Genomic DNA, 72,089 nt, shown 5'->3' with positions numbered 1-72,089 from the left:
TTCATGAACACGGTGGTGGTGTTTATGGGTGAAGGAGCCGTGGTTTCTGTGTTTCTAAATGACGGGCTGTAAACAGCAGCTGGGACCAGACCAGAGCCCCAGTCTCACCCCTGTGGAAATCTCGTAAACAGAAAATAGCGCGAGACCGAACAGAGAAAAACAACAACAACCCATGTAGCCCCGCATGAGCCCTCCGGACCCAGACCCTCCGGACGGTTTGGTTTCCGTGTTTCCACAGAAGGTTCAACATCACGCAGAGATTCCTCTGCCTCCCCCCCGCTGTGCAGCTCCAGCCCGGGCCTCGCTGTGACCTCCAGGCCGGAAAAGAAGCCTGGGAGCCGGCCTCAGAGCGCAGTCTACCGGGCTCTGTCTGGGGTGGGGGTGTTCTCCTCTTGGTGTTGTTTTGGGGGAGTTTATGCCCTTTTACAGCCCCGGCTGTGAGGACGCAACTAAGTGACAAAGAGGTCAGAGAGGAGACAACACACACTCACACCAACACACACCCACAGGCTGCAAAAATACCCCCAAAGAGCCAAACGGCCACAAAACCATAAAAACCCCAGCATGCAGCCTGGAGGAGGAGGAGGAGGAGGAGGAAGGAGGCTCGTCCTTCCTTCCACGGTCCTGAAAAACAAAGTAGCAGAAAACTAAATAAGATCGACCCTAATTTGCTCATCTTTGCCCCATCAGAGGATTTGTGCGCTCGCGCGGCCTCTCCATCACTCAGAGGCAGTAATCTCAGATTCTCTCTGAATAAGAGCCCAGGCAGCAGATTTGAAACATTTCCTCTAATATTTCTTCTGTCTGTGCGTCTGTCCTCACCCCTCCTCCCTCCTCCCTCTTCTCTTTCCTCGTGTTTGCTTTACAGCCGTTTAGTTCTTAACCTTCACAAATTTATACGCTATAAACTTTTATTGCCCTCATATTCTTTTATTGCGCTGCCGCGCAGCGTCGGATCCTCTTTCTCTCCTCTCCTCTTCCTCTCTGCTCTTTTTACGACAGTCGGCAGCGGATTCTTCTTCTTCCGCATCCCTCATCACCCACACATCCCCACCTTCTTTTTTCTAAACCCGTGAGCTCGAGACCCCCGGTGCGCGAGGGACATCCTGCTCCTCTCGTGCCGTTTGTTTCCGTGTTTGAAAATAGGAAGTGTGCAAAACAACTGACGTGAGAAAGACGAAGAAGAAGAGGAGGATGAGGAGAGAGAGGGAGAGAGCTGCTGGAGCTTTATTGGTCTGAAGGGAGATCATTTTGTTTTTTAGAATAAATGAAAAGAAGAAATATGAAACTAAGCCTGACGGCCTGCTCTGATTGGAGGACTGCAGCTTTGGATTGAAACGTGGAGACTTGATTTCTCATCCCCGGAGCTCCACGGAGAGATGGAGCCGCTCGGAGATCTGTGTGAATCAGAAGGAATGAACCATTTTCTCTAAATCCACTTTAAAGGATCCACAGTTTGGACAAAACTGCCGGAAACAAGAAGAGGAAGAGGAAGAGGATGGTGTGTGATCAGAACCATTTTTAATGTACTCTAATTATCAGCATGTTTCACTAACCGTGATGTTTGATAGATTTTAGAGCTGCTGAGATTTATTTATGCGTTTTAGTCTCAGCAGAGAACTTTGGAAAACTTCACAGAATTTTTAAAATGGACTCTGACTCTTTAATGGAGGATTTGATTTAACAGCACAAAAGCCAAAAAGTTAGCCTCTTGCTTTATTTTCCTTATTTTGATTTTCATTATTCTTATTCTAACTTACTATTATCATTATAATCATTATCATCATTATTATTATTATTTTATTTATATATGTATTTATTTTTATTGTTCTTATTCTAAATTACTACTACTATTATTATTTAGTAGCTAATGTCTTTGTTGATAAAAAAAAAAGTTGATCAATAATATTGTGGATGGAAAATAACAGGGAAAATATGGAACAATGACAATCGTTGTGTTTTTGTAGGTCATAATTTGATATATACAGTGTTTAACAAATGTGTTAGACCACTCTAACCCTAACCAAAGTCAGGTTTATGCCACAGCTGCCCTAAAGTAACAGCATTGGTAATTACCAACATCATTATTCATGTTTCTGCAAGAAGCTCTTCAACCCAAATAATATTTTTAATGCTAAAATATAATTATTATTGTTATCCATCAATTTTCAAATTTACTGATTTCCAAAAAAAATGAAAAAAATAGTAAAGCACATTAATATTTCTTGATTAATATGTCAAATTATAGTTATTTACTGGCATTCCTGAACAGAAAAATGAGTTTTAGTGGTTGAATGTTATGCTTGATTTATTTCTGACTTCTCAGAGAAGCCCAGTGAGCCGGCTCAAATTTGGGTGAATTCAGTTTGAAATTCCTCATTCCTGTTCAAAATGTTAAAATGTGGAGAGATGACTGAAAATGAAAGAGTCCGCATTAAAGCACTTCATGATGCTGGATGGTCTCTGAGACAGATATGACAGGTGGTCTAATACATTTGTTAAGCACTGTATATATGTGTGTGTGTGTATATATATATATATTATATATATGTGTGTGTGTGTATATATATATATATATATATTTAAAATAAACTTTTTTCATGTTTTTTCCAGTAATGTTGGAACTATCGATTTGATTTGGTTGTAGAACTTTTTTTGTCTCACACATTAGGGCTTTTTCTGCATTCCTTTCAAAGCACTTTTTCTTTTAAAAAGTGCAACAGAAATACATTTCTCCTATCATCATTATTAATATTTCTATCATTAGTTTTATGCTGTTCATTTTTCAGTCACATTATTGGTCTTTGTTTCTTTGTTAGGGTGCTAAAACATAAAAATCCAGTTGCTTTTTTAATTAGTCAGTAATTTTAATAATTTAATAATAATCAAATAATTTGAAAATATTAATATGAAAATGATCTTACATATTTTTGATTGTAATGTAATTTTCTTCTTATTGTTATTCTTGTGATTTTATATGCATTTACACAGTTAAGTGTCTCTTTAAGGCAAGAAAAAATAAAAGAAACAAAATCACTGAAGTGCAAGATTATCATATGTTGCTCATATAAAAAAAATGAACAGTCGATAAATATTTACATTATGTTATTAATATATTATATTACATTATCATATTATATTATATTTATAAATCCAAGACACTTTACAGATAGAGAAAGGACTTTAATCTTTTATTTATTTATTACATTTTTTTGTTGTTTTCAAGCAGCTGGGGAGCTGCTTGAAAGAAAACTCATATTATATATATATATATATATATATATATATAAACCTCTTAAACCCTGAAAACACAAATTATAGCTAGAAAAGCTTCAAATTTCTTTAAAATGAAATGTTTATTTCACTTTCCACTGAAATCCAGAAAAATCTGAATTTTCATAAAATTTAACATTTATATTTATTTGTGCATCATTTGATACTTTAGGTGTTTTTTGGTAACTGATGATCCACTTGAGGGCATTTTTATCATTTTTCAGATCATATTCAGAGTGTTTTTTTTTTTGTAATTTATGATCATATTGATTAGATAAAGGTATCATAAAGTTATGTATCAAATATGCAACAACAGGCTTTAAGGGGTTAATATTACTCCATGGGGTCAGCAGTAGGGACTCAGGCTGGGAACCAGTGGGTCACTGGTTCAAACTGCTGTCAGAGTAGGTCATGAGACTGGTGTGGTAACTGGAGAGGTTCCAGTTCATCCCAGTGTCCTGCTGAAGTGGCCGTGAACCCTAAACTGCTCAGGTGTGCCGTTTGCGTGCAGCAGCCACACTGAGACTTCTCTGCATCAGTAAATGTCTGTAGGATTTCTGTGAACGTGTGCAAGAGCAGAGAGTAAGAATTCAGTTTCTCCTGAAGGGTTAGTGATGTTTTTTAAAGACTGGATGTCTGCTGTTATTCTTGGTGTACAGATGTTGTTGATAAAAGCTGCTTCTCTCTGCATGGAGATCAAATTCAACACATTTCTATTCAATTATACATTTATTATTTACACAATTAAAATATGTGAAGATTTTGTACTAATTCTATGTTTTATAAAGAATTAATAGATATTCAGGAATAGAAAATAAAACCTTATTTGGAAAAAAATACTTTCCTTTGAGTTTTGAAGTGCCTGTATTTTGAACATGACTGTTTTTGAAGCTTTAACATGTGCGTAAATTAATATCAGCATAACTGAATGTGACGCTTTAAAGCTGTAAAATGTGTTCATATTGTCTTTATTAAAATTTAATATTAAAGCTGCAGCTTTTGCAAAATTCCTTATTTTTTTGTATAACTGATTTATTGTTTAAGTTCTGTATTCAATAAAGATATTATTATGATGACAATGTTTTTCCATTATTTGTGACTCTGTAACACATGCACATATTTTTATCATTTCAATGTTATTCTATTTGTAGCCCTAACATGTGCTCTTATGTCTCTACTAATATAAGTGATGAGAATATTATTTTAGCAGCGGTTAGCCAAGGCTGAGCTGTTAACATTCAAACATTGGGTGGTATTTTTCTGTTGTTACTTTTTTTTTTTAAACTTTAATATACATTTTCTTCTCAGACTGTTTGTGATGATGTAATTCTTATTTTGTGTTATAATTTTGCTGTCTGAACATGTGCAGAGCAGCCAGCAGCTTTTTGGCCCTTTGTTCATCCCTTAATGAGTCCAGAATGGCCGATGTGATCTGATCCATGCAGCCGTTTGTATCAGCGGGCCCATAACTCTCTTAGAGAAAATTTATGAATAAGAAAGATATTCTCAGCTGCTTGATGAATTATAGAAGCCGAGCTGCATAAAACAGCTCGTTCAGTGTGAGGGAGGGGGGGGGATGGAGGGAGGGGGGCTGCTCTGGGCCTCCAGCATCACTCCCAGAGAGGGTGCCAGTGAAGCCGGTTATTATCTGTGGACTCTGTTTTAATATGAGAGGATAAAGTGAAGACATATTGGATTGGACGCCTTCGCCTGCCTGAAATATGAATTTGCCAGCAGCAGCAGCAGTGGATGTCTTGTGCAGCTCATTTAGCTTCAGTAAAATATAAAATGATGAAGCCTGCATGTGCTTTAACTAAATCACTGCACAATGAGCTCATCTGCATTCGTACCATGCTCCCTGTTTGAAACTGTACCAGAGGAGCAGAGACTGGAGGCGTGTGTAGGATGAAATGGCTTATGAGCTGCAAGACTAGGAAAAGATGATGCACAGGAGGAGGAGATGCTGTGCTGCTCTCAAAAACATTTTAGCAGGATTTAACCGATATTTTACATGCAACCATAAATTTGAAAATGGGAAGTAGACTTCAGCATCGTCCTTTTCCTTCAATACTGCAGTATTTCTTCAGTATCTAATCAGAAAGGAAAACACACCATAGTCACAAAGCACTTATTATTCTCAGGCTTCATGTTGGGACGCTCACATTTATCAGAATGTCAAAGTGTTGTGTACAGAAAGTGTCCTAAATCTAATAAATGTCAAGTAACTGACAAACTATCATCATCTGGCTGCTTCTAGATTGAAAAAAATAACTCAGAAGGACATGAAGAGCGAGAATCTGGAGGGAAAACAGGAGGTTTTGCAAGGAAAACATCACATTTGATTAGTCATAAAAGTACTTTCATTCATATCCCCAGCTTTTTCACAAAATGAAGGAAATGTGCAGGAAGAAAAAGCTGCTGTAGAAAATTACCTTGGATGCTAACCTCTGGGAAACGTCTCATAATGACAGTGTTGCAAAAAACCAAACTCTTATCAAACACTGTTCTTATTTTAACTAGTGCTGTCAACTGATTAAAAAAGAATCAAGTTAATCACATCACTATGCTGGGATTAATCTCGATTAATCTCAGCATTTCGTGAGTTGGAGTAATTTTTAGATTTTTAAATGATCTTATTATTAAGTGTTGATTTTCATTATTTTAACTTTATGTACAGCACTTTAAAAGTGCTTTTTACCAAAAAAAAAGTATTTTTATTTTTATTATTAACATCTATAAATGAACATTTAAAATATTACATTTACTTGTATTTTTGTTTGAGATAAATTAGTACAAGTATGGTGTTTAAATGAAGAAATATTAAACAAACTAGAGATTTTAAACTTATCTGTGGTTTGTAAATCAGAGTGTCTGAATTCACTGAGCAATAATATTTATAAACTGCAGTAGAGCTCAGCAGACAAACACATCAGGTAGAAAAGAACCAATCAGGTGTGCTGTTACCCCGAGGTAGCCGAAGGTAGCTGCTCCACTTTGGTTGTCTTTTTAGCTGTCATAGAGGACTGGACTGCACCGGTGTAGCTTGGCGTTATGGCTTCACCCCATGTTGTTGTAAGCATCTTTGTTAATGTTAGCAACATTAGCTATTATGGCCTGATCCTGTGTTGTTGTTAGTGTCTTTGTTAATGTTAGCAACATTAGCTATTATGGCCTGATCCTGTGTTGTTGTTAGTGTCTTTGTTAATGTTAGCAACATTAGCTATCATGGCCTGATCCTGTGTTGTTGTTAGTGTCTTTGTTAATGTTAGCAACATTAGCTATCATGGCCTGATCCTGTGTTGTTGTAAGTGTTTTTGCTAATATTAGCAACATTAGCTATTATAGCTTGATACCATGTTGTTGTTAGCATCTTTGCTAACATTAGCAACATTAGCTATTATAGCTTGATCCTGTGTTGTTGTTAGTGTCTTTGCTAATATTAGCAACATTAGCTATTATAGCTTGATACCGTGTTGTTGTTAGCATACTTGCTAACATTAGCACCATTAGCTATTATAGCTTGATCCTGTGTTGTTGTTAGTGTCTTTGCTAACATTAGCAACATTAGCTATCATGGCCTGATCCTGTGTTGTTGTTAGTGTCTTTGCTAATATTAGCAACATTAGCTATTATAGCTTGATACCGTGTTGTTGTTAGCATCTTTGCTAACATTAGCAACATTAGCTATTATAGCTTGATCCTGTGTTGTTGTTAGTGTCTTTGCTAACATTAGCAACATTAGCTATCATGGCCTGATCCTGTGTTGTTGTTAGTGTCTTTGCTAATATTAGCAACATTAGCTATTATAGCTTGATACCGTGTTGTTGTTAGCATCTTTGCTAACATTAGCAACATTAGCTATCATGGCTTGATCCTGTGTTGTTGTTAGTGTCTTTGCTAACATTAGTAACATTAGCTATCATAGCTTGATCCTGTGTTGTTGTTGTTAGCATCTTTGCTAACATTAGCAACATTAGCTATCATGGCTTGATCCTGTGTTGTTGTTAGTGTCTTTGCTAATATTAGCAACATTAGCTATCATAGCTTGATCCCCATTGTTAGCGTCCTTGCTAACATTAGCAACATTAGCTATCATAGCTTGATCCCCATTGTTAGCATACTTGCTAACATTAGCACCATTAGCTACCATGGCCTGATCTGGTATTGTTGCTAGCGTCCTTGCTTACATTAGCACCATTAGCTACCATGGCATGATCCGGTGCTGTTGCTAGCGTCTTTGCTAACATTAGCAACATTAGCTATCATAGCTTGATCCTGTTTTGTCATTAGGGTCTTTGCTAACATTAGCAACATTCGCTATCATGGCCTGGTCCGGTATTGTTGCTAGCGTCTTTGCTAACATTAGCTATCATAGCTTGATCCTGTTTTGTCATTAGGGTCTTTGCTAACATTAGCAACATTCGCTATCATGGCCTGGTCCTGTGTTGTTGTTAGCGTCCTTGCTTACATTAGCAACATTAGCTATCATAGCTTGATCCCCATTGTTAGCATATTTGCTAACATTAGCACCATTAGCTACCATGGCCTGATCTAGTTGTTGCTAGCGTCCTTGCTTACATTAGCAACATTAGCTACCATGGCATGATCCGGTGCTGTTGTTAGTGTCCTTGCTAACATTAGCAACATTCGCTATCATGGCCTGGTCCTGTGTTGTTGTTAGCGTCCTTGCTAACATTAGCACCATTAGCTACCATGGCATAATCCGGTATTGTTGCTAGCGTCTTTGCTAACATTAGCAACATTAGCTATCATAGCTTGATCCTGTTTTGTCATTAGGGTCTTTGCTAACATTAGCAACAATTGCTATCATGGCCTGGTCCTGTGTTGTTGTTAGCGTCCTTGCTTACATTAGCAACATTAGCTATCATAGCTTGATCCCCATTGTTAGCATATTTGCTAACATTAGCACCATTAGCTACCATGGCCTGATCTAGTTGTTGCTAGCGTCCTTGCTTACATTAGCAACATTAGCTACCATGGCATGATCCGGTGCTGTTGTTAGTGTCCTTGCTAACATTAGCAACATTCGCTATCATGGCCTGGTCCTGTGTTGTTGTTAGCGTCCTTGCTAACATTAGCACCATTAGCTACCATGGCATAATCCGGTATTGTTGCTAGCGTCTTTGCTAACATTAGCAACATTAGCTATCATAGCTTGATCCTGTTTTGTCATTAGGGTCTTTGCTAACATTAGCAACATTTGCTATCATGGCCTGGTCCTGTGTTGTTGTTAGCGTCCTTGCTTACATTAGCAACATTAGCTACCATGGCTTGATCCCCATTGTTAGCATATTTGCTAACATTAGCACCAATAGCTACCATGGCCTGATCTAGTTGTTGCTAGCGTCCTTGCTTACATTAGCAACATTAGCTACCATGGCATGATCCGGTGCTGTTGTTAGTGTCCTTGCTAACATTAGCAACATTCGCTATCATGGCCTGGTCCTGTGTTGTTGTTAGCGTCCTTGCTAACATTAGCACCATTAGCTACCATGGCATAATCCGGTATTGTTGCTAGCGTCTTTGCTAACATTAGCAACATTAGCTATCATAGCTTGATCCTGTTTTGTCATTAGGGTCTTTGCTAACATTAGCAACATTTGCTATCATGGCCTGGTCCTGTGTTGTTGTTAGCGTCCTTGCTTACATTAGCAACATTAGCTATCATAGCTTGATCCCCATTGTTAGCATATTTGCTAACATTAGCACCATTAGCTACCATGGCCTGATCTAGTTGTTGCTAGCGTCCTTGCTTACATTAGCACCATTAGCTACCATGGCATAATCCAGTGCTGTTGTTAGTGTCCTTGCTAACATTAGCAACATTCGCTATCATGGCCTGATCCTGTGTTGCTGTAACGTCTTTGCTTACATTAGCAACATTAGCTACCATGGCATAATCTGGTATTGTTGCTAGCGTCTTTGCTAACATTAGCAACATTAGCTATCATAGCTTGATCCTGTTTTGTTGTTAGCGTCTTTGCTAACATTAGCAACATTAGCTATCATAGCTTGATCCTGTTTTGTTGTTAGCATCTTTGCTAACATTAGCAAAGATGCGTTTTACCCAGAGGTGCTGCTTCAGACTCTTTGTGCTTTGGTGTAAAGACAGTTCATCACTGCAGTACGCACAACTAGTGTTTCATCCAGACTTCCATTAGGCAGCTTTTAAAATAGAAATTGTCCGTGAGGCAGACCTGGGTCTGTCTCCTCACTCATCACTGCTGGCTGTGTTTGACCCGCCTTTAACCTTTTCACCCAAGGGACGTAAAAATCCGCACAGGAGGACTACGGGAGGAAGTTGTGGTCAAACTTAGTCATATGATTAAATTGCATTATTATTATTTTTAATGCATTAAGCTTTCCGGATCAATCACGAACGTTAACAGGTTTATATTAACAGGCCTAATTTTAAACCAGTGTCAGTTAGCATGTTAGCTAGCAGGTTAACTGTTGTTCTCATGTTAGCAGTTCGTTGTTAAGGTTTCCTGGCTAGTGTTACCTTTGCTGTGAAGTTCATTCCTTCGTGTTATTATTGCAGCAGTGCAACTCAAACCAAGGTCATGTTAGCTTGGCAGTAACAGTTAGCTTTCAGTTAACGGCTATCAGGATGGCATACATTTCATAGCTAGCATCAAGTAAGCTTGAAAACTTGATTGCTATTATTACTCCTGTCATTAGTGTCGATAGAAAGCACATATGTTAGCAGCATGGAGTCAGTAATTCTACCACCATGGATGGTTTTTAAGATGCCAGTCTTGGATGAAATGATGGAACGGGCTCTGGCTGCACAGATAGCATTCATCCATATGATGAGTCATGACAGACAATTATGACGAGATTCTGATGATTTCCTTTGTGCATTTAGAAAATAATGACCAAACTGTGGAGCTGGGGAAAAAACTTTTATCTTTACGATGACGTTATTCAGCTGGTGCAACTCTCTTTCCTGTACTTGAGCACAGTTACATTCACTTCATGCCTAACCTGACACGCCAGATAGATTTGTTTCTCACATCCATCGGGAAAACCTCCCATAGACGGTGTTTGGGAAGGGCAGAGCCTTTGAAAAAAACTTGGAGGGTGATTGGATGAACATCTGTCTGTCACATCTTTATGGGCCAATCAGAGTAACAAAACAAGTGACATCGTACGTGTGCGCCACTACAGAGGAGCAAACTCCATAGAGAACTGCATAACACGAACCATGGTGACTGTAGACATGTCAGTACACGACTTTTGTCATTTTTGAAAAGAAAAGAACTCCCTACTGTTCTTTGTTCTTCTTTTAATGAAGAAATGTCATCAAGTTCTGTTAAAACTAGCGCATTAGCAGCATCCACACTAAGCTCTTCTGCCATAATTGCACCGGCCTCTTCTCGCTGCTTGCTTATGTCACGACTCCACCGCACCAGAAAGTGCTTCCTCTTACTTCTGATTGGTCCTGTCACTTTCTTACAGGACCCAAACTGTTCAGATGGGAGCTTTGCAAGATGGATTCACCGGTGAGAAACACAGAACGGGCGAATCCATCTGCTCTGCAAGGTTACACCAGGCCAAACACTTGAATTGTACCCAAAGCCACAACTTCAAGAGCAAGATGTGGTCTCGTAATGAGGCTGCTCACACTGACTGATTCTGCTGATTTACTTCTCCATCACTGGTTTAACCGTGCCAGGCTACGCCAAGCCACGCAGAGCCACACCCAGAATGGTACTGCTCTAGAGTAGGGCTCAAGTGCCCCCACCCCACCTCCAGAGCCATTCATCACTCAGGTACGCCTCACAGACATATTTAAGCAGCAACCGCTGCATCAAACTTCAAAATATTTCAAGACAGCAGCAAGGTGAAACATGATGAGAGTGGACGGCTGAACCCAAACAGTGCTTCTTCTTCTTCTGGAACAAAATAATATCTTACTAAAGCGCAGCTATTTAACGTCATCGGCTGTAGACGCCCTTAAACGGGTAGCTCTGTTGTGGTGGAAAAGAACGTGTAAGTGGTGGCATGCATGTAGAGCGTTTGCAAATCTACCAAAAGAAAGAAGAGACAACCATGGCAACCTCTAGAGCTGACATTTATTTATGCTCTGTGCAGACATTGGAGGCTATCCTGCTACTTTAGATGTTTTTATTCATTTTGAGACGCCAACAACAACCCTCTTCCTACTTCCACATCTACTGTGCAGCTCAGAGGATGAAATAGGTCTGTGCTTCATGGATACATTGGGGTTTAAAGGGACAGGAGATGTTTTAGATTTGTCTTTAAAATTCTACCTGCTGTCCAGTACCGTGCTCAGGCATGGTTGCATTCATATCTCCCCTATACCATGCACACAAAGGGACATGGGACATGACATGAATATGGCATGCTTGCATTCACACTGACCAGATTAAACTGGACTTTGGGGTCAGATCTACTTGGATCAAAGCCCGGGTCCCTGAACTGATGCAAAGAAAATGGCTGCTCCAGAATAAAATCTTTTCCTTTGTACTTTAACCAGAGCAGGTTTATGCTCTCGCTGCTTGCAGAATGATTACTCCTGTGCTCGTTTTTCTGCCCCTGACTGTGTCCTCTCCTCCTGATGAGACTCCGTCTCCCTGCTCCCTTTCTGCTCCGTGCCTCCATAGCTAAAACTCATCCTCTTTGTATTAACCTGATGTGAGTGTGCTCTGTGCTGTGAGGCTCCTGCTCGCTGTGTACGCTGAGATTTACTGTGCCATGTGTCAAAGAAAACCCTCCACCCCGCTCTCTCTCCCTCACATACACACACATGGGTCCATGGAAACAGCCTGCAGTTGGTGTCCCTCTCTGGGACAGCGGGTTGGGGCCTGCAGCACCGTTCAGGGCTTCTGGATTTAATGAAGCTCCGACCCTGCAGGACCTCAGAGAAGAATCACAATCATCCGCCGTCGAGTCCACAGATGGTTTATGGGATGGCTTTGTGGGGGCCCAAGTCTAAATCTGCTCAAATCCTGAGGCCTCATTGGCTGCAGGGCCCAGCGGTGCAGGGAGGATCAGAGGGGATGTGTTCACCAACACTACGTCTTCACTACACGGATGTTTACACTGTCAGCACCGGCTGTTTGGAAAGACTAAAACTACTCAGTAAAATGATGAAATCAGCATCTATTCAAGCATTCATTAGAGCAGCGTTACTCAACCCCGCTCAACCAAAGAGCCAAACTGTTGAAAAATACATTTGCAAGAGCCACAATGTAAGTGGTGAAAAGTACCAAAAATAAGTTAAAGGTGGCAAAAGTGGTCAAAAACACTGGGAGAAAAGTGGTGAAAACGCAGAAGGTGGTAAAAATGGGTGGAAAGTGACTAAAAAACAAGTTAAAGGTGGCAAACAATCGTCAAAAAGTGGCAAAAATCAGCAAAAAGGTGGGGAAAATGGGTAAAAAATAGAAAAAAATGTGGGAAAATGGTCAAAGAGTGGCATTTAATTGCAAAAGGAAGCTTAAAAATGGGTGAGAAGTGGCAAAAATAGGCAAAAGGGGCAAACACTAGGGGAAAGTGGCAAAAAAAGGGCAGAAAGTGGCAAAACTGGGTTTCAGGTGGTAAAAAAAAGAGTTAAAGGTGGCAAAAATGTGACCAAAAAAATGAGTGAAAAGCGACTAAAATGGGCAAAAAAAAAAAAAAAAGCAAAAAGGTGGAAAATAGGGAATTAGGTGGAATATAACTGCAAAAGGCAGCTTAAATGGCAGAAGTGGCAAAAATCTGCAAAAAATTGCAAAAGCAGGAGCAATCAGAGTCACCAATCAGAGGAGAAGGAGGCGGAGCTACAGCTGTGGTTTAGGCCCCGTCCACAGAGACGGAGGAGTATATGCAAAAGTTTTTTGTCATATCAGCGTTTCATCCACACAGAAATGGCATTTTGAGAGGCCATAAAAGCTACTTTTTTAACCGGGTCCCAGTGTGAACAAATCTGTAAACGCTTACTGTTTCCTCTCCGTATGGACAGCCAACCACATCCTTCTTGAAACGATTACGTCACACATTGCGTAGCACACTTAGGCAGCATGCGCAAGTCCAACCAAAACAACAATGGCGGATTACAGGGTCATGTTCGTGCTGCAGAAGCTATTATGGCTTATTATGGCTTTTACGGCAAAACCTGATGCTCCTTTACCCCCATAGAGAACAGCAGACACCAGACGTTCTTAAATCCAACATGGAGAACGACCAGAAGGGCAACCAGGAGAAAGTTTGCGTCAGTTTTCTGTGATCTTCTTCTCTCTATTGGTGCATTTCCGTTACAGCGCCACTTGCAGGCTTGGCACATATACTACAGTGTTTCAGTTGTTTCAGTGGTTCCGTGCTTACGAGGACATTTTCTGAAATGATCCTGTATCTACAGAAAACCTTTTCAATTAAAACAGACGTAAAGTTTTCATCTGCAGGTGGACGAGGCCTTAGTTCCAGCCTGAAAACAATGGCGGCTGGAGAATAGATGCAGCTATAGCAGCAGTTTGATCAGAACTGGAGAACATTTCTCTATTAAAGAAGAACAAAGAACCACTCTGAAAGATTTTCTTGGTGGAAAAGATGCTGTGCTCTCTTTCTGGCCGGCTTCAGGCAGAGTTTCATTTACCGACTGGCTCCACTGATAGTGAACAATCCTAGAACAGCTGCTTGTCAAACCTGCATTACCTTATTGCCTGTACAATCAATAAAAAGTAGCTTCTCTGTGGTTAGGTTAGTGGTCTAATCCTCAGATTACCCAGAGTTCTTTTTTTTCTTTAAAATAAAATCAGATCTATCAATTCCACTCGGTTTAAGACAAAAATCCAAATGAAAAAATCACAATTAAGCTCCCCATTTAGAACTTGCCGCGTAGCCCTGTGCTTGCATGGACACACTGGTTTTCACATCAGCAGAAATTCTGAGAAACTCCCCAGTTACCCAGCAACAGCACTACTGCAGCCTAAGTGGTGGTGAAATGCCTGTGAGAGCTTGCATGGACAACTGGATTTCACATTCATCTGGGCTTGTTGCAGACTTTAGCAATATTGCAAGCCCTAGTGGTAGTGTTTCTCCTCATGGTTGTTCTCATGATTGCAGCCTGTCACATTCATCCGGGGAAACTCCCAGACAGCAACAGCACTACTGCAGTGTTTTCTCCCCTAAGATTTATTTCTGGGCTTATTTGCCTTTATTGTAAAGATAAGACAGTGGATAGAGCCGTAAACATGGATGAGAGAGGGGAGGATGACATGTAGTGAAAGAGCCACAGGCTTGATGACCTAACCATAAGGTTATCTGGGCATCGCTAGTGATGATCGCAAACTCATGTTGGAACGGGTCGGCAGAAGTGGGAAAACTTTTGTTTTCTGTCATGAGAAGCTTTCAGAGTGCTTCTTATTTAAATAAAGAATGTGGTCCTGTTCTAAACAAATCACCTTTCAGGCACCTTTTGCCCACTTTTGCCACCCCCAGTTGTCTGGGCCCCAGAAACCTGTCCCTTTTATCCCCCTTATGGGCCATCCTGACTGTTATATCATTTAAAGTCTATTTTGATATGAATATGGTGTGCCTTGAGATTTTGGCTTAACCTTAGGTGTGCCTTGGGTGAAAAAAGCTTGAAAACCACTGCACTAGAGGCAGCCATTGCTAACAGCTCACAGTACTGGCCCATAGCTACCACCTCGATCTCCTCAAATGATGCTGATTGGTCAAAACCTGTCTGCCTAGTCTGGCAAATCCTTCTGCTTTACATGGTTAGCACACGCCTACTTCGTCATGTGTCTGTTGCTCTAATTGGCCCATAATAAACAGACGTTTCAGCTCTTCTAAATCTCTATCTGTGAGTAGTTACCCATGTTAAATATATTGCATGCAATGAATATGTATAACAGCTGATTTGGCATGTCAGATTAACTCGCCATCATCATGTTAAAATAATGCTTATCTAACAGTAACTTATTTCTTTCCTGATAGTTATGTCCATTAACTTCTTGTAAAGTGTAAGCAGCAATTGATTTTCAAGAAGACCACTGCTGCTCATGATGTTGTCTCCCCACTTTTCTACTTCCAGAACCAGAATTGGGTCTTATCTCAAAAAAAGGAGGGCTTTGACCTGGTATTTTGGTGCTTTAGGCAAGCGTAAAAGGCCTGCCAATGTCAATGATCTACATTAGAGATAGATTAGTACATAAAAGCAACAGAGAAATTAAATATAAAAACAGTGATTCTACTGGATGAGCTGTAGCATGTGCAGGACTTTATAAGCTCATGTAGCTCGCCGTCGTTTTAGCAGTATGGCTGCTGCACTGGTGCTACAGATTTTAAATGGCAGTCTGTTTCTTAGAAATAGCAGGAGGGGTGTAGCTTTCAAACAGCTCAGCACACAGGGTCACAGAGGTCACGGCCTCTGTGCGGTTTCTGCAAACTGTGCATGCATGGCGGGTCTAAGATGTTTTCTGAGCTCTAGATCTGTGAAAAATCCATTGCCTTAAAAGGATACATGAAACAGACTCTGGCTGTCCATCATGCGTTGTTTAGTCGGATAAGTTGATTAAATTCTCCATAAAAGAATAACTGGATGTCCATTTTGGTTTGGAGGTTTTCTTCAGTGGCTAAAGTGGAATCTGTGGATTCCACCCGACCGTCATGAGGATTCTTCCACCACCCTCTGCAGACAACCAGGGTATCATTTTGTGTCTCATACAGACGCCCGGGGTGTCTGCTGGATTTCAGATTGACATAGATGAGTTCTATTACTGTCAGAGGCGTGTCCAGATGGATTGCTAGGGCTGGCATGGGCCTCCCTTTAAGTCTGCATCAATGATTGGCTACTGGAGGCAGAACTTCAGTTAAAATAAACTATGTTAACTGTTTCAGCACACTGCTAGTGGTTTCTCAGCATTTAAATGCAGCATCATATTCTTTGTTTGTACATTAAGATGTAGAAAAATACTCTGCACACTCTTTTCATTAGAGGTCGGATAGGAACAAAGCCAGATGTATTCACAAGCCAACTCTTGCACAACGTCAAACCTTCAAACAGGTTTTTCTGTGACGTTTCAGTGCAGACACACTTCCTAATAATCGATCCTTTAAGCATAAATGTGCAGCACCAGTTATGCCCAAGTCCAGTCTTTCATTTGTGCCAAACTGTACAGAAACTAGAGCTGTTACTTAGGTTTAGTCATTCTCTGGTTACACCATGGAGACATAAGATTCATCTCAACTAGTAGAGTGTAAAGTCAACAGATATGATGTTTTTATTTCCTTAAACAGCAGAAAATAACTCCTGCTAACTGGCATTAATCCTCAAACAGCTATGAACATGTCAGTAAAACATGCCAAAGCATTATTAGGTGGTAACTGAAGCCCACAGCCTGAACCTAGAGCTGGTATAGAATAACAGCAGTGACAGCGAGTGGTGAAATCATTACAGAGGTAAATCAGCCAAGCTTTGTTGTTGGATGGTTCAATTATCACAGCTCATGGAAAACAAGAGCAAGGGCCTAAAGAGAGTCGTCATGTTTCTAGAGCACAGGTGTCAAACTCAAGGCTCGGGGGCCAAATCTGGCCGTGGAACAGTTAAATCCAGGCCGCAAGATGATCTCATATTTCTGTTCTAACTGGTCCATCAGTCTGAGGTCTGCAGATTTCCTCAAGTATAAAATGTGAACTTAGCCTTGACAATGTAAGATATCCTTAAGTCATCAAATCTGAAAAAGGAGTAAAAATATTCAGATAAAGTCAGGAATGTGGGGAAAGACATTTTGTGTTTTAATTTCACATTTTTAATTCAGCATCTCACAATTAGGACTCAAACTTAGGATTTGACTTTTAATTTCATACACTGAGCATTTCAACTCATAATTTTGACTTCTATTTTTGACTACTATTTTGAGCTTCAAGATTCATAATTCTAATTTTTAATTCATATTTTGACCTTTTTAACCAATTATTTTGTTTTTTACCTCATATTTTCAACTCTAACTTTGACTTCATAATCCCATAGTTTGACCTTTTACACTCACAATTTAAAATTTTAAATGATATTTTGACTTTTAATTTCATGATTATCTATCCATCCATTTTCTATACTGCTGATCCCGTTCGGGGTCACAGGGGTGCTGGAGCCTATCCCAGCTGTCATTGCCAACAGGTGGGTACACCCTGGACTGGTCACCAGTCGATCGCAGGGCTGACATCCAGGCACGCTCACACTCACACCTACGGCCAATTTTAGAGTCACTTACTAACCTAATGAGCATGATTTTGGTGGTGGGAGAAAGCCGGAGTACCCGGAGAGAACCCATGCATGCATGATAGAGGGTTAAGGTTGGCAGAAGTGCTGCAAAGATGGCCAGATAAAGAGGTGAAAAGGGGTTAAAGAGTCGCAAAAATGGGTGATAAGTGGCAAAATGGGTGGTGGAGTGGCACAAAGGGACAAAAATTGGCAGGAAAAGTGGTGTAAAGAGGTTAAAATATGGCAAAAATTGGTAAAAGATGAAAAAAGAAGCAACAAGTATCAAAATTGGTTACAAATGACAAAAATATTGTAACAGAAATGATGACAAGGGGTTAAAAGTGGCAAAAAATAGAAGATAAGCGGCAGAAATGGATACAAGAGTGGTACAAAGGGGATAAAACATGCAGTAAAAGTGGGTCAAAAGGGGTTAAAATCTTGCAAAAAAAAATGGTTTAAAGAGGCAACAAGAGGCAAAAAGGGGTTAAAAGTGTCAAAATGGGTTAATACTGGTGCTAAATCACAACTGTGGAGGGCCCATTCTGTGTGATTTTCAGGGGGCCAGACCTGTCTCCTTGTGGGCTGCTGCATTATAGATAGTAGAGATAGATGTCACTGGTAATGACTAAAAATGTCCTGTGTTTTAGATAAAATATAAAGACTACTACAATAATATTTCAATCAGACTAAAATATTTATTTAGTTTTTGTGTATTTGAAAGTCTGGCCCCCAGAGTTTCTGTCCAGACTAAATCTGGCCCTTGTGGAAATGTACCTGATGACCCCTGATTTAAATTGTGGTAGAACATGAACACCATCATAAGTAAGAAATGAACAGTGTTTGAAGTTAGAGCTGCTGCAGCCATAGCTGGAGTTCACCTGCAGATCTGAAGTCCTTTACAATCTGAGCTTCTATCAGAGACCTTAAAAATCTTTGCAGTACAGCTTTGTTGAGTCACATTTTAAAGTAAAAAAATATACAAGAATATAACAACCATTTGATCCTGTATCATCATCAGTCTGAGTATAAATAAGCTACAGTTATATCTCAGTGTCTGCTCCCAAACTTCAAGTCACCTGTGCCTAAATGAGTCTGATCTTTAATGTGAATGACGGAGGCCAGATCCTGTCTGAGAGCTGGTTTCTCTGTTTGCTATTATTTATGTTTGGAGGATTTATCATGGGTGCTAAAAATGGTCAAAATGGTGCTAAATAAGTCTGATTTAATAAAAGCACAGATGGAAAGCCCTGGGCTGTCTCTTTGTGAGCCAAGCGGACTGGTCTGGATCTCTAAAAAAGAGCAAAATATTCCCTCACTACCCAGATGGGCCACCTCAGCCAGAGAAGTCTCGACGTGTTGAATGCCAGCTGCTGCAGGAGCTTACAGAGTCTTTATCTGTAAATGATGCCAGAGGACGTGACAGAGCGCGGGTGACTGATGCCTTAGAAAAGAAAACAGGCTTTCAGATTTGAAATAAAACTAAGAATCAGAGTTACATGAAGGCTAAAGACAAAACCATTTAAAGGTAGGTGGAGTTTTACTGTGGACACATGAACTGTTAATTTCTGTAATCAGGGTCAGAAGTGGCTGAGCCCCCTGAGAGAGGGGTCCTCCTCATGTGTGGTTCAGTGATATAAACCCAAACGTCCTGGATCAGTAGCACCAGGTTAACATTCACATGTTTGGCCTGGCTTCAGCCAGGCTTTAGAGTTTGTTAACAGGTTAGAGTTGGGGTCATTGTCCAAACATGCACCCTCTTTTCCATCTCTCTTTTCTACCAGATTATAAACACTGCACAGAAATGCTCATATTATTATGAGACATAAGGCTTACATAATGTGTTTTACTCAGGCAGCCATACAAAGAGGCAGGTTTGTGTTGCTTTAATATGGAATGGTGAGTATTTCAGTTCAAAGTAAGACTCATTTATCTTTGCTTGAGTTTAGGAAAGTAGCTTTTTCTTAACCTCCCCTGACTGGGCCCCAGAAAGCTTCCCCTTCCCCCCCTTAAGGTGGCCTTGATCAGGGTGATGGCGATGCCGTTGACCCAGAGGGATGCAGCTTTAAGCTAGTCCTGATCACTGAATAAAACCGGGGTTTCCCTGCCTTCTTTCCCATGATGCATTCTGCCTGTGCTGAAACTGCAGAAGAGAAGTAATGGTCACTGGAGTTAGTCTGATCCTTTTGCTTTCTTTGCATAGATGAGGGTTGCTTTTCCTTTGCATATTTTGATATTTTGAATGAAAAAAGGGCCAAAGGGAAATAAAAATAGATTTGTATTGACTTTTACAGTCAACTATAAAGGTGGTTTTACAATTACGCAAAGGTAGGCAAATACTTATGGCCTCATGCTCCAAGGGGCCTCAAGATATCGTCTTCATGTGTCCATCAGATATCAGTCATATGTCTAAAATGACTTTCATTGATTCTGACGTGTTTTTATGTACAGGAGGGGCCCAATTTGAATAAAAGACCATCAAAATAGATTTTCATTATATATAAAAGCAGAAAGTATCTAGCCAATCAAAGCAGAGCAGCTGGCAGCAAGAAAGATGCACTCTTGAGTTATATCTTGGACTTGTAGCGTTTTTTACAATGAAGTTGACAACAAATGTTTAAACTTATGAAAACAAAGAAGACTGATGGTCCAGGACACCTCAGAGAGAAAGAACGGGAAATTTCCATCAGGAAAAACCCAAAAAGGTGAAAAGAAGACCTCAGTCTCAACTACAACTCCTGGCTAGCTTAAAGGCTAACAACAACTGCCAGTAACTGCAACAGAACACTGCCTGATCAGCAGGAGACTACTGAATGCTACACGAGCACGACAGCAGCACGACACCTACAGCCAGCGGAGAGGAGGCAGAGACAGCGTTGCGCCAGAAGGCGGAAGCGGGGCAAACAAGCCGGGCTGCAGGCTAGGCTAACAGCGGCCCCACACAAACCTGCTGTACCACGCATCGCTCTCCAGGGGTGCCCGCTCCCTCACCAGCAGGACGGACGGCATGAGGCTTCAGATTTCTAACCACCGCTTGGATGACTGTGTTTGCTGCTACAGAGGAGACTGTCAAACGTAATTTCATTGTGTTTTTACAATGCAATGACAGTAAACGACTATCCATCCATCCATCCATCCATCCATCCTCAGCTGGTAGCTTTGGGCCTCAAAGATTGCAAATCTATATTTAGAGGGTTCTTTGATGTTGGCAAAGGTTTGGTACCACCTGAGGTCCAAACTGGAACATTTATCATGTAATAAATTAGAAGTAGAGAAATATCAAGTATTGGGTCACAGGTCCTCATTGAGGAGTAGACGGTGGGTTCTGAGTCTCAGCCAGCTGAGAACCACTGCTACAGACTAAAACAATGAATTGTTAGGGTAAGAATATGTCTCCAATACTGAGCATCTCTTTGTATGTCTCTAAGCTCCACCTGGACTAGAGACACCCCCGAGTTTAAGGACGTGCAGGGTCTGAGTGACGATGCTCTTCTAGTTCAAGCTCTTCTGTTGAATAATTGTGGATTTAGATTTACCTGAGAAAAGATGCTTCAGAAGGTTTTGTTCATTCGCTGTGATTGATTTTAGCTAAACGTGGAAGGGCCTCATGCTGGTCTTTGCCCAGGGCCTCTAAAAGACTAGAGCCGGCTCTGTTCATGAGCACAAATGAAGGCAGACTTCTTACTTTTTATTCTAACTGTGATATGAGAGGCAGAGAGGAAGCAGGACTCATCATCAGACCGTGAGTCTGTCAGTCATTTGGTGCAGAGACAAACACAGGAACCACTGCGGCTTCACAAGCTCCTAATGGACGGATGGATGACGACGCCTCTAATGAATGCACTCATCATCAATGTGTGTGTGGGAGTTTAGTGTGGGTGGGGGGGGGGGGTGTTTATGGGTTTATGACAGTCTTTTGGTGTTGCAGCCAAACAGACGCCCCTCTCCTTTAAGCTTCAGCAGTGAAGACTCACATATTTTAAACACATGCTGCCTCATCCCCCCTCTCGCCTCGCCTCGGTGTCTCTGCGTCTTCCCACAGACACAAAAAGCGAACTGGAGAAGCGGAAAAGGGGAAAGGAAGGCTGTGGCAAAGGCTTCAAACCATGCAAATTGTCAATTTGCAATTCCCCTCAGGAGAATCTTGCATTTTTGGGAGAAAAGTACCTAAAAACCTTTAATCATGATAGTAACCAAGTAGCTTTCTGCGTAATTCTGAGTGTCTTTAAATGACTTTATTTCAGTAGATTTTTATGGAAGCATCAGCTACAAATTAAACAATTCAAACTATTGAGGAAAAACACAGGTGCAAGGGTTTTTTTGTGAGCTGCTGAACGTTTTTTGGCTGAGAATGATTCAACATTGTGTCCAAAATCAGCTGTCCCAGCGCACTTTATGGATGGGTTTGCCTTTCATTTGAAAACCTAGTTTGAGGCTCATACTCTGATGTTGTTTTGCATTCCACACGAGGGAGAGATGGTGTTTTCCTTTCTAAAGTAACTGCTCACTACTCTGGGTAAACTTCATATGAATCATTTCCACTTGAGTAGATTTATAGAGCTGTCATTTTATTTTCACGTGCGTAAATTTCAGTCAAAATAGCTCTAACTTGAGCGAACTATTCTCGTACTGTTCCACGCATGCTCAGAAGAAGAAGCAGTGCTCTGTTTGTTCTGTAAAGTCTCTTCTTTAATAGGAATCCAGCATCAGCAGTGCCATCGCACAGAGAAACAGAAGACAACAACACATGAAGAGAAAAACGCACAAGAAGAGGAAGAAGAAGCGACACATGGAGACATGAAGGAGAGGATCACACAGACTGGAGCTCGTCTGCCCGCTGATAAAGCCTCACTGTGGACACATGGAGTACATTTGTCTCATTTGGAAAAAAGCAGAAGGAAATAACAAGGCTTCTGAAGCTCGGTGTGTGTACCAACACCTCCAGGAACTCTGGAGAGAAATCACTGAGAAGGGCAGAAAGTAGGAGGCGGTAACTCAAAGCAAACTGATCTTTTCTAATGAGGCATTGCTTCATTTTAATCAAATCTTTCCCATTAGGCTTGAATGGAGCCAATCAGACACAAAGATCATCAGACATCAGACAGTGAGCACAAGAAAAGGAAAAAAACACACTTATTTACAGTCAAATCCATAAAGACAAACAATAATCATCATTAAGAAAGACGAGGTTACTCACTTTATTTACAATAAATAAGGAATATTCCTATGGAGAAACTTCTATTTGAATTTCTGTAAGCATTCCCCTCCGACACATTGAACACACAAAGAGCTAAACGACGAAAAAACGTCTCAAAATGACGCGAGGCATGCGCAAACCATGTAAACATTTTTACGCGTGAAAGGAGGATTTGATGCTGCACGCGCTTCTCTAAGTAAGACTTTGTAGACCCGTGAATTCATTAGAGACGGTGTGTGTGAAGCTGTATTTATATACTGTGTGTTTAGTTTTTACAATGTTGCTGTGAGCAGCCTCTGTGGTCTGGAACAACACACACTCATCTCACACACACACACACACACACCCACACACACACTGAGTGTTGTAAACGCTGTAAAGCCGTGTGTAGTTTATGATCCGTCCATAAAACTGCCATCGGACGCCGTTTAACTCCGCCGACACTTCAGCAGGCCAACATGGCCTCTTCAGGTTTTAACACTCACATCAATAAAATTCTGCATAAACGGACTCGAAGCGGATCGTTCTCGGAGCTGTTACTCTACCGGGGCATCCCGCGCGGCCTTTTACGTTATGTCTGCTTTTATAAAGCTCTTTAAAGACTACAGGACTCATATTTCCTCTGCTAAAATACTGGAGGCAATGCCATATTTTCAGTAAACATGTGGGCGTGTTTGCTCTTTATTTCGCTTTTTCCACGTCCTAGAAATCCCCTTTACGCACAAACTTCCTGAAAGAGAGGAACTCGGCTTGCATAGCAGAAATTACACAACAAACTGTAAGATTTGTATAAAAATAGACATGAGTCTTCATGTGGAATAAAGACGAGGAGATGGGGACAGACCTGTGCCATAAGCGCACGTGGACTTTGTGCGGATAAAATCGGACCTTTTTACATCCAGTCTGAAAATACTTGGGCAGCCGTGGCGCGTTCAGACTGAGATCTGGTTCAGACGCGTCTGTGTTTCTAGATTTTAAACCTTTAGAGAGTGAGAGCATGCAGGGACGGAATCTGAGAACAAAGACCCCTCAGAGGAGACTGGGGACTGATGGAACAAAGCGGAACGTAAATACTGGCCGTTCGAGCAGAGTTCTCAACGTTGGCGAGACCCTGAGATGGGGTCTCCAGATGGCTCAAAAAAGAGCATTTTTAAATGACGCTGTTGCTGCTTACACCAATTTTGACAAATTTTAACCCGTTGTCATTTTTTTCCCACCAATTTTATCAATTTTAACACATTTTTGCAACTTAAAGCCCATGTTTTGCCCATTTCAAACCCTTTCCACCACTATTTTTCTGCCCGTTTTTGTTATTTCTAAACCAACTCTCTGCCTATTGTTGCTCTGTTGGCACATTATTGCCACTATTAACCCCCTTTAAAACTTTTTAAGCCACATTTCATAATTTGATATTCCCATTTTTGCCAGTTTCTGACTTTTTCTGCTTCAGCTAAGCCTTTTTTGCCAGTTTATATCAATTTTTATACTAAATTTCCACCTATGTTGCCACTTCAATGTCATTTCCGCCACTTTTGAATCCCCTTTTACCACTTAATATGTTTATTTTTGCCATTTTAACCCATTGTTGCTGTTTTTTGTTATTTTGCCACCATTATCTAATGTTTGGCATTTCTAACCCATTTCTGCTACTTTTTAAAATCCAGTTTCACCACCTTTCCCAACATTTTTGCCATTATTAACCCATTTTAGCTATTTTTTAATGTATATTAATTCTGTTTTCAACAAAAGGATTTACATTTTTAAGAGGGCTACTTACTACACAAATGAATTAAAATGTTTCTTTGATGAGAGTGGTTATGACTCAGGTTAAATATAAAATACCACAGCTTAACTTTACAGTGGACCAGGGTTTGGCTGGGCCACAGTTTATTATTTTTTTTTATAAATCAGTAAATTTGAAAATTCATGGATGACAATAATAATGATATTTTAGCATTAAAGATATCATCAGGGTCAAAGAGCTTCTACATATTGGTGTATTAACCATTGCAGAAAAGTATAAAATGATGTTGGTAATTACCAATGCTGTTCATTTAGAGCAGCTGTGGCAGAAACCTGACTTTGGTTAGGGTTAGGATGGTCTAATACATTTGTTAAGAACTGTACATCTGGTTGCATGTGAGTTCTGCTGCCTTTAATGCTCCTAATGTTATAAATGTCATTTTTATTACAAGCTAAAACGCTTGATGCTTTGTGTCTGTGTGGTGCTCCAAAAACACACGTGCACCATCCTAAAGAAGAATAAATGGACTCAATTTTTGTAAATTTCTAAAGCTGGCATACTGAGGGGTCTGAGCTGAATTTGGCATCCTAATGCCAAGGACATACTCCAAATAAAAAACCCAAAGGAGTGATCAGTATAGACGCGTGTGAGTGTGAAAGATTAACTTCTGTCTTAAAGTATCAGGTTGGATATTCTTAGTTTTGGAGACGTTTTTATCCACATGCAGAAACCTGAAAGCTAAAAGTCAATCATGTAAGTTAAAAAACGAAATTATCATCAACTATTACACATAACTGATTAAAACTGGAGTACTAAATGCTCTGAGAACAAAAGCAGAACTGTGGGGATTTTAATCCATGTAGTTCTTTACTGTTTTTGCAGCAGCTGGAAAATCCCACCTCTCTGACTTAAATAACTGAAACCAGCGTTTCTCTCATCCTTTTTGGTAACCTTTGAACTGATGTGGGCGTTTAGCAGGAAAGCGTTTGATAAAACAGGTTAATGTTGGATAAAAATATCCAACATTACGCACAAACAGTGGATGGAAATGCGTAAAAGTGTTGTAATGATCCCCAGCCTCCCCTGAATGTGACGTGGATTTACTTTAAACATCCGAGTCTTGGTGTTCGTAGTTGAATTCATTTAAACTCTGCTGACTCCGGGCTCGCGCAGGGAGCGACCACTGACAGCCGAGAGAAGCCGGACATGAGGCGAACATGCGCGGCCGCTGCAGCGCATAAACCATCCGGAGAGGATCCACCGTATCGACAGCAGAGTAATCGGATCCCCGGTTGCTGAGTCGGGTTAACACCCGCCCCCCCCCTCCCCGGTCCTCCCGGTATCTGCTCATTACTTAGGCCGACAGGCTGGAAACAAACGGCGGCTCGCTGCTAGTATCAGCCCCGAACATCAGGCGCTTTTCTAATCAAATCCTCCTGAAGAAGAGAGGGGAAATAGGAGGTGTGTGTTCGTGTGGGCTCCTCGTGTTTATTAATGGCCGCGTGAAACCACGATTTCAGCAGCTTCACGCGCCGTCGGTGTCAGATACGGAACAATAAATAACTAATAAAAGGAAAAAGTAGTGCCTGATAAGGAAGAAAACATCGCTCCGCTTCTGTGAGTAGGGCTGGGCAGTGTGTGGAGATTTGAAGATGTATGGATCATTTTCACACAGGGGAAGAAAATATCATTTATGTCAATATGATGATTAAAAACAGCCAGTGTCAGGCCTGATGAAGTAAAAAGAAGCACTAACATGAAAATGACCACAGGGTTATCCATTTAAAATGTTAAGCTTCACTTTATTTCAGGATCATTTTTACTAAAATCTCTGTTTTCTTGTTTCTTGTTTTCTTAAAAGCCCCAAAACGTTCAGGTTGGTTGTAGGTATAGCTGTCTATGAGTGTTATGTTGGATAAATGCAAAAAGAAAAGAAAAGAAAAGAAAAAAGAAAAGGGCCTTGATGATCACAGCATTGAAATGTACTTTTTTAATTTTTAAAAGTATAAAAAAAAATCCATGTTTTTTTACTTTTAAGATCGTATGCATGGAGGAGGATTAGAAACATTTAACAAAAAAAATGCTATGCATTTTTTTATATTCTAAGAAAAATGTCAGAATTCTTGCTTTTCACAGAATTTGGACTTTTTCTTAGAATTAAAAAAAAACATACCATTTTTCTAACGGCCCTAATGCTCTTTAACATCTATTCACTCACTGCAGTGTGAAAATCAGTTCACCATTGTTCTAAAAATAACATTTTCAGCATGTTTGTGAATAAACTGCTTTTTATGTGCTTTTTTGAAAATGCAGAGCTTCAATCTTAAACCTAAAAATATTACCTTCAGACATTTTGAGGAGGCAGAAGTGAAAATTATTTGACCCCAGCATGATGTAAAAATATTTTAGAATGATAACGACACTTTTAGCTCAGTGAGGTTAAGAATAAAATGATGTTATGTTACCTAAATGAGTAGATTTGTTGGCATTTTGAGTTTAAATTTTTTTTAAAAGTGCACAAAAAGAGCGCATTAAACTGTCTGATAAGAAAAACTATCCTAGGGCCGTGCCCACCCCTCAGCCATGTTGGCTCCGCCCCTGATTAGAGGTAGAGGAGGGACGGATCGCTCTCTCTCCCTCTCTCCAAATGTTGCCCTCTCTTGCCAGCTGTCTCTCTCTCTCTGATCCGGATCACAGATCCCACTGATGGTTTTGGGTTCCACTGATCATTGAAATCACAGGTTTGGTCATGTTGAACCACACGGTACTTAAGAGCAAGGAAAAGGTTGAAAACCTCCTCATTAGTAAATGTTCCCAATAATTTGGTACAGTTCAGACCGTGTGGAGGAGTTGGTCTGCAGTTTTTAATGATTAGATTTATGGCCCAGACATGGATGTCTAGACCTTTTATTCTGAATATATTTGGAGCATTTAACTATTTGGAGAACTTTCTTTTTAATTCTTTGATTAAAGGAGCATTACACATAACTATTCTCCCCACTAACATGTAGAATATTTAATGTTCATGTTTCCACGGTGCAGCTTGTTAATAAAAGTGCCTGTGTGACACTTGGACCACGGAGATTTGACGAAGAGCTGATGACGTTTTTGTTTTTTCTGTACAGAAAATAAAAGCGATAAATATCATGAATCAACATTCAGCTGTATTTTTGGTCCATCTCACCCAGCCCTAGTCTTTAGTATGGGGGGTTATTTGATGTTTTCTTCCCTTGCATCAAAGAGCAAACACTTTGAAAAACTGCGTAAAATAAAGACTCATGAAGTAACCAAACACACAATCTGCAGCTGAAGAGAAAACTCGACCCATCTGAAAGAGAAAATCCCCAAAAAGAATCACTGCAGGTCGATAAATTCAGACCCATCATCCTCCTTGACAAAAATCTAGACTGTTCCAAAGTCCAGGCCTCCTCCGCCATCACTGAGGGCTCCTATCGCCATCATCCTTCAGTCCTCAGCGTCCGTCCGGATCAATAAAGCCGTTGATCAGATGTATTGATCAGTGTGATGGAGCTGGAGCTCACGTGGAGTCGCCTGGAGCTTTAAATTAATTGGAAACGTTGTCTGTGCGTGTTTCTGCGCTTTGTTTGAAGGCCATTCTGTGTTTACAGGGTAACATGTTGTCATGAGCGTGCGTCAAAAAAAAAAAAAAAAAAAAAAAAAAAACGAGTGTGTGCGCCCGCGCGCCCCTCGCTAGTCCTTGGGTTGGTCCTTGCTCTGTTTCTTCATTTTCATCCTCCGGTTCTGGAACCAGATCTTCACCTGCCGCTCCGTCAAGTTGAGCGCGCGCGCCACCTCGTGCCGCCGGTCCCGCGTGAGGTACATGTTGAACAGGAACTCCTTCTCCAGCTCGAGCGTCTGGTACTTGGTGTACGGACAGCGCTTCTTCCTGGAAGAGCGCGCGTGCAGCCAGTTGGCCGAGGGGTCGTCTGAAAGAGAAGGAGAGTGATTAGTTAAACAGCATCGATAGATGCACGTGAGTTTGTTCAGAGGAGACAACAAACATCTCTCCGTGCGTAAAAGCTTCCTGACTCTAATTGGTGCGTAAAACAGTTTTATGGTGTCAACACGGGGCGCAAATATGACACATAGGAGATCCGCGGATGTTTTATTTGACATCACGTGGAAGACAGACGGCCAGCAGCTCCAAACAGGACGACGGCAAGCAAGAAGGCACAAATATAAACCGCAAAGCGCGCATTTAGAAGATCGGGTTAGGAAAGCGGAGCAAAGGGGCCGAACGGCACCGATCTGATATCCAATAATTATCCTTTTCAAGGTCGAAGAAATCTACTTTAATGCATTAAAGTGAAATTTAAATCCACAGAATATTTCTGTAATTGATTTAACTGAAGAGCATTCAAGAGGTTTTCCTTAGTACATCTATTTCCCGCTCTTACTTTGAAGAGTTATGGAATAAATATGCTTCAGAAATATTTAAATGTTGGCACAGTCTGAGTGTTTAATGGTGATTTTATCCCAAATGTATTCATAGAGCTCGTCCTTTAATTGGCCTTTATATCACCATCTTCTTAACGAGTCTCATTTCAGATGTGGATATTTCTGCTATAAAACCACTTTTTTTTTTTTTTTAACTAAAGCGAACAGCATTGCAGTGTTTTATATTTTAATACGGTAAAGGAGATTAAAGTTGACCTCTATCAGAGCTAAATATAACAAAGTTAAAATGTGGGGCGCACATCCAAAACTGGATCAGCTCCGGCATCCTTCCTTTTCCCCTGAGTTTCCCTTTTTAGAGATTTGGTTGTTTTATTCAAAACAAAACCAGCTTTTTAAAATGCACATATTTCAGCCACATTCCAAACAAAAAATAAAGATTTGCTGAGAGTCACAGTGTCTGTCTGAGGGTGACCTTCAGGGATCACCCTAACACCAGAGTTTCTATCTGCAACAGTGGAAAAAATAAAGACAGTAAATCAGAAATTATTTGGGCCTTGGTTGGTTATATTTGTTCCCATCGACAGGAGCTGAAATTTCCCCCTCTTGTGATGACAGCGAACACATCATGGAGGATGTTTTACAGGCCTAATAGTGCGTGATTGTGTGCGTGAGAATGATGATCACATGGAGGCTCAGCGCACTGTCACCGAGTGTCTCCTGATTGCTCCTAAATTAATAAACGGAGGGAGATTTACGGCCCTCGTGGGCTCAGAGGAAATATTTCTTCTGTTCTTCCTTTAATTACGCTTCCATGGATTCAATATTTCACAAGTGTTTTATGCAGAAGATGAGCATGCCTGAACGCTCTCTTTGCGCACTCGTTATTAAAGTAAAGAATGGACTTAAATGCCGGTTTTCAGGTTTCAGCATCAGACAAAGAGAAAGGAAGAGAGGAATTTAATCTCTGCTCCAAAACGCGCGAGAAAAAAAATACAGAAAGGAAAATAACAAGGTTGTGATTCAAAATATAGAATCTCCTTAATTGGCTTTCTGCTAACTGTGATCAGAGAGAATTATACGACTTCTGGTCTTCTTTTTTCATCTCTGCATGGATTTTCTTGCTCTCTTGTCTGCCAGGCCACCCTGACTCCTCTTTATAGCTCTCAGATCGGTGTAATTAGCGCGCAGCTCTTGTTTGGGACACATGGGTCTGGTTTAGGGCTGAAAATTATCTCCTCTTCCCCTTTGGTGCAAAGCACCAAAACATCTCTGCTCTGAGGTCGCTCACTGGGACGGATCCAGCAAGTATTCCCCCCTTTCCATCTCTCTTTTAACAGCAAACTTTAGCAAACCAGTTTAGCACAATCTTCAGTAGTTACATGATTACTTTCACTTTAAAATTTGATCTTCAACCATGAAAACCAATCCGCTCAGCGGTTTGGTCAGATTCTCCCTTCAGTCAGTGAAACCAACAAGTGTTCCTCTAACGCAGCTGTCTGGAGAGGATTAAAGGAGAAATCAAGCCTTTTCAATCTAAAAGGAGTCAGATATTGGCCTCAGACACTTCATCCTGCGCCTCTTGTCGACGCACAAGGTCTGAAACAGTTCCCTCTTCAATTACAGGCAGCAAACCCATCATTGGCGTCCACATCAGACGCGTAAAATGGCTGCGCAAAAGCGCATGTGAATGGCCTGGAAAACTGGAAATCCGACGTGGCTGAAGGTTGAAATTCTAACCTCTCAGCCTTAAATGTTTGTCAAAGTAGCAAATGGAACAATGAAATATGCCCCAGAGTGTGGCGAATAGGGGAGACTGGGGACAGCTGCAACACTTTTTACATTACTCAGTTACTCAGAGACTATTTGGACTAATACACCAAATCTTTACATATCAAACTTACACGTGTCTACCATTTAAAGATGGCCACATGTGACATAACAATCACAATATTCATCTGAATAAAGCAGGGGTTTTCAAAGTGTGGAAGAGTGAGCCCCCCTAAGCAGAAATTATTTGTTCAGAGGACCCCCACCCACAAAAAGGATTTCAAATTGAAAAAAATTCAACATTTCAAACATTTATGTCTAATCTTTAAACATTTTTAAAATCAATATATTTTGTATATTTTGGTTTGCAAATGTCCTTAAACATCTGCCTTTCCCTCTTACTCAGTTATAATGCCATTAAATACACATTTTTCATATTTTACAACTTCTTTTTGCCTCTTTCCCCTCATTTTTTCCACTTTTATCCCATTTTTGCCCTTTTTCACCTATTTGCCCAGTTAAGGTACCTTTCATCATTAAATATCACTTTTTTTCTGCTCATTTTTGCTTCTTGCCACTTTTATCCCAGTTCGCCCTGTTTTTTTTTTAAACCATTTTTGCCACTTTTCGTCCATTTAAGCTACCCATTGCCATTAAATACCACTTTTTTTCCCAATTTTTGCCACTTCTTTTTTCAAAATTTTTCCAATTTTTGCCACTCGACTGCTTTTTGCCCATTTAAGTCACTTTCCACTGATTTTTTTGTCACTTCTCACCCATTTCCGCTACTTTCTGACCATGTTTCCACTTTTTCTCCCCATTTTCACCCCTTTTTACCCATTTTTTAGCTGCTTTTTGACCATTTTACCACCTTTAACCCATTGTTATTGCTACTTCCAGCTGTTTTTGCCACTTTTCACCTCTTAGATTGTGGCTCTTGCAAAGGTATTTTCAATAATTTGGCTCTTTGGTTGAGTAACACTGCTCTAGAGCGTAGTCCCTATAGTAACTATAAGTTTATCCATTTAGCTCAGTGCACAGCAGAGGATCGCAAAGCAGATCACCTTTTTTCTGGTTTATGGATCCACGCCTCCTCTGAAGCTCTATGGCGCCCCCCAGGGGAGGCCCGCCTCACACTTTGAAAACCACTGGAATAGAGGAATTCAGATGTTGCATCTGACCCCAAACCTGGGGACAGTTGCAACACGGATCAGGGACGGTTGCAACATATTAAAAAAAACATTAAATTTCACTAGTTAACCTCTGCTTTTTGTCTCAATAAGCACAGTATTCCTACAAAACTAAAGTATAATATAGTTAATACGTTTTGTTTGTCTGTTCATCATGAGCAATGAAATATATTTACTGTGCTTATTTTGAACTAAAAATCTTCAAAAATACTGCAGTGTGGTCTGTTTTGATATGACTAGCCTAATTACCATGGTATCAGTGATGACAAAACATCATGTGCTAGCCAGCCACAATGACACTGACACATGCTAACCATGTCACTGAAGAGTCAACAAAACAAAGACTCAAACTAGGTAAGCTTGGATTAATTCATACAAAAGATCAGGACAGTATGACAAAATCACAGCTCATGAAAAAAGCATATCCCCAAAACAACTTTGTCTTGATACAAGCAGGACCAGATGTTCAATATGGCCTCTCTCTCCTTGGTGGGCAGAGGGTCTAACTGAGCATGTGCAGTGTGAGTGTCATCACTCTAGCATGTTTCTGATTGGAGAAATAAGGCTTGTTGCAAGCGTCCCCAGTCTCCCCTACCCTTAGCTTTAAAGAAATTGAAACCAAACTAGATTAAGCTGCAGCCTCTTCACTGGATGTTTTTTTTTTTATCAGTGGCTACATCTTTGTGCAGTTTAAAGTCTAGTGCCAACCTAAAATGCTGCAACAGAGGAAGGTCAAGTCTGGATTTATGCTCAACACAAGCTAGAGTCTGGAAAACCAAATAAGAAAAATCCCATCTAGTTCTTATTTCCAAATGCGTCTAACAGTGACGCTGTTGTCACTTCATGGCGTCTCTCATAGATGCACAAGGTACCAAACCATTTCTACTTTGATTACAGCTTAAAAAAAACATTCATCAGTGGCGTTAGTGTGAGAGGAAATGGTTACACAGAAGAGCCTGGCAATGAGGACATGGGAAATTAGGAGGACAGTGTGTAGGAGTGTTGACAGTTTCACCTTTTTGTCTTAAAATTTAGTTTAAAAGCCAAAGAAAAACTCAAACATGCTCCAGAAGTAAAAACATTCAGCTTTGCAGTAAAAAAAGGCCAAACTAGAGATAAATTATTTCTGCTTCCGCTCTGCATTCTCAGTGGCAACATCTCTGAGCTATTTCAAGTTTAGTGAAACCCACTGTGGCTGCAGAGGGGACTCCACTCTGAATTTGTTGGTAAAGACATCTAAAGTTAGCTATTCCTCTTATTTTAAATCCGCTCTGAGGTGGAGGAAGTGGACTTGGTGAAACCATCAGGATAAATTTGGAAATATAAACCCATCCTGAATGATTTTTGGAGCCAAAAAAGTTTTTCTTGATGCTGAAAACATCCACAAAGTGATGGATTTATGAGTGCAGGTCTGCAGGGCAGGGGGTTATAAAAGGGCTTTTGTAGAATTCAGCCCCAGCGTTCAGGCCTGAGATGTCAGAGAGGATGATCTTATCATTAACAAGTCATGGGGAAAGTCAGAGCGCTGACGCCAGGCGAGAGAATTAGGATGCGTGTCCCTCCCCGAGGAGCTGGATTTTCTCCTGATGGATGCTGGGAGGGTGGAGGCTTCGTCTGTCTTCAATTTCACTGCTAATATTTCACTGATGTGACAATCAGTCTTGTTGTAATGCCAGAGCAGCTCACACAACTGCAGATGACATTTCTGAGAAACAAACTGATTTACATCAGGGTAAACACGTTTTTGGGAGATGATTTGAAGAAACTCAGTTAGGCAGGTTTGCAAGGAGGAGGAGCCATGGCAGGAGAGCCATGAGAAGAGGACACTCTCTCACAGTTAGAGATGCAAATTAATGGGACATGACATTTTAAGCTCCAAACTTAAAGACCCTGAAAAGTCAAAGCCAAAGTTTGTCTGAACACTAGAAATGTTGGAATCTGGTGGCTGTAAATGTGAAAACACTGACTTCTACATGTCACTGGATTCTGGATTAAAACTGTTTTTCACCTCCTTCCTGGCTTGGTTTCATGTGGGCGGGGCCAATATGTGGGCTCATGATGTCATCAGTCCAGAGTAGGGAATGGCCCCGCCCCTCTAACACTACAATCTAAAACCACAGAGCAGTTCATCTCAGTCCAGTCTGTTGTTAGCTGATGTCTCTGCCTTTACTGAAAGTTAACAGTCAGTTTAATGCTGTTTTTCTGTTCATTGTGAGGTAAATTTACCAAATCTATCAGCCACAGTGGTCTATGGAGCACTGAAAGCATCAGAACAGAGGTCTGAGCCAGAAAAACACTTTGTCTCTTCTCTTGAGGTCAAAGTAAGGATAATAGCTTGAGAGCTTTCCTCACTTCAGATTGTAGCATTTTTTTAAATTTGATAGGACGATATTTCTCCTGAGTGGGCGTGGCTTCAGCTCATCCCACAGACACACCCACATCATCCTGGAGCAGATTTTACCGCCTCATTTATGATTTTGAAGCTTAATTTTACAAACTTAGAGATGTTTTATTTGACTGAAATTAGACCTGGGGGTTCATAACACAGTGACATGTCACAACAAACCTACAGATTTATTTTCACTTTACAGCAGGGGTGTCAAACTCAAGGCCCGAGGACCAAATCCGGCCCGTGGTGCAGTCATACCCGCCCCACCTCTGCAGATTTCCTCCAGTATAAAATTGTAAACTTAACCTGGATGATTTATAAAATTCTTGTTTAGTCATAAAAATTAGAAAAAAGTAAACAGTAAAAACAGTTTGATAAAGTCAGGAACATGAGAAAGAAATTCATGTTTATATTACATTATAAATTTTCAATTATGTTATGACCAAAAGTTATGGTGTTGACTTTTTATTTCATATTTCAACCGTTACATCTCATAACTTTTACTTTTTAATCACATATTTTTACCTTTTGGATTCATAATCATACATTTTAAACCCTATTTTGACCTTTTTAAGTCATGATTTTGACTTTTATTTCATGTTTTGACCTTTTTCAGCTTCTAACTTTGACTTTTATCTGATATTTTTTACTTTTTAAAAGCACGATTTTTAATTTTATCAGTTTTTGGACCTTTTAAAATCATGATTTGACAATCTCAAGTTTTGACCTTTTTCAACTCTTAACTTTCACTTTTATGTAATTTTTTAAAACTTAAAAACACATGATTTTTAATTTTATTTCATATTTTGACATTTGAAACTCATGATTTTGATGTTTTCCTAATATTTTAACTGTTAAAAATCATGATTTTGACTTCTATCTCATATTTTGCCTTTTAAAAACATCGTTTCAACTGTGTCACGTTTTATCCTTTTAAACTTCTAAGTTTGACTTTTTATCTCAGATTTTGAGTTTTTAACATCATCATGTTCACCTCTCAATCACAAAATCATTTACCATCCGTGCCAAGATTTTAACCCCCATAGTTCATTTCTGGTGAAAATAAGGTTGACATTTTATGGTTAAAAATCGACCCTGCTAGGCCCTCAGGTTAGACCCAAGGTCAGAATCCATCTCCTGCTGAGACTGAGTTTGACAGCCCTGCTTTACAGGGTCTTTAAAGAAAGAAAGAACCTGTTAAACAGCAGAGACAAACTGAGAGAAGCTTCACTTTCATTGCAGTTTTGATTTTGATTCAGGATTTTTTTGGTCAAGTTTACTTTTTTGCTCCAATAGTGTGACAAATCCTGGTTGTCTCAAGGTTTATTTTTGTGTACATCTAATATGCAAGATCAATAAAATATTTCTTGAAGCTGCAAGACAAGAAGCAAGACATTATTTGTTAATCAGTGCAGCAGCGCTATGATAACTGTCTGAGACATGTAAGCCTTAAAGAGAGATGTTCAACAATAATAATAACTGATATCACATTATAACTGATGAAAAATAAGATTCTTTCCATGCACCAAACATAAAACTATACAAGAGCTGCATGATCAGTGTGAATGTAATCACAAAGTTTGAATTTATCACATCATATAAGAGAAATTACAATATTTAAAGAAACAACTGGGTCTCATCCAGTGAATGCACATTTCACCCAGGTAGTAGGGCGATGGGGAGATAGTTTTATATTTAACCCTTTATGACCTACCATACAAGTCCGCCAGAGCATATCTTTACATTTTGACATGCTGTAGTGCCATTTTTTGGAGCATTTGAATTGTCTATACATCAATACAACCCTTAGAAGCCAAATTTTAATGACATGCATGTGATAAGTCCAGAGTTACAAATTAAACTGCTCAAAGGTGCAAAAAAAAAAAAAAAAACCACAAGGAAAATGAAAAGGTGATTTTTTTTTTTTTACACATTTTCCCAAATACAGAGATGCCATAGCGTTATCCCTAAACATTGTGATTGTAAAAAAGTTGAACAAGATCAATTCAAACCTCAAAAAAATGATTTTGAATATTTTCATAGCTTCATTTTTGAAATACTCTCATCTTTATGAACTGTGGCAAAAACAAAAATAAAATGAAATTGTGCTCAATTTGCAAAAGGACAGCATCTTTTTAAAAAATAAACTATTTACAGGAGTGAAATCAAATCTCTAAGGTGCCAGATACTTTAGAGCATACATTTGTTTGCAGAAGACCATGATGAAACAACAATAAGTGCGACTCGTGACCTGCACGAAAACTACACATTCATAGCCAAGATTATATTATATTGTTTTTGATGTGTGCGCTTTGTACTAAATTTCTGCAAAAGACGGAAGAATATTTCTAGAAGGAAACAGAACTCTGGAACACATTAAATGTGTGATATGTTTGTGTTACTCCTCTGGTTTTATATGCAAAAAGAATTATTGCTCTCTCTTATTTGGTTCCAATTCCACCCGCGGTTAAAAATAGATATGCAGGGGCGCAGGTAGCTGAGTGGTTAAGGCGCGTGCCCCATGTACGCAGACGGCCCGGGCTCGGATCCCGCCTGAGGCCCCCCACCGCATGTCTCTCCCCCCGCCCTCATCCCTGTTTCCGACTCTATACGCTATCCTCCTCTATCAAATAAAGGCAGAAAAATGCCCAAAGTAAACCTTTAAAAAAAAAAACAAACAGATATGCAAATGGGAGCACCAGCGATCCCGTAGGTTTTAAAGAATTAAAGTTCCATACTGTAGGTGGCGATAAGTGAGGAGTCGCAAGTCCACCAAGAAGAAGAAAGCTGAGACGGTTATGGTGGCAACATTAGTCTAGGCTCTGTGTGGATAACAGAGTCCATCCTGCTACTATGGAGGGTTTTATTATTTCAGAGACAACCACCCTCTTCCTGCTTCCACATCTACTGTGCAGGCAGAGGATGAAACTGCCCATGCTGCACGTTTAAAAGTGCATTTAAAGCACGACTCGCTGACAAGCACCCCTACTCGAGCACAGTTGAAGCCACGTTCTCTGTGCCTTACCTGCACACAAATGTTTCCGAGATGCAGGTACCCAGGAACAGCATGTTTGCATTCTCACTGACCTAAGGGATCCAGAACCATTGCCGGGGCCTAAATGGTGCCTGAATCAAAACTCTTGAGAGAAATGACAGTCAGCGGGAGAACACAAGCTGTCTGAGTATCAGAAATGATTTGTAGAAATATCTTTATAAGGTTCCAGTCAGACATGCGGTAAGAGGAGGAACTCAGTGCAACTTCACACATAAATCACACTAATTCCAAAACAAAGCTCTTGCTTTTCTTTGGGTGGCAAGGGGGTGTATTAGGACAGCAGGGTATTGAAGTTAAGTGTTGATATCTGCGCTGTAATTGGGTCCGGTAGGTATCGGATGTGTTGGTACCGGTTTTTAATGTTCATCTCTGGTGAAAGCACACTTTATTGTGTGTAGATGAGGTTAAAATTACCCATCATCCTTCCTAAGACTCATTTGTCTCAGTGAAGTGGTTATAAAAATCTTTTTGGATTAATTCTGGATCCAGAGGAGAAATGTTTCAAACAAGTATTGTGTAAAAAACAAGAATTACAAAGAAGCTTTTATATTTATTTACTGCTCTTCATTTTTTATTAAGTATTAAATGATGCCCTAAGTTAGACTGAGTATAAACAACTACAATTTTAGCTGAAAAAGTCTCATTTTGATGGTTTGTTGACATGATAACACCGTTTTCAGGAAAGTTTTGAAACAAGCTCCAGAGTGAAAAATTTTGGAAAATGCACGGTCGTCATTATTGTGCAAACTGCCCCTGAGACAGACTTTTAGCACATGCTCATGGTGGCTCCATGCATGAGAAGGTGAGCTACAACAATGGCGTCCTCCTGAGTTCTGTCTGTGCTGCTCACTCCCAGTCAGGCTCACTTTGTGTAACAGCCCCACCTCATCGTTGGAGTGTCAGACATTCTGGATGTTAACACCTCACCGCTCTGCAGCAGGAAGAGGAAGTGAGCATGCATGAGCTGCTCCATTACAAAGTCTCAATGCTAACTACTGGCCTGGCCGTCTGAATGTGAAAATTTCAGTTTATCAAGGCCAAAAATGTACAGGAGTAACACGCTGCACTGCAGAAAAAAAACACTGCATATCAGTGTTGGCTTTTCTCCATATCATGCAGTCATAACTAATGCAACAGACTCATTCATCTCTCAGATTTATACAGCAGCAAGTCCTCACAGAGTGTTTAAGTCTAAAGCAAAGAAAACTGCACAGACATCAAATGTTGAAATTAGTTGTGATATTAGCAAAGAGGGGATGTTAACGTGGAAATGTTGAGGGGTTTGCGTGTTTAAATCTGCACCTCTGATGCAGGAACTCTGGCCTAAGAACAAGATTCTTGAGTCAAGATGGCTGCCTATGATGCACAAGCATCAGGCTCTGTCCCTGTGAGGATGAGACCTCCCCCATCCTCCCCCCTCCCCCCTCCTCCCCCTCCCGATGTTCCCACCAGTCAGGTTGGTTAGCAGCCATCATCAGTAAATACGTCATTAATACCCTCTGGAATCAATTTCCTCCAACATGGCCGGCATGTAGAGGATCGATTTCATCTCAGAGCAAAATAATGTCTGGTAAAGAGGCGAGGACAGGCTGGAGGGTGGGGTGGGTGGGGGCTGCTTTTGTCACACGGTAAAGTGGGTGCTTTGCATTCCCCGGGTGTATAATCACCTCCAAGACCATCCATTACCCTCGGAGCTGTGCCACGACCGAGCCTGTCACAGCGGATGACAAACCGGCGAAGGGGGGCTGCGGTGGTTGGGGGGGGGGGGTCGCTGGACTGTATAGATGTTTTTTTTCTTTAAGGGAGAGACACTAAAGATGACAGGACCAGGTTAGTGGTCGAGGTTTGGGCTGTAGATTTAGAATGAAATTAGAATCTTAAAGCTGAGCGTGTCTGAAAACATCCTGACTGGATGTGGAATTTTACAGCTTAACTGTTATTCTCTTTATTTATTTATTTTCTGCTGCAAAACAGAACGACTGTCAGGACAGACGGCTGTCAGCACCGATCATCCTCCATGCTGGGTTTTCTTCTGAAGTCTCGTTTGATCCCGTGGGTTTCTGTGAGATCTGTGGGATCGCCACAGCGGCGGTGTGCGCTCAGTCTGGCTGAATCGTCTCGTGTAAGGATGTGAAACTTTGGACACAAAGACGGCCGTGTTGCTTTAACTGTGGATGCCAGAGGGCCCGATAGTTGCAGATGCTCAGATATTCTCAGTGTAACCTCTGCTATTAGTAAAAATACTAATGAAAGGAAGAATATGCTGCTTTCACAATCCTCTGTTATAAAAACATTTATGTTTTAAACTCAAGCGCAAATAAAAATGTCTCATTTTATGAGACAAACACAGAATTAAATCAGTTTCAAGCTGTTTTTTTTCAGTGCACTTAACATGATTCTGACTTATTTAAATTTATATTTACTTATATATTTATGTTTTCACAAGTGCATTTAGAGATGCATACAAACAAGTTTTACAGAAACAACAGAAGCCAATCATATCTACTAGGGCTGTTAAGATTAATCACATTAATCATGATTAACTGAGTGCGTATGTGCTTTATTCCTTTCAGGTGAATCCACGTCAGTGTCTCCCTGCAGCCGTGATGGTTAAAGTCCACCGCTGCTCCTGAACGTCTCATTTCCCTTTAAAAACTCAGACCTCAGTGGACAGATCAGAAGTCATCAAACGTTTACATTTTACCGTCCCCTTATTTCCTTTTCAATCCATGACAAGTTTTTCTGAGGTTAGGGTCATGTTCAAATCTTCTACCTATAAGAGCCTCTCTGTAGCCAAACAGGAAGTCACCTTCAGATTAAGACAGGAGAAAAATCCAGGCCGACACAACAACAGTTTTAAAAGTAAAACAGCAGAATTTTAAAATGCCATATAAAGGGTGCGATTAATCGTGATTAACTACAGCAGTGGTTTCCAGAGTGTGGGCCTGGGCCCACTGTTGACCTCTGGGGTCAATGCAGAGAGGCCTTTAATGAATATAAAACCATCGACATAACTTTAAAAATTAAACTCCAGTTTTAAAATGTACTAAAATACTTTATTACATGTTAAAAGTCCACAAAGTAACAAAAACACAGCCAGAAAGTTTAATCTATGTGTCACCTTTTAATCATCTATTTTTTACAGAACGGGTGTCAGGGTTTAACTGGAGCCGAGTTAACTGGTGACACTCTGTTAAGAAGTAAACTATGCTGCACTAACGTTACGAGGAAAGTTTTTTTTTTTTTTGTTAAATTTGTATTTATTTGTAAAGGGACCATGTAGAGTAAAGAAACATAAATGTTTCCATTTGATGCATTGTACCAGAGTTAGCTTAAAGCTAATTTACATCTCCAGTCCTTTGGCATGTCACAATTAAAACACGAGTTATAAAACATCACAAAGAAATCCAAATACAAGATTTGCTCAAAGCTGCAGAGCTACAGAACACCCACACAGGCACATACACACACACGCCCACACACACACACACAAACACATTCACACAGTCAGATTTAAATGTTATAAAATCAGTGGTTACAGAGTTGAGTGTCTTTCAGTTTGTTTAAGTTTGTTCTTGAAGCTTCTGATAGAATCAGAGTTCTTAGATCGTTCCACTGAGTCGTGGCTTTTACAGAGAAAGCTGACTGACCAAAAGCAGTGTGATAGAAAGGCACAGAGCAATCTCTTATTGAAGATATTCTGGTGGATTTTATGGACCGCTCAGGGCAAAAATTAACATTATGGAGTCACTGCGGATATTTGAAGAGATTAACACTAGAATAAAAACAGCTGTGACTTTGCAGATGTCTGTTTAAACTAAATCAGGGGCTCTCTAATCATACATGACTGTTAAGTGCTTGTGGCATTAGTTTCTCAGAAAACTCTGCATTTGTTTTGAAAATCTCTGTTTATCAAATGAAAATGAGAAGGTTAATACTCTGAGTCTCATGTCGTTGAATGAAAGTTAGGGAACTGAAATACAGAAATCCTGAGAATAACAGCGATTAAAATGCCCAAATATCGACTAATTTCTTTCTTTTCTTTTTGTTTTTCAGATTTATTTTTGGGGAGAGACACGTGGTAAAGGGCCACGGGCCAGATACAAACCCCGGCCTCCCGTGTACATGGGTAGCGCCTTAGACCGCTCAGCTTTCTGTGCACCCTATATCGACAGATTTCTATCAAAGCTCTAAATATACTCCAGTAATTAATGGGCATAAGATAAATGCTCCTGTTCTCTCCGTTTCATGGCAGATTTCATCAGGTTTTCTTCAGTTTGATCATTTATTAGTATTTGAAACTGGGGCCACACTGACTGAGGTAGAGGGCCGCATGTGGCCCCCCATCATAGTCTGCATTCAGAGGATTATAATGTTCTCGTGTCTGTTGTCTCGTGTTTTTAAAACTGGAATAGAAAATCATGTTGAGTGTAGCCAGCCATAATCAGAGTCCCGAGCCCCACCAGGATCATCTCGCTCATTTAAAGATGCCTTAAAGCTCCTTTGGGTTGGTGTCAACAACAGCGCCCCCAGTGGACACAGCTGTGCCAAATCTCTGTTGATTTCATCTGATGAATAAAGACAGGCCCTAGTTTTTACCCCAGAATGGATCCCGTTTTCTAAGTCAGTGCTTTTCATAGTCAGAATCTTGGCTGTTGAAACTGAAATCACCACAGCTCTGATTTTACGTGATGAAAGTACGTACAGACATTCATGAGGATCTAATAAGCTGATAGGTCACATAGAGGCATTAATATGAGTTTGTTTATTTTATTCTATCTATATTATAGTAAGCTGTGTTTCCTCTAAAACACTGATCATCAACTGGTGGCCCGGGGGCCATGTCAGGCCCCCCAAAGCTTCCTGTTCGGCCCCTGAAAGATCATTAAATTAAGAAAAGGTGGAAAAGAAGATGTTGTGGTTTTAAGAGTATCCTTTGGCTTTAAATGTCTGCAGTAGTTAAATTCATCCCACAAGCAATTAATATTGAAATAACTACAACGACTTTACATTTGATCTGTTTTACAGAAATTTACTGTCATAATTAGCAGGTATTCAAAATTAGGGTTAAGGTTGGCAGAAGTGCTGCAAAAATGTACAGAATAAAGTTGTGAAAAGAGGTTCAAATGTGGCAAAAACTGGATAAAGAGGGGAAAAAGGGACAAAAAGTGTCATAAATTAGTTACAAATGACAAAAATGGTTCAAAAAATTAATTTAAAAAAAGGTTAAAAAGTGGCAAAAATCGATGAAAAGTGGCAAAATACGGATAAAAGAGTGGCACAAAGGGAATAAAACAAGCAGGGAAAAGTGGTTTAAATGGGTTAAAGAATGGCTAATATTGGGTTAAAAAGCAAAAAGGGGTTAAAATGAGTTAATACTGGTGGTAAATCACAATTGTGGAGGGCCCATTCTGTGGGATTTTCAGGGATCCAGTCAATTCTGTGAGCAGACCTGTCTCCTTGTGGCCTGTTGTATTGTAGATAAGAGACAGATCTTACTGGTAATGACCAAAAATGTTCTGCATTTTGAAAGAAAAAACAAATACTAATAAAATAATATTTCAATTAGACTAAAATATATATGTAATTTTTGTATATTTGAAAGTCCGGCCCCCAGTTTCTGTCCAGACTGAATCTGGCCCTTGTTCAAATGTACTTGATGGCCCCTGTTCTAAAGATGGAAATTAACTTCTGCTAGAGTTGAAACCTCATTTTCATGAACATCTGCTGACCACACTGATGTTGAATAGCAGCATTTTTCTTACAATTAGATCTCAGACTTTAAGCATCTTTGTCACAATAAATAAAAAAATCTGGCCAAATACAATCTTTAATTGTGATTAATCAAAGATTTTCTGTAGTTAATTGCAATTAATCCCATCCTTTTTTGTAATCACATTTTAAACTTCCACTATTTTAATTTCAAAGCTGTTTTTGTGTGATTTTGGATTGTATTTACTGCCTTAAACTGAGGGTAGTTCACTTCTTGCTTTAAGGTACAATGAAAACAATAACAGCATTTTAACCTCGGAAAAATGAATGTGTTATGGATTGAAAAGGGAAAATAAATGTGTAAATGTTTGATAATAAAAGGTCCAGATGATTCCTGGTCTGTCTGGGAGGTTTTAAAGGTAAATGAGACATTCAGGAGCAGTGGAGGATTTATTTTCCCTCTCTGTGGCTGCAGGGAGACGCTTATGAAGAGACACTTTTGTCTTTTTATGCAATAATCGAAAAATGGATTTAAAATTTTAAAAAATTATTTGCAAAGAAAAAAACGATTTGCAAACGAAAATAGTGGATTTAACATTAAAAACATTTGCAAACAAAACTTATCACCAAAATTTTAAAAAATGCTGCATAACAAATAAGATACATTTAAACATAATGTTTTGTTTACAAATCAAAAAATTGTTTTCATGAAACAGTAAATTTTATTTGCATTTCCTGAAGTTTTGTTTGTTTTTTAATTTTAAATCCATTTTTTGTTTGCAAATAATTTTTTTAAATCCATTTTTTGTTTGATTGCATAAAACGACAAAAACTTCTCTCCATAGACACTGACATGGATTAGCTTAAGTGTGTTGAGAGAGACAAAGCATGAGATTAATCATGACTAAAAAACAACAACAAATGCACTAATTATAGAGCTTAATTAATCACTGGGATTAATTTTAACAGCCCTAATAATTTCACATGCAACTGCACCATATTCAGACATAACATCAGGAAAGTTGCAAAATCCTAAATGGTAAAAATTTAAATTAGTTGCAAATAAAATTGGCATGCATTTAAGATGCTGAACCTCTGCACAAAAGCATCTATGACATGATTTGAGGCCTGTGTGGGTGTGTTTTCAGAGCCATGTTAAAGGTTGTGTTGTCTTAAATTGGAGTTTTCTCTTCGGGCTACATGGTCGTCTCTGCAGGAGCAGCACGATGGTCTGATGTGACACAGACAGGAACAACGTGGATGAAAAGATTGATATTCCCGTAAAGCTCAGGCCCTGCAGCACAGAGCGTTCAATCGCAGGCCTCTGCATGCGTGTGTGTGTGTGCTGTGATGAATGCTGCATGCATGGAAACAGAGACCAAAAAGGCTACAAGACTAATATCACATCCCATCTCCTTCTCCCTCCCTTTGCAATTTCACCCTAATAGTTCCAGAAATTGACCTCTCATATATCCCAAAGGCACGTTATTACATTTCCTGCAGTCGTATTTTATCTCCCCCACCCACCCGACCCTTACACCCTGTCTCACCCAGCCACCAACAGCAGCCCGCCAATTAATGGGGTTGTTCACCCGGCATTATAACTTAATAAACTTCAGGGGTAATAACTTTCTGGCTGGGCCGGCAGCAGCACAAAGACTGAAGTGTAATCTTGTAGTTTATTCTGGATGGCCGCCCAGCTCCAGTAACACAAAGACAATCTGTACGCCTTTGACTGGATGTGATGTTTTTAAAGGTAAAATTCCACTGATGTTACTCACACAGCGGCCATTTTGTGTACCTGGAGACGGCGACGCCCAGATTTGTCGTGCTCTTCTGTGCCAAGCTGCAATCATTCATCATCTCACAGATTCTCAGGGAGAATTTCTGCAGAAACGGCTGGATTCAAAAAGTTCAGATCATCGCCATGTTCTGCCTGCAAGCCACACTGCAGATTTAGAATTCAGCCTTCACAATGTCCTCATTGTAGTTTGAAAGTGGGACTTTAAACAAGAAGAAAATGATTATTATGATGGACCCAGCTCACTGTATTGGCAACACATAAAAGCCATCAACCTACAAGTCTAAAAAACTTATGACACATCATCCATCTGCACAAAAACTCCCCCTTATAATCAAAAATTGCAAAACCTCCCAAGAATGCCACCATGCTGTAAGAGTTAGCGCACAGAGTGAAGGCTCTTTGAAGCATTTAGTTACTAACATATTACATTATCTCTGCAGCTATGTGAACCAGACAACAAAATATGACTGTGAGAAGTCAGAAAGTGTGGAAAACATGCCACTCAGACAACAATAACGCCTTTTTACTCATGCAGGAATGTTGGACATTAATTCCCCCTTGTGTATAAATGGAACTGGAGCAAAGAGCTCTGAGGGAAGGAGATGAAGACAATGAGGAAGAGGGCAGCTTCATTAGCCAAACATGTCTGAGCTGAAAGAGGATCAAACCGCCCCCTAAAAGGGACTGAAAGAACCCAAGACAGCAAATCTAGTACTTGACTCAGTCAGCACTTTTGAATGCAGTTAGGACTAAAACTGCAAAGTCCAAACAGATATCAGATTCTTTAAAGTCATACCCAACGTTCATTTATGCATTCACATGCAGATCACGCTTCCTCGTCATAGTATGGATTATTTTCTTCAATATTTCTGCATATTTCTTGAAGCCTGCAGACAGATCAAACATTGCAATACCACCAGTAATCATAGGGGCAGTGTTGAGCAATGTGAGCCACAGATTAAGCCAGAGCAGCAAAATGCAACAAAGAAGAATACTCAGGAAAATGGAAGTTTGCTGAAACTTTTTGATGAGATATTTCTAAATATCGTGTGAGTTGTTAGAACACTACAACATATCTGTGACGTTCACCTGTGCACAGAGACAAGTGGACGTGGAGGTCCATGTGGTCCATTATAAATGCACAGATCTGTTTTGTATGCAAATGGAGCATATATTGGCTTTATCACATCTACATCATGTGGTTGGAGATTGATTTTCTTTTGCATGTGTGCACTACAGTCAGACCAAAACTAGACTTGGAGTTCTGAGGATGCGCTCCAAAGCTTCCGTGCTGAGATTTGACCTGGAAGTCAAACAGCATTAATGCCAAGAAAAGTAGAAGTCACGGTGTCATCTGCATTTGGATATCACCACAAGCTATGGAGATGACATGCATCATATTTGTACCAGTGAAGGGCATGCACAGAATGTAAAGATGTTAACTTTTGTATGTTTTTGCTGTTTGACATCAAACCAGCTGGCTGCTAGCTTACTTGCAGTGTTCATTTTTGTAACTAAAAATGTCAGTTGACAACCTTTTATCCATGAGAAAGACACGACCTCCCTAAAGATCTTAGGCAGGGGCGAGGCTTTGTCTGCACTGAGGCTGCCAAAACTAGATATGCAAATATTGACTAAAACCATGATAAATCAGTTATTAAGTAATATATACAAAGGTTTTTGGATAATAGAAGCATGCATCTGCATTTTGAGGGTTTCATCAGTGAAAATATTAAAGTCTGTGGTGATTTTTAATGGCAGTGTGCCACTTTCTCTTCTCTCTTGGGCCATGGGGGGGGCTCTGCTTTTCTTAGGTACATGAAGGGAGGGTTCAAGGAAACACTGATCTAAAGGATCACTGCATCAAAAATGGGGAGATACACATTACTCTATACGGGGGAGATGGGGAGATATGCATTACTCTACCAGTATTACTTCTATTTACGTATTCAATTATAACCCTAAGTTTTGTTCACGTCACCGTAACCTTGCACTTTTTGCATGAACAGCATAATTTCAGGAAAAAACATTTTCTTTGAGAATGACAAAAATATGAAAAATCCTAACTACTACGTTTGTGCAGAATAAGTGTAGAAACTCGGATACTCTGCAGTGTTTAGTGAGCTTTAGGTAAGCTGATGGAAAAGCCATTTCTAATCTTTGTAGGAATGTGGGAGTATTTGGCACCTCTGAAACAAAAACAGAAGACCCATGCACTGATGATTGGGTAATTTCTTGTTTCAAATTCCCCAAAATGACAAGAAAACTCTGATATGCTTTCTAAATCCTTGGTTCTCAATTTATAGGTAGAGAAGAAAAAGTAGGTCACAGATTAGTGCCGGGAAAAGTCAACAATGTGCTTTAAGTTCAACTGAAATGACTCCATGTGTGTTCTGTCATGTTTTGTCCCATCTCCCATCCAAACTGCCTCATTTTTTTAATTTATAAATTTAAGTTGTGGTTGAAAACTCAGGAAAGTTGGATCCTGATTGGTCAGTGTGGAAGAGTCGGTCATCCTGAGACACCAAACCAGGAAGGACATGGAACTTTGAAGAAAGACGAGTGAAAATGGAACAAAATTCAAAGTTATCTTTGATATTAAGACTTTAATGTCTTTCAGGATGTTACTAACGCAGCGTATTGAAATTATATTCTTCAAACCAATCAGGATCCAGCAGCTTGAATAAGCTAAAAAACAGTGAAAAGGGAGCTTCCTAGTAAATAAAGGCTGTTTAACCATCAAAGACAGAGCCTTGGAGTTGACTCGTTGAATTCTGTGAGCCTGTTTAAGCTAAGAGTAACACTGTTAATAAAAAAACGGAAAATTGCATGGTTGCATGTTCATTTTCTATATTTACTATTAGTGCTGTCGAATGATTAAAATCTTTAACCAGCTTAATCACAGGGTTGCTGTGGATTAATTTAGATTAATCATGATTAAATATCATTCATTTTCAATCCTTATTAATCACATTTCATTTTGCATAAGCAAGCAAACTCAAGAAAGAAGGGAATATATATGCCAGGGCTCCTCATTTACAAATTCAACTGGGCCAAAGTTTTAAACCAAGAAATGTAGCTGGGCCAGACATGTTTGGCACCCGGTAAGCAGCCAGTAATGTCAAATTTAGAAACAACACAAATCAATTTGAAGAAAAATATTCACTTTTATGCATAGTCTCCCTTTTAAATTTGGTGTTCCATGAGGGTGGTTTGTCGCAAGCTTGGCGTTAGCCAAAGTGCTAGCAGAATCCCGACGAATGTATGCTTCGCATTAATGTGGTGTTTTAAGCTGGAAGTGCTTTGGTGAAAAGAAAACTCCTTCCTGCAGACTCTGCATAATACTTTATGTCGGGCAACTGTTCCGTCTTGGTTTTTTTACTCAAATTTCCCATCGAGAGAGCCAACGTGCTGTTTAGTGTCTTCCATATCAAGTTGGTTGGTCACTACCAGATCAACGGCCCATTTGCGCATGTGCGGCGACATGCTCGACAATAACACTACCAGGACAAACTGCCCAAAATGCATTGCCAGAGACGTTACAGGGATTTTGAGTCAATCTGTGCTGTAGATGGGTGAATTGCATTAAAATTTTTAATCAGATTAATCATGATGATGGATTAATCCGCATTAACGCGTTAATTTTGACAGCCCTATTTGCTTTATTTCTTATATCTGCCATATCATACTCCAGGAACGCTGAAAATTTTGCAAGATCAGGGTCCAGTCAGAGGCTAGTGCTGTTTAAAGGTCACTGCATGGAAATCCTGATGGACCATCAAAATAGCAGACTGCATCACTGTAAGCATGTGGGATTAAAATGTAGAGAAGGACCAAACACTGACAAGTTAGGCATGGATATAAATGAACTGAAACCAGGAAGGCGAGTATTTCTTGAAACAAAAACAGTCACAAAATACAATCAGACAACTATGAGAGTACTCGACTGAGGAAGGCTGGGTTAATCTCTAAAGGAGCCAGGAGAAATAGAGTTATCACTTGCAAAGTCAGAGAGCCAAAAAGTCTTTTCTACTGAAGGCTGTTCCAACAAGAAAAGGTTTGCTCTCCAAACTCTGCCGGCTAAAAGTGAGCCTTAGGTTTGAAGCTTCAGTGTTGATGTTTCCAGCCTTAGGGCCGAGCTCAAACTCTTATTTTCTCTTTAAAGAGTCTGCGGTTACACAAACCAGCTCTCCGTCTAAATCCGGCCTTCTCTTTGGGCGTCGTTTGCTACTTTAGAAACCTTCGACTGTCTGTCAGCATTTATGTTTGGACTGCATGGAGAAAAATGTTAATTTCTGCAGCCATGGTGTTCAAAATGGCCGCCTGGTGAACAATAGAAACACTTGCTGGTGGCTGCAGCTCCCACTACCTGCCACAGAGAAACACTGCAGCACACACAAACCACAGAGAAAGTGCTGACACCTCTGAAAGAGGTCAGAGAGAAGAAGAGAGGAGCCTTCATCTCTGACAGCAGTGAGCCAGCCCGGGACACACAGCGTTACTGCTGCTCGGTGTCATAACTCAGGCTGCAGGCTGCTGCTGGGCTCCATCCAGCCCCTAACCAGCTCTGCTCTGATGGATAGCGTGCTCACATGCTGTAATAAGGTGGCAGTGTGTGTGTAACACGGAGAATGGGCTGTGTGTGCAAGAGTAAAGTATGCGTATGAGCATGTCTTTCCTATTTGTTATTCCCTCCGCTGAAAAGGCCAAAGCGCGCGCATGTAAAACGGCCCCAAATAACATGTTTTATAAAAGACAACCTTACTTTATCAGATGGGAAAAAGCTCGCGCTCACTAAGAGTTTAAGAACGCAGAATTATTTTCCATACCAGCCAAAGTAAATCAGACATGTCTGAAGGAGTTTAAAGTCTGCTGGCCGTGATGGATGCAGTGTTGTTGTTGTGAGAGTGATGGTAGAAAAACAGAACAGCCCCGCGCGCCGCTGGCCAAACCCTCCACGCGCCTCTTTATCAACATTATCGCGATTAGATGACATATAAAATATTTTTATTATCACAGAGCGAGCAGAGGGATCAAACAGCCTCTCTCAGACTCTCAGCAATCACAGCAGAGGAGATCTGAATATTAAAGCACGTTTGGAGCGACAATTACGCACAGTCTTTTCAATTACATTTCACATTTTCAGAGATAAAAGATCAAAGAACAGAAAATATTTTACAAGAAATTTCAGAGCGTTGAAGGATTGACGTGTCTTTGCATCCTGACAAAGCGGTGATTTTATTAAATGATCTTTGGGTATTGGGGGACTACTTAAAGCGAGGGTGAATATTGGCGGAGGAATATCATCTATACAGTTGTTTTTCATTTCATTATTGCTGTTTTTTTTTTTTTTTAAATCCCAATCAGGTCGTTGGCTCGGAAAGGGAACTATTTAACACTGTGCATGTTGGCTGTAGTTTTTCTGGTGGTTAAAACTGGCGGAGGGATATCTTTAAAATGTGTATTGTTATCGGTTTTGATTTTTTTTTAATTACTTCTGTGGCTCGGAATGGGAACTATTTAACATTGCGCGTTGGTTTTGGCGTTAATGATGGCTCTATTTTGCGGAGGGGCATCATAAAAGGCAGTGACATGGTCTAAACTGTGGTGAATGTTCATTCACATGGCATTAAATGTGACCCAGCTGAAAAACAGCAGAAGTCGTCTCCATGTGGTTTTACGCACATAAATTTAACTGTGAAATATTAAATATAAGGGGAGATAACTCTTCAGAAAATTCAGCTTTATATTACTGTAAACTAAAGTGACACATACAAACGCGCAAGGCGACTCGTGCGTCTTTGAAAACATCAAGGGAAGACAACTTTTGGCATGATCTTGGTGTTGTAGGGTCGGGCGCCACTGTGGGGTTATCGTTGAAATTTCTGCCCATTATGTGCGCGCCTTTGAGCCCAGTGCAGCGGACTGAGCCGTGGCTGCAGACTGAGTTATGAGGCCTCTGCTCGGTGAGAATTAATGCGCTCCGCTGCTCGGTGATGGACGATCAGGCTGCTGAAGGATTTTTATGATTTCAAAGAAGCAGACAGGCTGATGGACAGAGAGAGAGGGAAGGAGAGGTGTCTGAAGGATGGAGGGAGTGATCAATACACCGATTTATCCTTATTATTCTGTTTACACTAAGAGTGATGTTTAAGAGGGAGCAGAAAGATGACAATAAGTGCTCTCCAATCCAAAACACACGACTATACGTCTCTGAGTGATGAACACAAGACTGCAGAATTTACTTCCAATTATCCAATCAACTATGAGACGGATTCTGACGGGAAGGGCTGCTGAATGTTTCTTGGAAAGCATCGCGTCATTTCATGTCAACAATTGGAGATAACCCAGTTTGCCCAGTGCCATATGCTGCAGCCCTGGAGCCTGGACTGGAGATGGCTCTTAATTCCAGCAGCAAGGTAACGAGCACGTGCGTACACATGCGCAAGGCGCACTTTCAGATGGTTTGATCCCGTTTGTCCTAAAGGAGCAGTCTGGATGATACCGACTGTGAGGGAGTGTCAAAACCAAGGATGAGCAGATACAAGCCAGTGGTGTGTGATGACCTTATGCGTAAAGGGACAAGAAATGACAAGAAAACCAACCAATGGGTCTCTTCCTACGGGGAAATCTCTAATTACGTGCGTAAAACAATGAAGAAGATACCGAAACAAAAGCACATTTCTCAAATTAATGTCAAAATGACTGAAAGAGTTTCTAATTCTGTATTTTTAGAATCCTCTCTCTCAGCATCAGTGGGCATTAGGGCTGGGCAACACACCCAGTATAAAACATAAGGAGATTTTCTGATTAGATATGGGCTAAGACGATATTTATATCCATATAGTTTATTTGATATCGATTTTAATAAATAGAATAAACTTCAGGCTTAATGCAGAGTTAAAAAATAGTTAACAGTAAGAACAGGTTACAGTAGTATGCTTGTTTACAAGAAGATTATTCATTTGGAGCATTAAGTCTGAATGGGGAATCATCACTTTCTTCAATTTAAATTATTTAAGGAGCATTTTCATTGACCTGTTGTTCATTTTGATGTAGTCTTTCACACACAAGCTGAAGAAGATCATAAGAAGATCCATATGTGACATTTTGGCATTCGGCCCACATAGATCTGACCCAGAACTGATTTTGTTTTGTTACTTCTTCGAAGAAAAATGAGTTATGTATTGTGGATTGAGCTGGGATTTTTTGGTCCATATCACCCAGCCCTACCTGCTCTAACAACCTAAGAACGCAATACCCAGGACAGCAGTGCGCACGCTCCTTCACATCCGTGCGTAAAACAAGAAGAAGTTACCAAAACAAAAGCACAGTTCTCCATTTTAAGTCAAAGTGATTCATGAAAGTCAGGGTGCTGCTGGGAGTTTGAAATAATTACTTCTGATTGGCTTTAGATAGTCTTTTCTGCCAGAAGCATCTGTGCTCAAATATTTGTATTTTTAGAATAGAGGCAGGTTCTTTAGTTGAGATATTTCCAGGTTATACAAGCTAAATATTCTAATTTAAATAACAGCTTCATCCCAGTAAACATAAATGATCATTAAAGTTATTTTAACTCGTCTTAGTCAGATATGAGCAGAGATTTTTGTCCCTGGCTGATTCTGACATTCATTAAAGGCTGAAGTTCTTATTTGTCTGCACCGAGCTGCTGTTTTCAGGAAACTTCACAGAATTCCCTGATTTAGATGTTTTTGGCGCTGTCCCGGTAACCCGGTCCTAAATGACCCGGGATAAATGTGAGGGTAAAGTTGGAGCCCACGGTGCGTGGGGCTCTTTGGCTCTCGGCTCTTTGTTCTTGTTTTATGGCGGCATTAAAAGCGTTTACAATCTCCCACTCCCAGCTCTCCCTCTCTCTCCCTCTCTCTCTTTCTCTCCTGTTATTTCCTGCTTTAATCACTTACTTTGATCCAGGCCATCTTTGTCCTCACTCCCTTCACTAATCTCCTTATTTTCGTCGAACCCAGCTCCCGGGATGGCGGCCGGATGGTGGCTCAGCTCGCGCGCTGCCGTGGACGTTGACTCCAGGATGTACGTGGAGGTCTCGTGCTGTCCGCTCAGTTTAGAGGGGATCTCTGCGCCGAGGTGCGCGAGCTGCGGCTCCAGTTTGACCTGCCCCGACTGGCTTTGACCCGGGACAGACTCGCGGGGCGCGCAGTCCAGCCAAGAGCGGAGGTATCGAGAGTCCGCGGAGGGCACGTGCTGCGCCGGGATGTAAGGGTGGTAGACGCCGTGGTGGGGGCTGAACGGGCTCCATGAAGAGGAGAAGACCGGAGGTTTCGGCTGGAAGCTACAGGACGGATAAGACTCGGGATGATGCTCCGCGTGCGCCGCTCCGCCGGGCTGCCTCCCTCCCGCCACCGCGGCGGGGCTCGAGCCCGAGTACTGCATGCTGGGAAACCGAGCCGTGCCAGAGAGTTCATCGCTCTCGTGACTTATGATGGAGTCCACGTAATAGTTGCTCAAAGTCCCAGAAATGGACATTCTCGGACATTATCTGCGCAGCGCCGCGAGATCACGAAACGGACAAGAAGAAGAAGAGGAGAGACATTAGGAGATTTTTCTCTTTCTCTTTCTCTCTCTGTCCTCTCTGCTCGCTCGCCCCCTCCCCTCCTCTCTCTCTTCCTCTCTCTCTCTCTCTCTCTCTCTTCCAAACAACTTGCTCACACACAGAAACAAAGTGCTACAGCCTTCAGCCTCGCACGGTGCGCGGGGGTTTGTGCGTAAACTGATTGGCCGGACTTTTTCTTCTTCGAGCCTGATAAAGCGTCAATGGAGCGTAAATCAAGCCCCCTCCCTTCTCTCCCAGTCTCCCCCTCTCTTCATCACCCCCTCCCGAATAAATTGTCTTGTTTATATGCAATATGCAAAATGAGCAGCTCGTGCGTATATCTGCTGCGTGTCTGTCAGAGAGGAATTATAGAAATCCGTTAAATTATGTTTCGTCTGCTCGGTGTGCATGAAATGTAGAGCGGAGACAATGGCTGACAAATAAGTGGCGCCATTATTTTTATGTTTTTATTTATTTATTTGGGCCCGAGCTAATCAAAATAGATGCGCGAGCAATCCAGTGTGAAGCGCGCGAGACGCATTACTCAGAGTACATCCACTCGTGCTGAAAGTGAAGGCTTAAATCAATCCGAGAGTCTGCATTTAAACACGATTAGTCCGAGTCCAACACTTCACGGCTCCATGTGAGACAGCCAACGCCTCACCTTTGACTTTAATTACTCAGAAGCTTCTAGATGTGCCGGAGCTGCACACTCCGCTGCACAGGTCGGAAAAAAAACAACTTAACAGATTAAAAGAGACTCCCTGAGTATGTTTGAGGACGTTTATGTTCCTGAATGAAACGCTTTTGAAACATTCTTCCTCTGCATGCTGCTCCAGAGTTCACTCTGAATGCTTTGAAGGAAATTTTGGATGCTTAAAAATGTGCTGCTGTCATAGCTGAAGCAGTTTTTCCCAAACGTAGCTGTTTCACTTTCTTTAAAATATCATTTAGTCAGATTTTATACAAGTTAATCTACTTTTGGTCCTCTACATGTGGACCATTCAGCCACAAAAACACGCTTTAACAGCAGTAACGTGCTCTAATAATGAGCTTCTCTACTACTGAGGGCTCTTTAGTGCGCCTTTACGCACACTTTTAATCAAAGTGCGCTATGGTGTCAAGCATTTTTGTCTTTTTAAATATATATTTTCAGCTTGAATCACTTACTCTGTCATTCTCTTCTTAAACACAATGTAAGAAATTTTGAATGCCTCAGAAATAAACTGCAATCAAAGCACAAGCATCGCAGTAGATTGTGTTTTTCCCAAACGTAGCTGTTTCACTTTTGTTTAAAATATCATTTAGTCAGATTTTATATGTTATTCTACTTTTGGTCCTCTACATGTGGACCATTCAGCCACAAAAACACACTTTAACAGCAGTAACATGCTCTAATAATGAGCTTCTCTACTACTGAAGGCTCTCCCATGCACCTCTTACGCACATTTTAATCCAAGTGCGCTATTATGTCATCCATATTTGTCATGTTTTTTTTAAATATATATATATATATATATATAGCTTTAATCACGTACTCTGTCTTCCTCCTCTTTTTAAGCACAACGTAAGAAATTGTGGATGCCTCAAAAATAAACTGCAATTAAAGCACAATCATCGCAGTAGATTGTGTTTTTCCCAAACGTAGCTGTTTCACTTTTGTTTAAAATATAATTTAGTCAGATTTTATATAAGTTTTGGTCCTCTACATGTGGACCATTCAGACACAAAAACACACTTTAACAGCAGTAACATGCTCTAATAATGAGCTTCTCTACTTCTGAGGGCTCTTTAATCCAAGTGCGCTATTATGCCATCAATATTGGTCATGTTTATATATATATAAAGATTTAATCATGTATTCTTTCATCCACTTTTTTTAAGCTCATTGTTAAAAATTTTGGATGCCTCAGAAATAAACTGCTATTAAAGCATAAGCGGCGCAGTGGCGTGTTTATCCAAACATGGTTGTTTCGCTTTTGCTTCAACTATCATTTAGTCCGTTTTTATAGAAATTAACCCACTTTTGGTCCTCCACATGTGGACCATTCAGACACAAAAACACACTTTAGAACATGGCAATGCTGTTCTACAACCCAGGGCTCTTTGGCGCACCTTTTACGCACATTTTTAATCAAAGTTCGTTATAATGCCAGGCTTTTATTTCAGCTTTAATCGTGCATGCTGTCTGCTTGTTCTTGAGCACACTGAGTCTGTGTCTGTCACATGAGATGTGTGGTATAAATAAACTGCACGTGGCTTTAAAATAGCTTCTTATTACACTTACAGAGGAAACTGGAGCAGCAGTATAGCAGCAGTGAGGCTTGGAGTATAGTGCGCATGCACTGCTAATATAATGGTGCTATCAGAACTATAAATTATGCAGGAAACACCTAAATGAAACCAAAGATGTGGCAAAAACGACTGAAAACATTCTCTGTGTGTAGAATTCAGATGCAGTTGATAGAAGGACACTTCTACGCGTGTTTGGTCCGTTTGACTCAGCTGGGTAGATTTAGAGAAGTAGCAGCTTCAAGCTGACCTTTACTGTCTCCTAATGCGAGCCCACTAAAGCTGTTCCAGAGTAGCACGCGCTGTGTGCGCTTCTAGGACGTGTAAAATGTGTTAAATACCCCCAGATTAGATCAACTCTGTATTCTTTCATTCACCTGGGTGACTCGGGGTAGACTTGGGTAGGACTCGGCTTTATTGGCAGATTAACTGTAATTTTTGTTAACGAGCGTCATTAAAGCGGCTCCGCGCGGCTCTGCCTCTCTCTTTTACAGCGAAAACTACTTCAACCACTTTTTTTTGGAGTCCGTTTAATACCGTAATAAAATCCTACATCAGGGCGGCTGCTCGCCTTTTATAGGCCTGATATATGGCCTGTGGTGGTGCGGACCGTAAACGCGCCTGAAGCTGCTGCTGCCTTCCTGAGGAGAGCCTTCAGTCCGCGCACAGGCTGCCGGGAGGGCGCACGGCTCGGACTGGAGCTCCAGGAGAACCGGGACTGAAGCTGGGGCCGTGGTGAAGGTAGGGCTGGGAATAGACCGAGTTCTGAGACACTAAGACTATCCTCTATGTCCAGAGAGTTTATGTTGTGTTAAAAGGAACATTTCTGACTTAATCCGGCCTCTAGTGAGAGCAGAGTTGTTCAGGCTCATGCTCAGTAAAAAGATTGTTTCCAGAAGGAACCGCAGACAGGAACATGCTCTTTGGTCCCGGTTAGATGAAAATGATTTGGTTTATTTGACTTTTTAAGGCGAGTTTATATTTTTAGTAAAATTAGCTGCAACAAACAGAAATCCTAGTCAACGAATACTGTGCAAAATTGCAGCCAAATTTTTGCACAGATATGCTGGCAACACTTGGAGCAACAGTTGCTTTAGTATTTGTGCCGTTTCTGACAGTCTCACTCTCTCTGGCTCAGCCATAGGACTGACGATTGTGACGTTTCTGTACTTTTCATACCACAGGCATTAACAGAAGGGTGACTGGTTTATTTGGAAGCACGTGAAGTTTAGTGCAGATCATTTAGACACCCTCAGATGTGTCGCTAATGTTTCTGATAGTTAAAATGGTCCAATATTAGAACTTGTATTTGTGCTCCCAGAGTGTCAGACAGGTTTCAGCTCGACTAGAAAAATCACAGTTGATCACTCTGGTAAAATGGCAGCAGTGATAAAGTGCTAAAATACTGATCCATCTGTTGGCTTCAGCCCTGCTGTGGTGGATAAACTGGAGCTGTCTAATGAGGAGACTCCTGCAGACATTTAACTTCGCGCTGACCTTCTCTAGAATCTTCCACGATCACTGCCGGGACCCTCGGACTCTCTGCTGAAGGCTGTCCGCTGGCCCGGGTTATAAATCGGTCTGTGCGGCGCGCACTCGGCGCACACGGTTATTTACGGCGATCAAATATGAACCACGCGTTGCTTTGAGGGTCTGAGGAGGTTATTTATGAAGGTGAGGGTAAAATGATGAGTCTGAGCGGAGACCGAGCGGCGGCTGAGCTCTAATCCCAGAGCAGAAACACGAACTCGGAGCAGGGATTCTTCAAACGCGAGGCGGGAGTCTGGATCAGAGTTTTGGCCTAGAGAGCCTGAACGCACACATTCCTCCTTCCTTTAGAGTCAAAGGAGCGAGCTGCAGCTCACATGGACGCTTCCTTTGGATCAGAGGGACCCAGTAAGAGCAGAGGAAGTGTGTGAAGTGTTGATGTCTTTGTTTTTAGAGGATGAATCGGTTTCTGCTTCAAAAGTTCAGCGGGACTTTGGAGGAGCTCTGATGACCTCCAGTCAGCAGAAGTCAAAGCAGTGAGAGGGTGACGTGTTTTTAAAGCCTCTTTATCCTCCGTGGAGTCTTAAAGGTTGGTCAGAGTCAGGCTGGGTGATGCAAACCAACAATCAGGGCTTCATGTTTTCAGTTAAGAAATAATAAAGAGTGAATATTAGAATGATAAACTGTGACGTGATTCTAGAAAAACAAACCAAACTGAAACCTGTTTGATACCACTGCAACAAAAACACAAGCCCTAGACACCCAACATGACAGTTTCATTTTTATCAATCAGAAACTGCAGACAAAGTCCGAAATAGCGCAAAACAGAGTTAACACCTCTGTAAATCAGTGTCCCAATATTCAATCCTCTAAAGTATTACGTTTAGAAATAAGCACATTTAACCAGAGAGAGAGAGAACACTGTCCAAACTGAACAAATATGTTGGCAACTTTTGTTAACGTGAGCGCTACTGGCTAGGAGAGAAGGAAACCCTCAGTTCCACCCACTCTCCAAATGTTGCCAACACATTTGCGCATTTAAGACTTTACGCACGAGTGTATCAGCAATTATTGATGATTAAAAACAATAAACTGCCCAATATTGGGGATGTAGGATCTCTATTTTTATTGACACAGTCTAAAACAAGTTTTATTTTAATTAGAGTTTACCAGGAATTCAAACGATGCTCGGTGAATTAAACAAAATAAAAAAAATATTCTAATTTCTCCTAAACTTGTCCAGTCTGGATACCTGCTGGTGGTTTTGCAGTAATCTGTCTTTTATTGAGCACTCTGCTTGGCAGCTATTTCATGATTAATTGAACTCTAACCTTTACTCATCCTCTTAGCCTTTGTCTCGTTTGGACATTAACAGACATATTTCTTAAAAACTTGGTCTATTGCCCAGCCCTATTCATTTGCTTGTATCTCTCTCCTGAACGCGCTCGTGCAGCTTGTGTGTGACATGTTGGGAGACTTGATGTTGCAGTCGCAGATGCTCGGGATGTTTTGCAGTCACAATCCTCCCCGCAGACCGCAGGCTGTGGGAATTTTAATTTTTCGCAGGGCCTCCGCCCTGCCTGCCATCCAGACTGCGCCTTAATTGGAGACACTGGTGCTGAAAAAAAAGCTTGAAGACATTATCTACGAGTCATCTTCATTTTCTGCCGTTACATCAGCGCTGTGACACGGACAAATAACCCATCAACAGAAAATCACAGCTCATGGAGCAGAACACAGAGTGCACGGATTAGAAACAGCCTAGGAGGCATCTCTGAGAGATGTTGATGTCAGACTGCTCATTAATTACTGAATATGAATATGGAGATGTAAATATTTGTTTCCTTCAGTCGTGACGCGGAGGAATCAGACCTCTGCGGGGTCTTGAGGGGCCAAACGGCCCCTAATGAGAAACATGCAGCCTCCAGCCTCTCCACTCCGCTCTGAGTCCGTGTTTTAGACCTCCTCAGGAGGCAGAGTTGTAAAAATCAAGATAAACAAAGTGGAAATTCGGCCCAAAATCACAGCTGATATAAAACACAGTGATAAAAAACTGCGAGATTTTAAGTCCAAGTGAAGCTGTGAACAAAAACAATCGACAACAGGAGTTTAAAGTTGCCAATAAGAATTTACAGAACAATAAAGAGCATTTATAGTCTCTCTGTTCTTCTCTAGCTGAAGATTGAACTTTATTTCCCTTAAAGAGTCAGTAAATGACCATAAAGCAGCGGGATCATTAAACAAGAGAGAAACAAATGAACGTAGGTGAACTCATCATTAGGAGGAGTTTAAATTAAAACGTTGAGGTTTTATTTCCCTGAAAAGTTGAAAATAAGGAGGGTAGTTAAAGAGGTGAGAGTGAGGCTGCTGGTTTGAAATCCTGACATGAGAGTTTACAGGATGTAATTTTCTTTTCTGGAGCCTAAAACCGTCATTTCATCCGGATTTAGAAGGATTACATTAAAACCGTGCGTAATTACGCACACATTTCAATTTACGCACACTCAAGAAGAACCATATTTTGCTATGAACATAAGAAGTGTACTTTATGTGGGGGAGAGTAATAACTTTAAATAGTATAATTATTTAACTATTAAAAGTCCGAGTTTTCGCATAAGGTAAAAAGAAAAGTCTGAATTTTGGTTCAACTTCATGTGAAGTCTGATTCACTTATGCGTAAACGCTCCTTAAATGCTCCAACACACACAGCGGAAAACTCGTGGATACATGAACATTAGAACAGTAAAAGTTGTAAGATTTTGCTTTTTATTCTGTTTTTGTAGCATTGAGCCAAAAAAATCACTGATTATAAAGAGCATACAGATTTCAAAACTAACGACACAAACAAAACAACACAAAAACACACAACAAACAGATTTTTAACTGAGAGGCAGAGTTGTTATTCAGGATCGATGTTAAAGTGGTTCTGAAAGCGTGAAGTCAATCAGCTTTAACGTCCACTGCTCTTATTGGCTCTTATTTGACTTTTAAACCAAATCATGAGTCTGAATGCTAACCGCGTCTCTGAAAAATCATCAACAACAAAATTCAGCATTTTTTGAATTTAGTACGTTTTAGAAAATGCAAAATGACGAAAGAAACTATTTCTATTAGTGGAGATTATTTCTATTTAAACCACAACCTCCATTTTTGATCGGGTCGAACAAAAACAATCAACGATTAAAAAAAGCACCTGAAGACGAGATGATCAATTAATACATTTAAGTAACTTTTCCACAAGTTAAATCCAGGGTGTTTGTCTCTCTATAGACGGACAGAGTGCGAAGCCTTTCCTTAAAACTCCCTAAATAAAAAATAAAATGGATCTTTGCGCAGAAGATGGATCACTGCTGCTATAATAGGACGTTTTAAACTTTAAAAGGCACGTGGTGGAAAAGTTCTTTTCCATGACACCGTTTATTCCACATATGGAGATGCTTTTAACGCATTTAATGTTAGTTTTTATGTATGACATACCTGGAACAGTGCATTATTTAACATCGCTGCTGTTATTTTTATCTCTGGCACTGAAACTCCTCCCTGCACAACCAATTTAACCTCCAAGGTATCAATAAAGATAAACTTCACCCTAATACATCGATACTAGTTAAAATGAGGTATATAAGAGTCAATGAAATATTTCAAATATATACAGTGCTTAAAAAATGTATTAGACCACCCTAACCCTAGCCAAAGTCAGGTTTATGCCACAGCTGCCCTAAATGAACAGCATTGGTAATTACCAAAATCATTTTTGATGTTTCTGCAATGGTTAATACACCAACATGTAGAAGCTCTTTAACCCAAATGACATTTTTAATGCTAAAATAGAATTATTACTGTTATCCATGAATTTTCAAATTTACTGATTTACACACACACACACACACACACACACACACACAAAACAAAACAAAACAAAAAAAAAAAAAAAAACAACAACAACAAAAAAAAAGAAAAATAGTAAAGCACATGAGCCGGCTCAAATTTGGGTATAAAAAGGTGAATTCAGTTTGAAATTCCTCATTGCTGTTCAAAATAGTAAAACGTGGAGAGCTGACTGAAAATAAAAGAGTCCGCATTAAAGCACTTCATGATGCTGGATGGTCTCTGGGACAAATATGACAGGTGGTCTAATACATTTGTTAAGCTCTGTACATCAAAGACATCAGCCATCTTTAATAGAAGGTTTCATCTTACTGCACAATGTTAAAGGGTTTGCATTCCTTTGAATTTCAACTGCATAAATCAATCAATCAAATCAATCAAAAACGAGTCAAAGTTCTGCAGGAACTTTTAAATAAGTACCAAAATCTTTGGTTTCAAATAAGAAGAACGCATCAAGCGTGAGCTAATTCTGATGAAAAAAATATGAGGCAGTTAAAACTGGGATGTTTAAGGCCAAAATTACCTTTGGATGTTTGTGCACGTGCATGAAGACTCCGTAGAAAACTAAATGTATATCAAAACAAAAACGTTTCAGGTGACGTAATTTCATCCGGATTTAGAAGGATTACATTTAAACCGTGCGTAATTACGCACACATTTCAATTTACGCACACTCGAGAAGAACCATATTTTGCTATGAACATAAAAAAGTGTACTTTATGTGAGGGAGAGTAATAACTTTAAATAGTATAATTATTTAACTCTTAAAAGTCCGAATTTTCGCATAAGGTAAAAAGAAAAGTCTGAATTTTGGTTCAACTTCATGTGAAGTCTGAGTCATTTACGCGTAAACGCTCCTTAAATGCTCCAACACACACACAGCGGAAAACTCGTGGATAAGTGAGCTAAATCTGATGATGTAAATATGATGTATTTAAAACTGGGACGTTTAAAGCCTAAATTACCTTTGGATGTTTATACACGTGCGTAAAGACTTTCTGTAGAAAACTAAATGTACATCAAAACAAAAACGTGTCAGATGATGGCAGACAGTTCAGACCCATTAAACATTCTGCATGATGCTTTGTAAAAACTGTTAATTTTTGCCTTTATAAATATTGAATTCAGGCACATTATCTGCTCTTAAATAATCAAACATGGATGTGTGTGTGATGATGACTGACTGAGGTTTCTGATGACAAAGCTCGTGCAACAATAACTGCTATCGAACATGATCATCTGTGTGATTGATATGAGCGATAGATTTTAATAACAGCCCGCTCAGGGCCGCGTGGAGGCTGCACAGCATCATATTTCTCTGCTGAAAAGCTGCAGCTTCTCCCCGAGCCTCTTTACAGCTCCGCAGGTAAAGCAGCTTTTCTAAATGAAGTCAGCGGAGGGTTATTAACGGACTCACGGCGACGGCACCGGCAGGAGAAGGAGAAGAGGAGTGAGAATGTGTGATGAGCTGCAGCAACAACAACAAATGTCCGGAGACCCATACCAACAGGAGGAGGCTAGTCCAGCTGCTCCGCGTGTCCATAAAACCATAAACTTCTCTGCAGCGCGGAAGGATCTGGAAAAACCTTTGCGCCAAAGTGTGCAAGAAAGAGCAACATTGTGCAGGATTCCTGGTATGAAGTTGTCTCATTGATAAGATTCCAGCTGTGCATTAATGATGGTGAATAATGATACTGGATGCTGAGTACTGGCACTGATGACGTCAGATGAAGGAAAGATTTAAACAAGAGCAGGGCTTTAACTGTCCTGCAGACAATACAGTCATCATTGAACAAGGCCTCTTTATTCTAGGGATGCACAATATTGGATTTCCAAATTCATTTTAGCTGCTGCTGATATAGAAATGTAGGTTAGAGCTCAAACATCAGTCCTGAAAATAAACTTTCAAGTTGAAGGGTGATCATCTGATCTGCTGGTTCTCCTTAAATGCTCACAGATTTTCATAAACATTCAACAGTTACAGCAGATGTATGTGGAATACCTGCAGATACTGGAAATGGCCTTGTTTTTAAATCTAATACCTGCTGATGCAGAGATCACAATTATATTATGCATCCCTGAATAACAAACATAGTTTGTATTTTTGTATTTATTAGTGCTCTTGTAATTCTACTTTTATTTTTCCTCTATTTCCATTGTGTTCTGTCGCCAATGGCCTGCTTTTGTCCAAGATACTTTTTTGCTGCTGTAAATTGGAGTTTCCTCTTATGGGACTAATAAAGGAACATCTTATCTTATAGATGCCCTCAGAAGAACTAGGTTTATGTGAGACTAGGGCTGGGCAGTTAATCGCAAATTAGATTAGATCGCAATATGGCATGCTGCAATTTTAAAATCGCAGACAGTGCAATATTTCTTTAACCAGAAAAGTGTCAAAATATCAGTCTGATAAATCTTTTTTTCTGCTTTATACCAGTGTTACTTAACCTTGCTCAACCAAAGAGCCAAAATGTTGAAAAATACCTTTGCAAGAGCCACAATCAAAGTGGTGAAACGTGGCAAAAAAGCTTGAAGTAGCAATAGCAGTAAGTTAAACATGGCAAAAATGCTCAAAAAGCAAGAAAAATGGGTGAAAATGGGCAAAAATGGGGAGGAAAAGGGTCAGAAAGTTGCAAAAAATGGGTGAGAAGTGACAAAAAAAAATGAGTTACAGTTGGCATAAAATGGTCCAAAAGTGGCAAAACTGAGTCAAAAAATGAGTGAAAAGTTACTAAAATGGGCAAAATGCAGTCAAGAGTGAGAAAAATGGGCAAAAAAAAAAGGAAAGAAGTGGTATTTAATGGCGTAAGGTAGATGAGATGGGTGAAAATGGGGATAAAAAATGGTGTAAAAGGGCAAAAATGGGATAACGGTGGCAAAATGGGCAAAAAAGCCTTAAAAGCTTCAAGTATCTTTTTAATATTTAATATGAAAATCTTACTTTCATACTCATGCATTTATTTTTCTGTTCAATAATTTGAGAAATGATCAACCCTTCAATAAAGCAATTAATATTCAATTTGCTATATGAGCCAAAATCACAGTAAAGATATTTTTTTCTAAATTTGGCCCTAGTATCACTATCTAATATTGTACTTGTTATAATATAGAGTGGTTTCTTGTTTGTTGAACAACAGAAAAAATGAGGAACCTGAATAATTGCATTTTAAATTGCAATATTGCTGGAAAAAATTGTAATAAGGTAATTTTTGCAAATTGTTCAGCCCTATGTGAAACGTTGCAAAAATTCAGGCTTCTTTTCTTGTAGCGGATATTTACTCAAGCCTTTGGCACAAACGGAGAAAATGGCACAGGAAACATATATGGTGGCCAGTAACAATAAAACAACAATAATAAAACACTTAAAATGATGATTGATTTTTCATTGCTGCCCAACACTGCAGCTGGCACGGCGGAGTGATAAAGGAAAGCACATGGGGGGCTGGCTGGTGTTTAAAGCTGGCAGAGGAAACCGTCAGCGCTCATTCTCTGCTGCCGTACATCATTTAAAGTGGAATACATTTATTTATGTGCAATAAGGAAATGCTTCTCAAACATCGGTTTTGATTTCCAGCACGTGCAGAAGAGGCGATGGGGTCTTGGATCAAAAGAGCCAAATTAGCTTCTGAAGTCACAACCACAGATTATGTTGTAGATGCATTTACAATAGAACAGAGAAATCACTGCTATGGACCAGAGTTTCCACGTTTTGATCAGCTCTTTTTTTTTTTTAAGTATCCTGTTTTGTGCTTGGGCGCGTAAACATCATACTCCACTTTCAGAAAGGACATGATGGTATCAAAATAACTCTATAGAATCTCCGGAGTGGTTTTAGTATTTTGGAGCCCCCAGGTAAAGACTAATACGAGGCTATTCTCCGTTCAGCTGAGAGCAATCAGTAAAAGCATCTCTATCTAAGAAAAAAAGCCAGATTCTACAGGAAATACTCAAATATGAAATGTCATGTCCCAAAGAGCTCTTAGTAGAGCACCAGAAGTCAGACTCCTTCCATCCTGACACCTGAACACGCCCCTAGTCTAAGTGGAACTTATCATCCGTTCTATTAACTCTGATCAGACTTTTGGATTTATTCATCCATTTTATCACACAGCAATCCTCTGAATCCTTGTTCCAGTCTGTCTGTAGGGATCTACTGTTCTATCATTACACTGATGTGAGGATATTTAAAGGGCTTGGATCTTGCTGTTAGGGCCACAGGTCCTCCACATGATCTTTTAGGGATAATCAAAATCTAGTTTGATGCTGTTTTATTCACTTTAGGCCAATTATTTACATCAAAATACACATTTTAACCACTAAAAGTAGCTTAAAGGTATATCTAATATTTGATACACACCTATAATGACTATATCTTGAGGTCCCATGGAGCATAAGGACTCAGGCACTCGTCTACCTTTGCCTAATGATAAAACTGCCTACGGGGTAAAATGACAACTACAGTTAAGATGAAGGTGATGTGTCACCTGTGGAAGAGCCGGTTCTAGAGTTGGCTCTGATTGTGAATGGCAGGAGCTGGCTCCCATTTAAGAGAGGGTTTCCTTTTCCCTCATTTTGATTGTTTTATTTGTTAAAAGTATAAACTGGACTTGAGCTTGTATGGTTCTTTTGCTTTTTCATGGTGGGTCAAACTTATCCATTCACTCCACATTCACACACTGATGGTAAAGACTGCTTTGTACAGCATCAGCATTAATCCAGTTCATACACGTCCATAAATATTCACTCAGAGGTACAAGTGTCTTACCCAACAGATCAGGGACATGTGACAGCAGGAGCTGAGGAGATGACCTTTTGGTTGAGACTGAGGCTCATTCACACCCAAACAGGCAGAGCGTACCAGATGAAGAGGACTGACAGACTGGTTCATATTACAGAGCTGAGGCAAATAATCCAGACCTCTGAAGAGAGCCGCAGTTCCCATCACTCCGAGCAAGGCTGGACGGACGGAAATAAAGCCACGCCTTTGGTTTACTAAGATCAGGTCAGCTGACGGGGTGGTCTTTAATGCAGGAGACTACACCATGTGACAGTACAACCAATCCAATCTAGATGAAGGGATCCCAGACCCAGACTAGATGTCAGAGTTTTTAGGGCAAATGCTGATACCAATCACTGGCAGTTCATGAGACCAGTGACCCATATTTGAAACTGATACTTATCAAAGATGAAAAACAAAAAGTTCTTAACTTCGACAGAAGTAAAGCTGCATGGTCTAAAAAAATGTAGGCAAATAAATAACTTGGCACCAGCTGTGAAGGAGCCAATGAGTGCTTGTTCATAAATAAGAACCAATCTTTGTCCCGGTTTAAGTCTGCTGAGGAAGCCGGCATGGTGAATCGTTTGGGTTAATATTTGTTTTCTGTAGCAGCTGAAGTTTTGGAGCAATCACTGAAGTATTTAGAAGCATGCTATTGACTTGGACTCTCTCAGTCAGACATCAGTTATTTAAATCTAGGTGTCTCACCTCAGAGGCTTCAAGCTTTGGCTTAGCCTCTACAAGCTATCAGGGGGCTCCACAGCAGCACGGTGGTTAGCATAGCATAGCCTCAGATGGTTCCTGGTTCAAGTTTTGGTTGGACAGGGTCTTTCTGTGTGGAGACTGCATGGTCCCCCCAATACATGGGTTCTCCTAGAGCAGGGGTTCTCAACCTTTTCAGCCCGCGGCCCCCAAAATAAAGGGGCCAGAGACTTGGGATCCCCATGGTACCTGGAGATGGCTAATCACAGCTGTGAATATTTCTGGGGCCCAGCCAAACTTTAAAATGGGAAAAAAATGGGTTTTAAGTTGCAAAAATATGTTAAAATTGATAAAATTGGTGGAAAAAATTATGACAACGGGTTGAAATTTGGCAAAATTGGTCTAAGTGGCAACAGTGTAATTTAAAATTTTTATTCTTTAAAGCCATCTGGAGACCCCATCTCAGTGTCTCGTGACCCCAATGCTGAGAACCCCTGTCCTAGAGTAGTCCTAGTCCAAAGACATGGTCCTTAAGTTAACTGGTGACTCTAAATTGCCCGTAGATGTGAGTGTGATTATTTGTCTCTCCATGTCAGCCCACTGATCACCCAGGGAGTAACCCCGCCCCTCGCCTATGACAGCAGGGATCAGCTCCAGCCCCCCCCGAGACCCCACTGTAGATAATGGACGGGTGGTTCTATCAACAGAGGAACGGCAGACTAATAGAGAAGCAGGATAACAGGAAGTGATGCCATATGCCCGCTGTATCAGTGGCACCCAGGCCTCCATGTTTATTGGCCAATCAGACAGCATTCGAGCTTAGAGGGTGAAAGAAAGCCAGAGGGGGAGGACGCACCTCGAGCTGAAGCTGAATAATTATTAACTATCAGTAAAATAAAACGTCAATACAGACAACTGGCTAAATGCCAAACATTCCCCCACCTCTGTAGGCAGTCTCAATCATATGACAGTGTTCAGTATGCATCAAGATAAATCCACACACTGCTTGGTAGCTGAACACCCAAAACCTTTAAGAATCCCTGTGATACATGGAGAGAACGGGGTTAAACTAAAAAAATGAATCCTGAGTCACAAAGGAGCAAAATAAAAGCTAGATTCAGGTCATTATGGCCTGCAGCCTTACATCTAACAGCCTTTTTGGATAAAAATTCATCTTTTTCTTTAACAAAAAGCTCTATTTCTGCAGGAATTCTTTCTGTAATGTTAGAATAACAACGAGAGCCTGTCAGTGACAAAAACAGCAACTTTGAATGGACACACGTAGATCCATCAGTGATTGTGCTGCAGACGTTACAGTCTGAGCCAAAGACTGTCAGTCAGTTAAAGGCCAGAGTATGTCAAACAAGGGGCCCAGGCTCAGAAACAGTGAATTTCCCTTTCAGTAGTAAAAGGAGGAATTTGTTAGTTTTTACATCACAGCTTGTAAACTCAAAGTTATCTTCATTCATTGAAGTAATGATTAAAAGTAATTGGGCTCCAATAAAATGCACCATGAGTTTTTACAGTGAACAGCTTCATTTACAGTCTGCATGTCAACAACGGTCCACATCCTGTTTGATGTGACGCTGTGAGCGCGAGGAGCTTGACAGGGCTGCTGCACGGCGCCACAGAGCAGACAGACAGTGAACTGTGGCTGCTAAATGTTAATGTGCTATTAAACGCACTGCAAATTACACAGAAACCCTCCGCCAGTGACACCGGAGAGGACGAGAGGCAGCAGATTTACTGCAGCAGGGCAGCGTGCTGAACTTCATAAAACATATTATGTTTGAAAATGAGCACAGACAGAGTTTATCATCACAGCACTACAGAGGGAGCACAGCCCCCCCCCCCCCCACACACACACACACACACGGCCTACCCCCCCACATACACGGCTCTGACTCTGATGAGCAAAGTCTGATTTTACAGACAAATCCTCTTTCAGTGGAAATGACTTTTAAACACGCTGAAGGCCGACAGTCTCAAACGTCCAGACAGTTTACTTCTGGCGGCGAGAAATTTAAAGTGTTTGCAGGAGAAATGGCAGCTTCTTTAGTGAAACATAAGCAGCTTTTTATGATGTTTTCTCTGCAGGGCAATGCACAGATATTTCACTTTAGTAAAAGACCAAAAAGTGAACTTCAGCTTAAGAGAAAGTGGAAACGTTGCCGTGTTTAAGTCCTAAATTCAAAAAGAAAAGAAAACATTCAAGTGCCAAAAGGAATATTTGATCCCAGTGCAAAGAAAAACCAGGATGCCCCACTTTAAGGCATCCCCATCTCTCCATCAGACATGCTGAAAACATCCCTTCCTGCTGCAACAGAAATCCTTAAATCTGAGTGTCCTGGTGTGCAGACTTTTCTTTGCATCTTCATGATAACTCAGTTTGGATCCAGCACCCCCTAAGGGAAGTATGTGTCTTATTTTGAGCTTCTGCTCCCAGTTGATAGCTTGAGCAATCGATGGAGAACTTCCTGTTTTCTTTAGAAACCAGAGGCTGAATTATGCTGCGGAATCACCAGCAAACTTCATGAAAACGCTGAGGTCAGACTGCACAGTCCTAGCATGAGTGTAGCCTGATCCAACAGCTGGTTTAAGGATTTGCCAATCCCAGAAATCTGTCGTTTCATCTCATGTAGTCATAATGAATGATGATTCATGGCCAACAGTAGCATGCATGGGCAAAAATGGGCTCAAAGTGGCAAAAGATTTGACAAAAAATACTCAAAGTAGGCAAAAGTTGCAACAAAATATTGCAGAAATAAAATGGCATCGATATACAGCGTTTGGGAAAGGGCAGAGCCTTTGAATATAAAACTCGGAGGGTGATTGGATGAATGTTCTGTCTGTCACATCTTTACGGGCCAATCAGTAGTGACGTAGCTGCTACCGAGCTGCACGTGTGCATCTACCCAGGAGTAAACTCCATACAGAACTGCATAACATGAACCATGGCGACTGTAGACATGTCAGTACACGACTTTTGATGTTTCTGAAAAGAAAACAACTCACTGCTGTTCTTTGTTCTTCTTTTAACAAAGAAATGTCGTCAAGTCCTGATAAAACTGGCACTTTAGCAGCATCCACGCTAATCTCCTCCGTCATAATTGCACCGGCCTCTTGTTGCTGCTTGTTTACATCACGACTCCGCCGTGCCTGAAAGTACTGCCCCTCGCCGCTGATTGGTCCCGTCACTTCCTAACCGGGCCCAAACGGTTCAGACGAGAGCTTTGCAAGATGGATTCACCAGTGAGAAACAAGGAAATTGGCGTGTCCATCTACTTTGCAAGGTTAGGCGAAAAGTGATTAAAAAGTGACAGAAATGGGATAAATTTAACCTTGCAAAGCAGATAGATACACACGTTTCCTTGTTTCTCACTGGTGAATCCATCTTGCAAAGGTTCCTGTCTGAACTCTTTGGGCCCGGTTAGAAAGTGACAGGACCAATCAGTGAGCAGGGGCAGTACTTTCAGGCGCAGTGGAGTCGTGACGTAAGCAAGTAGCATGCTGCTAAAGCGGCAGTTTTATCAGAACTTGACAACATTTAAAGAAGAACAAAGAACAGCAGTGAGTTGTTTTCTTTTCAAAAACTACAAAAGTCGAGTACCTACATGTCTATAGTCGCCATGTTTCACGTTATTCTTCGGTTGCTGCCCACATGCAGCTCGATAGTGGCTACGTCATGTGTTTTGTTGCTCTGATTGGCCTGTAGAGATGTGACAGACAGAACATTCATCCAATCACATGCAGAGGTTTTTTCAAATCCTCTGCCTTTTCCCAAACATTTCCTGTTGAAGCTTTCCCAGGTTCCCCATGCTTTCCCAGCTTTCGTCAGGTTAGGATAAAGTGGCAAAAAGTGAAAACAAACAAAAGAAAAAAAAAAGTGGCAAGAAATTGGCATAAAGTGGAAAAAACTAATTAACTACTTAACTATTTAAGTAGGCAACACGTTGCAAATAGATGTAGAAATGGACAGTAAGTGGCAAAAAGAAAAGACAAAAATGGAAATAATGGCAGAAAGTGGTTTAAAGGTGGCAGAAATGGTTAAGAAGGGCACATATGGTATAAAAGAGGAAAAAAAGGGCAAAAAGATGTGGCAATAATGGATGGAAAAAGTGGTTAAAAAGTACCACAAATAAATAATTCCAACAGACCAAATGTCCGTGGAAAAGAAAAGCGATGAATTTGTGAGATGGAATAAGCTCTGGCCATAACATCCTATGGTGCTTTGTCAGGGGACGACCACGATGGATGGAAAAAAGAGAAACAGCAGATGCTCTTCAGCAACCTTAGCATTAGCACCAAGCTAGCTATCAGTCATCACTACTCTTGGATAGGTCAGGTCAGGTCAGGTATGGGAGCATATGTCAGTTCAGTACCTCTCCACATCAGCCTTGGCCTGTTTGTCCAGACCTATAAACCCCTCTCTCCAGGCATCATCCTAGATGACTCGCCACGATGCACGCCGCCACCCTCAAGGCGTGGCCTAACGCACAGGCTCCAGGTATGCAGTAAGCTGGATCAGGTTTGGGAAAGCTAGCCATACCCAGGAGCTGACGCTACATGATCTGGCAATGATACCCAAAAATCTGCTCAAGGTAAGTCAGGAGTCCAGCTGGTGTCTCTGTCCATCAGTCAGTGTCCAGGTCTCACAAGGGTATAGTAAGACCAGGAGGATCAAGGACCCAAAGACTCGGACTTTAGTCCACATACTCACTGAGCCTCTGGGTAAACAAACAAGCACAGTATGTAAGGGTTCAGTCTTTTTTAGTGTGTTTGAGTCATCCTCTATTTGAGTTTTTCTTCTGAAGTCACTTCTGATCCCGTGAGGGTTCGTGACATTCCATGTGTGGGAATCCACAGTGAGAATGTTACTACATCACTCCTTTTACGTCGTCCAGTGTTTGGCCAGCCTGGTCTGACATGGTGACCACTGACAAAAAAAGTGTACCAAGTAAATCAACCCCCCTCTGGATTAAAGCCTTGTCACGACTGACTATTTGTCCAAATCATCCTCAAACTCCTGGTGTCTATAATTACTTTAGAGCCCCTGATTGAGTCAGAGCCTCCCTGATCTCAGATTTTATGATTCACCAGACTGCCTACAACAGAAAGCCCATATATGCCAATGAGAGCGAGCAGAGAGAGACACATCATCAACAAGATGATGCATCCTTCTACATCACTCAGTGAACATGAACACGACTGAATCCTGTGCAAACTGAAATATGAAAAAGAGCAGCAGCTTCTGTAATTATTACGTTTAATAAAAGAATAAAAAGTACAAATGCACCAGAAAGGAACAAATTAAGACATCTGAAGCACCTTGAAGAAACAAAAACAATGTTTATTGAGTGTGCAGATGCAGCAGCACGTAGGAAAACCGCCGAGCATTCATTTCTAAATCACATACTCAGAGAACATGTGTTTTTATTCACATGTGGCTGAATCAACCATCTGAAGAGGCTGCAGATTGTTTTGTCCATCAGATCACAGACTGAAGTCTGTGTTTAGAGCTCGGTCTGCCGTCTGTGGGGAGTTAAAGCGGTGCGATTCAGGCAGTTTCAGGTTCCTGTGATTTTACGTCTCCAGC

General features: G+C 40.6%; 1 protein-coding gene across 1 annotated transcript; it reads right to left on the bottom strand.

The window, feature by feature from the left end:
- Positions 1 to 24,740: 24,740 nt before the first annotated feature.
- hoxb9a (homeobox B9a) lies at positions 24,741 to 53,299 on the bottom strand. The gene is made up of 2 exons (XM_041817212.1): positions 52,700 to 53,299; positions 24,741 to 28,388 (listed from the first exon to the last, which is right to left on the bottom strand). The coding sequence occupies exons 1-2, from the start codon at positions 53,277 to 53,279 to the stop codon at positions 28,153 to 28,155; spliced, it is 816 nt and encodes a 271-aa protein (XP_041673146.1). The 5' UTR covers positions 53,280 to 53,299; the 3' UTR covers positions 24,741 to 28,152.
- Positions 53,300 to 72,089: the final 18,790 nt, after the last annotated feature.

This window comes from Cheilinus undulatus, linkage group 21, assembly GCF_018320785.1.
Source record: "Cheilinus undulatus linkage group 21, ASM1832078v1, whole genome shotgun sequence".
Lineage (NCBI taxonomy): Eukaryota > Metazoa > Chordata > Actinopteri > Labriformes > Labridae > Cheilinus > Cheilinus undulatus.
Note: the sequence above shows the minus strand (reverse complement) of the source record. Positions and strands in the feature narration are given on the sequence as shown.

Bases quoted from the DNA above. Each gene is read 5' to 3' on its own strand.
- hoxb9a (XM_041817212.1), bottom strand. From the start codon at position 53,279: ATGTCCATTTCTGGGACTTTGAGCAACTATTACGTGGACTCCATCATA. The intron at 28,389-52,699 runs GTAAGTGATTAA...CTTCTCTTTCAG, and splicing joins CAAAGATGGCCTGGATCAAA to ACGACCCCTCGGCCAACTGG.